The following is a 72,089-nucleotide window of genomic DNA, read 5'->3' as shown; positions in this document are numbered from 1 at the left end:
GTTAAATTGGGTCCAAGGCCCTATCTCAAAATGACTAGTCATCTTAGGAAACCTATTTCCCAACTAATAAAATTAAGATCTCTGTATTCACTAATCCATGTGGTACTATTCCTTAACACTCCTCCTCACGTGTAGACCATCTTTTGTGGCTCTACAAGTGGATAATTTAGGAGTGGATAGTTTAGGTGTAGGCCCTCTTTTGTGGCTCTACAAGTGGATAGTTTTAGGTGTAGGCCCTCTTTTGTCGCTCTACAAGTAGATAATTTTTAGGTGTAGGCCCACATATGACTACTTGCACTGATACCATGTAGAATTTAGGACCCCATGAGAATGACTCTAGGTTAACGTGGAAGAAGAAGGAGAGAAGAGGGAGAAGAGGGAGAAAGGAGAAGGACGTTAGAGAGGAGAGTTTGGATTAAGGGAAGGAGAGAATGCGTCAAGGGAGAAGAGAGGGTGGCCAGACATTATTCTCCTCCTTCTCCGATTGATTCTCAATCAACTATGTTCTATGGTAATCGGGGTACATCATCCCCATTTCGAGGACACTGCAGAAATACAAGAGGAGGCCGCAATAGAGGTGGTCGAACGGGTCCGGCCCATTCCCGCATTGAGCCTTGATTGTGCATTTACTATGGTGGTCAGAACCACCTTGTGGATTAATGATGGAAACTCCATGGTAAGCCTGATTGGGCGACAACCAATCCAACCTCAGTTAATGTTGAGAAAAAGGAGGATAAGACTAATTCTCATTTCAGCAATGTGACTATCTCTGTGGAAGACTATGCTGTAATTCAAAAGCTGAAATCCTTATTGGATCAGTCCTCTACTCCACCAGGCCCTACTACTGCGCTTACCATTGCCTCAGGTATGCTTTCTTTTGCTTCAACCCTTTCCTCTTAGATCATTGACCACGGGGCTTCCGAACACTTGTCAAGTAACAAACACATGCTTCATTCATTGTCTCCATGTCTTCCTCATGAATTGGTCACTATTGCTAATGGTCCCCAAACCAAGGTGCTTGGCAAGGGTTCCTCCTCACTTACCCATCTATTCCTCTCCAAGATGTGTTATTTGTTCCTCAATTTCCGTTAAATTTGCTCTCTGTTAGTCAATTAACCAAACAATTGAATTGTTCTATCACCTTCTCACCATCTTTGTGTATACTTCAGGATCTAGCTACAAAACAGGTGATTGGTGGTGGCCATGAAAAAGGGTGTTTATACTATTTTACTCTTCCACCTATAACTGCTATTTCATCCACTACATCCGAGGCTCAACTGTGGCACAACCGGCTTGGTCATCCATCTACCTTGTCACTTCGTTCTTTATTTCCATCTCTTAAATCTTGGTCTAATTTTAATTGTGAGGCATGTCAATTAAGTAAGCATGTTAGGAGTATATATTCTCCTCGTCTTACAACTACTAGTACTAGGGGTGGCTTTGAACAAAGCCGGTTCGTGAGCCAGCTCGGTATCGGCTTGGTTCGATTCGTCATTTATCGAGCTTGAGCCTAGCTCGAGCACCGAAATCAGCTCGTTTACCTTAACGAGCCGAGCTCAACCGAAGCTAGGTTTGGTTCGTCAGCTCGCGATCCGGCTCGAAATGAGTCAGATCGGTATGAATCGGTAACGGGATCGCGAGCGAGTGGGGGAGCGGGAGCGGGAGCGAGGGGGGGAAATATTTTTCCTCCCCCCTCGTCACCGCCGACCCCTCCCATCGGTTGTTGTCTCCGCCTCTACCGCCGTCGTAGCTGTTCGCCGGCGTCTATACCGCCGTCGCAGCTGCTCGCTGGCCGCCTCTGTGGCCGTCCGTTCGATTTCTTCCTCTCCTCGCCGTCGCCTCTGTTTTCGTCGCCGCCGACTCCGTCGTGGCCGTCATCCCCGACGATAGGTCCGCCCCGGCGTAGTAACCCCCTTCCCTCCTCATCGTCTCGGCGGAAAACCAGAACAGGGGAGAAATAATCTCCCCCTTCCTCGCGAGAAGATGATCTCACACGTGCGATTTCGCACGTGCGAGATCATAAAATAAAAAAAAATAAAAAAAAATAAAAAACTTTTTCCTCTGGAAAAAATTAAAAATAAATTTAATAGAAATAATTTTCTATAAACTATTAGTGTCTCATTTTTTTAAAATATTTTTCTAATTGAAAATTTTTATTAAAAATCAAATAATTTTCAAAGTAAGATTTTTCGTACCAAGATGGGGTAGAAAACTGTATAGAAATTTTTTGAATAAGTATTTAACAGTTGATGCTATAATACTTTTAGCATGAAGTAATTTTCATTGCAATTTTGTGTTTGATATTTTATTTAATTAAAAATTTATCGATAAGTATAATAATATATTAGATTGATTATTAATTTTTATTTATTTCCCTAGAAAAGACAATAAAAGGTCCATTTAACTTTCCTAAGAAAATTTTAAAATATTTCCTGTAATTTTCTAATAAGTCACTAATAGTAATAAGATTTTATTTAAAGGTTTTTTTGGAAATATATATCATAGGAAAAATATTTTTAGTTTTTCCTAGAATATAAATTTTTATCTAGGGGCACTAAGGAGGCCATAATAAATTATGGCCTCATTCAAAAATTACAAAACAAGCTAGACAACAATTGGAGTAAAAAATATTAATATTGGTGCATTTTAATCCATTATTGAAATTCAATCCTGAACCTCCCCTATCATTATATTTTTTAAAAATGTATGCATAATTTTATATATAATTTATTCAAAGCCACCTCTACGTGCGAGATCATAAACAAGGAAAAAAAAACTCTTTGTCCCTTCCTCATGGCTCTTAAATAAATTGAAAATATATTTTAGTAGAAATACCTTTCTAGAGACTATTAGTGGTTTTTTCAATAAATGTTGAAAAAACATTTTTAATAGAAATATAGGGACCATTAGTGCCTCATATTTTTTCAAAATATTTTTCTAATTATAAATTCTTTTTAAAAAACCATATAATTTTCCAAGTAAGATTTTCTTGCCAAGAACGGTTAGAAAACCATATAGAAAAATTTTGAATAAGTATTTGACAGTTGATGATATAATACTTTGAGCATGAGGCAATTTTCATAGCAATTTTGTGTTTGACATTTTATGTGATTAAAAATTTATCGATAAGTATAATAATATATTAGATTAATTATTAATTTTTATTTATTTCCTTAGAAAAGGCAATAAGAGGTCCATTTAACTTTACTAAGAAAAATTTAAAATATTTCTTGTAATTTTCTAGTAAGTCTGTAATAGTAATAGGATTTTATTTAAAGAATTTATAGTTTTTATTTGGGTGATTGTAAATTGATAGTGATATTTTATTTAATTTTGTTGTGTTTGATTATTGTATGGAGTTTATTTATAATGTTATGCAGTGTATGGAGTGTTTAGATTATTTTATGGAGTGTATAAACAATTTCATGAAGTGTTTATGGAATGTATAGACAATTTTATGGAGTGTTTATGGGGTGTTTATGCAGGTATTATGTTTATTGATTATGCCCAATTTTAAGTAGAGGTCATGCCGAATTTTATATAAGTATTATATATATTGATTATGCTCAATTTTAAGTAGAGGTTATGCCCAATCTTATATACATATTATATATATAAGTTATGCCCAATTTTATGTAGAGGTCATGCCCAATTTTATGTAAAATGTATGCATAATTTTATATACATTTTATTCGATATATATTTTTTGAAAAGTTTTAAATGTATGTTGAGGCTCGAGCTCGGCTCGAAGCTTGGCTCGAAGCTCAGCTCAAAATATTTAAATCAAGCTCGACTCGAACATAAGCAGGTTCGGGCTCGGCTCGGCTCGATGCCACCCCTAACTAGTACTGCTCTGTTTGCATTAATACATTCTGATGTATGGGGCCCTTTATAGGTCTCTAACATTTCTCAGGTTCAATATTTTGTTACTTTTGTGGACGATTTTACCCGAGTGACTTGGTTGTTTTTGTTTAAAGAGCGATAAGAAATTCTATCTATTTTAAAAAACTTTCATGCAATGGTTCTAACGCAATTTGGAAAAAAATTCAAATCCTTAGATCTGATAATGCTAAGGAATATTTGTCTAAAGAGTTTAAATTGTTTTGTGAGGGTAGTGGGCTTCTTCATCAAATATCATGTGCCTATACCCCTCAACAAAATGGTGTTACTGAAAGAAAGAATCGTCACCTCATTGAAGTTGCTTGGGGCCTCCTCTACTCCATGAAGGTACCCTAGTTTTATTGGCCTTATGCTATTCTTATAGCATGCTTTCTCATAAATAGGTTACCTTCATCCGTACCTAGAAATCAAACTCCATATTCTGTTTCATTTCATGGTGAAGATCCATTTTCTCTCTCTTAAAGTATTTGGTTGCACATGTTTTGTTCATGATACTTCACCACATAAAAGTAAACTTGATCCTCGGTCTTTGAGGTGTATTTTTTTGGGGTATTCTCGAACTCAGAAATGATATATTTGTTATAATCCTATACTTCAGAGGTTGATTGTATCTCAGGATGTGACTTTCTTTGAAGACACTTCTTTTTACTCCTCACATGAGGCTCGTCTAGGATTTACATTTCCTCCTACCACTCCATGCTTGCTTGTGCAGTTTCATGAAGATATTGCTCAACCCTTTGAAGAACCGGTCGTCCCCTCACTTGTGGAGTTGTGCGATCCACCTGAGGTAAGTCTTTCTCCTCCTCCTATGTTTGGGCCTGAATTTGATACTCTGCCTATTGCATTAAGAAAGGAAACCCGTTCTTGCACTACGTCTCATCCCATTGCTAATTTTATGTCTTTTCATCGCTTATCTTCTCAGTGTGTTCAGTTTCTTGCTTCTCTTTCGTCTGTTTCCATACCACAATCCTATCAAGAGGCCCTGAAGCATCCAGGATGGAAGGCGGCCATGGATGAAGAAATGCATGCATTATATAAAATTCAAATATGGACATTGGCATCGCTCCCAAAAGGGAAAATACCAGTTGGTTGCAAATGGGTTTTTTTCGGTGAAACACAACCCAGATGGGTTGGTTGTTCGCCTTAAAGCACGCCTGGTTGCAAAAGGTTATACTCAGTGTTATGGGATAGATTATGAAGAGACTTTCTCTCCAGTTGCAAAACTGAACTCGGTACGTATCATCCTCTCTATTGCTGCTAACTCATCTTGGCCAGTATATCAGCTAGATGTAAAAAATGCATTTTTAAATGGTTATATACTTGAAAAAATTTATATGGTCCAACCACCAAGATATGTGGTTGAGGGGGAGTTTGTATGCTGGTCAAAGAAATCTTTATATGGGCTTAAATAGTCCCCTCGGGCCTGGTTTGATAAATTCAGTCAAGCACTTCTATGATTTGGCTTTCATAGGTGCTCGATTGATCTCTTAGTATATTTTAAAGATACTATCAAATGGAAGATATTATTAGCTGTATATGTTGATGATATTATCATGACTAGAAATAATGCTCTTAGTATACAAGAAGTGAAGAATATGATATGTAAAGAGTTCAAGATTAAAGATTTGGGTAAGCTCAAATATTTTCTGGGTATAAAAGTCCTTCAATCAAATCATGGAATAGTATTGTTTCAAAGAAAATACGTCTTGGATCTTCTTGAAGAAACATGAATGAAGGACTATAGACCAGTTGATATACCTATTGCGAATGAAAAATTGTGTGCCACAACTGGAGAAGATGTTGACACTGGAAAATATCAAAGACTTGTGGGAAAATTGATCTATCTCACTGTAACCAGGCCAGATATATCATATGCTGTGAGTGTGGTAAGCCAATTCATGCACAAACCACAAATTACTCACTGGCAAGCGTTAGAGAGAATACTACGATACTTAAAAGGTGCTCCAGAAAGAGGATTGCTATATAAACAACATGGTCACTTCAATATAGAAGGCTTCTTAGATGCAAATTGGGCTGGATTACCCGATGATAGAAAATCTACGTCTGGGTATTGTACCCTTGTTGGGGGGAACTTGGTCACATGGAAAACCAAAAAATAAAACGTGGTTGCAAGATCTAGTGCTGAAGTAGAATACTGAGCTATGGCCCACACTATAAGTGAACTTTTACGGATAAAGACTCTTCTTACAGAATTGGGATTTTATAAAGGAGGCTCTATGGGCCTACATTGTGATAATCAAGCAGCTATTCACATTACGTCAAATCTAGTCTTCCATGAAAGAACTAAACATATTGAAGTGGATTGGCATTTTATACGAGAAAATTTTTCAAACCATTTCCTCTCTTTGGAAAAACGTCTAGCCACCCTCTCTTTTCCCTTGACGCATTCTCTCCTTCCCTTCATCCAAACTCTCATCTCTAACGTCCTTCTCCTTTCTCCCTCTTCTCTCTCTTCTCTCCTTCTTCTTCCACGTTAACCTAGAGTCATTCTCATGGGGTCCTAACTTCTACAGAGGCTAGTTGGCAAACTTATCTATCTCACTATGACTAGACCAAATATTTCTTTTGCTATCAGTATGGTCAGTCAATATATGCATAAATCTCATACGTCTCATTGGCAGGCATTAGAAAGAATTCTTGAGCACATAAAAAAGACACCAAAACAAGGGATCTTATATAAGTATCATGGCCATTTCAAAATTGAAAGCTTTGCCAATGCAGCTTGGGCTAGATCACCATATGATAGAAAATTTACTTCACGATAATGTACTCTAGTTGGAGGCAACCTTGTTACATGGAGTAAAAAAAAGTGGTTGCAAGGTCTAGTGTAGATGCAGAACACAGAGCCATTATACATGCGATAAATGAACTTTTATAGATTAAATCCCTACTAGCTAAAGTAGGATTCTACAAAGAAGGCCTTATGGAATTTTATTGTGATAATCAATCAGCAAGCCCAATAGCCTCCAACCCCGTGTTTCATGAGAGAATTAAGCATATCCAGGTGGACTGTCACTTTGTGAGAGAAAAGCTACAAGCATGAATAATAAACCTCAAACATGTATCAACTCATGGACAACTTGCCGACATGTTCACTAAGTCTGTCAATTCTAAAATTCTCTCCACTGTATGTACCAAAGTGGGATTGTATGATGTTTTCTCACGACTAGTTTGAAGGGGAGTATTGAAAAATATAAACAAGCTTGAGTGGCATTATTGTAATATTCTTAGGGTGAAGGGCATACTTATAATTTAAATATCTTTTTTATTTATAAATAAAGGTTTAAGGGGCAGGGTTGAGGAATCTCCCACAACCCTTATTCTCCCCTCAATTCTCTCCTCTCGTAGCCGTCATTCCCTTCTTCTCTTTCTTCCCTTTATTTTCATTGTCTTAGGTTGAAGACCTTATAGAATACTGAAATCAACATAAACCTCACCCGTCTATTGTGCAAATAGTCTTATCGATTTTTACAACTATTAACAGTGGCTGAATAAGGTGGAGAAACCCATTGTCATTGGGATTTTTTATCATAATTTAATTTTTGAACACATGGTCCTTCCATTATTTAGTGAAAGATTTCTTTTTTTGATCCCTAGATTTTCTTCTTAGGAGGATTCTTCTTCAGAGTAGGAAGAAGTATTTTTTGAGGAAACAAAATCATTTTCCCCTTCGGATTTTTTTATTGTATTAATGCTTAGACCATTGAGTCAAGTCATTAATTCAGTTATGTATTCTTTATTATTGTCTATTTTAAAATCATTTATTTGGACTGGTGGTTTTATCAAGGGCATTATCTAGGGTATTTTTTTCTAGCTGGGGTCAAGGACTATTTTATTCTAGCCTTGATCATTATCCTTAATAGAATCTTCGATTTGATTCAATTGTTGACTTATTGTTTGTAAATTTAAATTGGTAAAATTATATTTTTTTTCAATTTGTCTTAAAGAGTTATCTCACTCTTTAGGAACAACAAAAGCAACAACCTCAAGAGGCTTATTTTGTTCAGAAGAGGTGCTAGCGGATTTGACCGAAGGGTTCAGATGGTGGATGAACCGACTGAACACTAATCCCTGATTGGAGCTTCCATTCCTTTTTTGGATTTAGTGGTGGTAGAAGTTTCATATGTCTTGGTCCATTTATATGTTTTGAACCAAGTAACAACAAACATTATTATCTTATTTTGGTTCAAATAAGAATATAATTCATTGGCCTCTTTCATATTATAGGTTTTGAAAAACCAATGACGAAAACCCAAATTATTAGGGCAGAAGAATTCAGCCTATTTGGCGTTCCTATCAACCTTGAATTCGGGTGTAGACATACCTAAATTCTGAATCCAGTGTTCCTATCAACCTTGAATTCGGGTGTAGACATACCAAAATTCTGAATCCAGTAATTTCACTAGGGGTTGGTGAGGTTTGTTCATTCTTCTTTTTCTTATATATTCCATGAGGTATTTGGGAATCTAACATTTATATTCTTTTTAGAGAAATATCATCCTTGCCAAAAATTCTATCCTCCACTTCTGCAAGTCTAGATGTAGATTCGACATCTGAAAACCTAGAGGATGATGGTTGTATTCTTTGAAATTAATTACAAAACCTCCATCCGTGGATTGAATAATCTGATCAAGACCATGTTGATCAGGGGACTAGGTGGGACTACCTGAGGGATAGTCCTGTTTGGTGGAATTCTAATCTCGTCTCAATTTATCATTCTAGGAGTGGTGATATTTACACTCATTAAATCAGTTTCGATTAAATTTTACCTGATTCGAGTAAATTAATAACTATTAAGGGCTAAGATGTTCATTACCTTAAAATGAATTCTTGCAATGATTGCTATAGTTTCAATTCCAGGGTTAAAATTATAACCTTTGTTAGAATCCCAAGTTGAATGGCTTCTAACAGGTTTCTGTTTGTTAAAGGCAAGGTCAAATTAGATTAAACATTGAAATATACTAGTACTCTATTGAGACTTGTCTATACTATTCCCATTAGGGATGGTTTCCATTCTAAACATTTACTGTCTCTAAGGATAGCTTGAAGACATTTATTTATGCCTAATAAAGTTAAGGGTTTGAATGCAATTTGTATGCATCCAATATGGAGATATTTGTGTTTCTCATTATTATTTAAATATTAATATCTTTTAATTCTAATAATTTTATAGTTGAATCTTGATCTTTAAGATTTATAGTATGTTCAATGGTTTTTATTCCCATCGTATTTGTAGGGGCAAACATTTCCTTCTTATATATTGAAGTTGGTTTGATAGACGAAATTGTCCAATCATTTAATTTTTGTTGAATATTATATTCAAATAATTGTGAATTTTTCACAAATTTCGTTTTTCTAGAACTCATATTCTCTTACTAAGAGAGTCCTCTATAAGAATCTATTTCATGTTTTAGGGAGTGTGAAATAAACAGTGTGTTCTAAACTCAGCCAAACAATGTTTCTATTGTTCTTGTTCCGATCTTGATACAAAAAACGTATGTCAATGATTTATGGGGATTCTTGGCCTTCAATGTCGTCCTCAACATGGCCTACCCTCAACACTATGAGTGGTGTTCCATACTTACTCAAGAAGGAAAAGAACAATAGAACTAGAACAAGTACAGAAGGCTAGAACATAAACATTTCTGATTATAACACAAAATCCCTAAAACCTCATATATGCTTATAGAAACATCTTTAACTTAACCAATCATAACTCTGATACCAAACTAAGCGAAGTAGAAAATATAATAGAATATTAATCAAAACCTTATTTCTGGTAAAATAAAGATAAAAACTTAGTCGTGCGCAAGCAAATAAAACCAACAACCTTAGCTTCAAACTCTAACTCTGCTAAGTGATGTCTTACACCCCCAAACACTTTCTCCTTATATAGGCAAAGAGAAGAAAAGAACACGGTGGAGATAAGTCTGATAACAAATTCATCATAAGAAATCTACAAGAAGCCTCCATTATTGATTATTGAGATGCTTTACAATTGTCCTATATTATTGAGGATTTGGGTTTTAGATTAAATCGAGAATCGGCATCATGAATGGCCAATCGAAAAGACCAACCGTGATTTCTCTTTTGCGAAGAACGGACCTGGTGTCTATAATAATTTGTACTCTCTCTTTAAAAGATGTTTTTTGAAAGTGAATCTATTTTTTTCGTTTCCTCTATGCGTTTTTGAGCCACCATGTGGGTCCGAGGTTCCACGCGCTTATCTTCTGTTTTTTGCTGTTATTAACTGACTTTTGCCAACTGTAGAGAGATCTACAGAATGACCCAAGAAGAAACCGTATCTCAACCTGTAGACACTGCTTCAACAGGAGAAGCCTCTACAAGTATATACGAAAAACCAGAAAAAACAAAATACTGGTATGTTGTTTCATAGGAAGAGAAACAGGAATATATGACAGCTGGGAAGAAGCCCAAGCACAAGTCATAGGATTTCCCTGAAATTCTCACAGAAAATTCCGGGCAAAGGAAGATGCTGAACAAGCATGGACAACATCCCGAAATAGATGATCTATAGGCAAAAACTTTTAGATTGTTTACAACGAAAGAGAGATGGCATTACCTTCACTCTCTTGCTAAGAAACAAGCTTCAACCTGAAGATGATACAATCTATTCTATGAAAATGTACTATTTCCATTGGGAAAGATATACGAATGGTATCCATAGACTACGATGTAAGATCGACAAAATTAAACAAAAGTTAAACCTCTTAGCTTTGTAAAAATAGATGAGTTTTTCTATTTAATGGATATGGAAACTCCATTACCATTAGGCCTTCCTGACATCACCGGATGGCTTAAAAACCTAGTGTCCTTTGCAACACCTTGCATAGCACTTAGAAAAAAAGATCCGGCACCACCTGCTTTTAGGATCATTTCCAAAGCATCACCCTCCACCGATGAAGAAGTTTACGCAGAATATAATACTTTCAGTCGCCAACCGATTTATTATGTTCAAGAGAAAAAACCTTCCTCTAGTAAACAACAAGAGCAACACGACAGTGAACCAGAGGCTTGGGAATCTGATGAAGTTGTAGAAGAAAATACCAAGAAAACAGACTACTCTGCTAAAGACAAAAAGGCAGATGATCTTGGTAAAAGATTTCTAATGCTTCGTGGTAGCAACCATTTTGAAGCAGAAACATCAAGGGTACGAGACACCCACATGGAAGATAGCTCTCAAGATAACTTCCAAAACCGTACTGCGGTTCACCAGCAAGAATGAGAAAGTTTCTCCCACTCCAAAATATCCCTGGGAGGACAAAGGTATTCGACAAAATACACAAATGTCGATCCTTCAAATGCTACTAAGGGACACACATCCATAGATAGCATAAACCCTTTTGGATTTTATCTCAACTTGGATTGCCCCAAGGATGGAGAACAAGTCCTTAAAGAATGAGAAAGAAGCATGAGCAATGCTACAAATATGCATGAATCTTGGGACAAAGATTCAACATTTAATTTCTTTACCCATGCTTTACAGGGTAATGTAGCTCATTGGTGGGACAACCTTCCCGAAGACCAAAAATGAGCTAATACCTCAATATCGATAGCCAATATCTTGAAAGGATTAGATGCTAAGATATCAAAGGAATTTCTAGGAATACTTCCAACCCTAGAGGCTTACAATGAGAGTACTAAACAAAGAAAACGTTTAGAAACTCTTCAGAAATTAAACAAGTTACAAATCTGTAACATTTGTTTTTATGAGAAGTATTATTGCGAATTTGCAAGTCACTTCTATAAACTACGAAAAGAAGATCAGAAACCTTATCTGTCTATCTTTTATGCAAAATTGCCAGAACCTTTTGCACATGTGGCTGAAAAAGAATACATTACAAAATATTGGCAAAATAATCCAGAACTTGGTACTTTAACCATGGATAATTTCCAAAACTTTGACACTTTAGGAAGAAGACAGAGATTTTTACAAGACATGTTGGCAAATCTTTGTGAAGCCCAAAAACTACAAAAGAAAAGTAGTAAGGCAAATAAACAAACATTATGTTGTTCAAACCAGAACAAAAATGTAGGAGCTTATGGTTGTAAAACCACCTCCCATAAGCAACGAAAATATCCTAAGAAATGTCAACAGAAAAAAATTAGGATACAAAAAAGTTCGACAACTAGGTATACTCCTAAAAAGAGATACTTTAGAAAAAGAACAAATTTTGGCCCTACCACATCCAGTAAAGGGTCAAATGCATACTGCCCAAAAGGGAAAACCCCAAGCAAATGCAAATGCTGGATATGCTAGAAAGAAGGACATTTTGCAAAAGATTGTCCAAATGATAAACAACAATGGCGGTACAGTACTTATATGTTACTAGCCGAAGAAAATGGATTGGAAATCATCCATTATGATGACATCCAGTCAGAAGATGAAGTATATGAACTTCATCTAGAAACTGAGTCTTCCTCCTTAGAAAACTCAGAAAATATGAATGACTCTTCAGGCACAACCTTTGCCTAATAGATTTCTTATATTCGGTTATTCTTTAGCCTTCCCGATATATAACAAGGCAACAAGCGTGGTGATTTATATCCCACTATTGTCGTAGAAAAATTTCTCTGCTACTGCACCATGCATTTATAGAGAACTTTATAAATAACCTGATACGATTACCACTCGAAGAATTTTCTTGTGTTATAGACAGGTAAAATGGATCCCCTTAGCAGCACCCTGACGGACCTAGCAACAGCAATTGCCACACTCACGGTATTGCTCTCAACCCTACAGTCACTATTCGATAGTCTTTTAGTTCTCTCAGAACGAGGAGACATACATGAGAATTGTGCCCGATACGGGTTAAGTGGAGAACTCTTACAACTCAATGTTAAGGAATTGATCGAAGAGTTAAACGAACTCACCAAATGGCATGATATGCCAAGCTCCTCCGGGACTTCTACCGGATCTCCATCGAGAGAAAAGGAAGCCACACCGTCAGCTAATCAGCAGACAGATGACTTTAGTGTTTTGATAAACACAGGTCGACCCGAGATTTCTACCAGTCATGCCAAACATGAGAAGGAAATCACAACCCAGTCTTCTTTGAAGATAGGGGAATCAGGGATTTCTACCTGCCAGTCTAGAGCTGGAAAGGAAACCTTAACGATTTCGATGAAATCAGAATCAGGGACTTCTACCTATCAGTCTCGAGCTGAAAAGGAAATTTTAACGGATCCATCCCTGATGGAAACGAACTTGTCTAGTAATGCGAAATCATTCAAGACAAAATTGGTTACCCCATCAGAGTTTACAAGGTTGAAAAGCCTAAATAAACCAGAGACAACAAGTTTTAATGAGTTTGAGTTTTTAAAGAAATTTAAACCTTTAAAACTTTTAGACATTATGTCTGAAGAACCCTCGCTACGCCTTCAAAAGGTGGACAACGTTCGTTCAAAGATCGAATCCGATCATACTGTTCAATTCTAGAGATGGAATGAACAAATTGGACAACAGATGAACACTCCCTTCTTCACCACTGAGTCCAACAATAGTTGGAATCACGTGAAGTTGAGTCATGAAATAGACTCAAAATATGCATCCATGTTTTATTCATATGGATTTATAAAACAGATGGTACTTCACTCCATCGACTTATCAGTTTTGGAGAAAATGCCAAAAGAGATTATGGAGGCTTGCAAAAGTTTCATCTCCATAACAAAGAGTAAAGGAATTCGACTTCATTTCATTTCCTGTATTGCTGAAATTGTTACTGACACAAAGATGTTTCCAAGCATTTCTGTCGTGACTCTTGAAGGCATAAAAGAAGGTGACGCAAAGATGGAATATGATCCCAAACATGTTCCCAAAGCCAAGCCATGCTCAGAAGCAGTCTGGCCAACCAGGCATATTCACGGGCTCAAGAATCTGATACAGCTCATACAACAACTGATTCAGAAAAAGAAAAGCTTTGTCTACAAGACCTCCATCCCACTGACGATCGTCTCAAAGAGCTATAAAGAGACTCCGGTACTTGTCCAGACCAGTCTCGAAGCAACGCTGAAGAAACTCCTCAGAGGAAATATCCCCTTCAACAAAGCAACCAAGGAAAACTTCTGCAGATGGCCCATAAGACCTTTCCAAAAGAGCACACTTGTAAATTGTGCACAGAAAGGTAGCTGTCCGAATGAGCAGTCAACAGCCATGTCAGCAGACAAGTCAGCAACCATTAAGGCCCAAGACGAAATCAAAGTCAGCAAAGGCGGCTTCAAAATTCATCAAAGGTGGCTACACCAAGTCAACAATGGTGGCTACAAAAGATTCCTGCACGTCAGCTTCATGACGTCACAAGAGGAAAATATATTTCTACCCCTGCTTTCGGTGCCGAAAGGTAATAATGCAAGGGCAAAAAGGAAATGTCAAAAAGACAAAAGTTACCCTTTGTCTTTAAACACACACCTTACAATTAAGGGTAAACGCGGAAGACATGAAAGATCTTCGGCTATAAATTTGAAGCTCCTCCAGAGGTTAGGACATTCGAAAAATGAAGAAGCATTAGCTGATTCGAAAACCGACGGACATTCGAGAAGAAGAAGGCGATTTCCGATGATCTTCCTCCGACAAGTTCCTTAAAGTACGGTATGTGCTTAATAGCCGTAATAGCTGAGTAGAAAAGAGGGAACCGACCGGTGGCACGGTCGGTAACTTCGGGAGTTATGTAGATAAGTAGTTTTTCTTTCCCTTTTTTAAGGGTATGTATTTAGTTGTTTTATTTTGTTTGAACAAAGTTTTTATATTTTTCGCATGTTTGTAATATTGTGATTCGTACAGTTGTTGTTATCACTGTTCATGTTCCGCATCTATATATATGATCTCCATAGTGTTTATTTTTTACTGTTCCAAAGTTACTATTCAAAAGTACTGTTCTTTTTTACTATTCATGGTTACTATTCATGTTTACTGTTCACTCGTCAAAAAGAAATAGTATAGAAATAGTGCCAAATAGGACAGAAGCTAGACTTTTGGAATTATTCGGCTACGCTCCGAGGTAGAAAACTAAACAGAGTTGTGCTCTACCCTGCTGAAGCAGCCATGGAGCCGCAACGGTTAATAGGAATGGCTTGGGGCCCTCTGGAGACCGTGAGGACCGCATTGACAGATTACCCACGTGGTGGTAAGCCGACAGGAATAGGGTCAAACCCCGAAGAAGTTCTAAGTAGCAGCATAAGTCATGTTGGGCCTATTAGATAGTTATGAAAATAGACACAAACGAGTACATAGCAGTGACATGTGGTAGGAAACAGGAGTAATATGATGGTGAAATGATAGGATGTATGAAGTGTGACTGTAGGAATAATATTGTGTGAGTCATCGTTGTTTTCCGCTGCCTGTAGTCAGTATGTAGTTGTGATCCCTTGGATCTAGTTCCGCTGCCCTCATCTCTAGGTTCACCCTGTATTCCGCTGTTGAGTCTGCTAGAGACTCGTTGTGTGTGTTTACTGGTATCAGACAATAGTGCTTTCGGTACCATAATCCGCTGTGTGTCTGTGTTAAAGTCTAGTAGAGACTTGTCGTTTTTACCAAACTAACGATTACCTCCATCGAAAGGCTGAGGAGAAAATCTTCAAAGGATTTGGCTTCCATATCCTGAAAAATAGTGACAGTTATTTCTTTCTTTTTTCGAACAAGTGAATCATTGCATCCATATAATCTTCTGTAGTAGCATCTTCTAATGGCTGACTATCTGGGAGAGAGCATCATCAACTTGATCATTATTTTCTTGATCATCATCTTCTTCATTTCATTGGCATGAGGCGTTACCTTTATTGGCAAATGATGATGAGGAGGATCCCATAATTGGCTCTTTCATTGGGTCTAATAATTTGATCAGTAATTGGTCTTCCGAAATATTTGGATATTTAGACTTTAATTGGACTTTAAAATTATTGAATAGATTTTTAGGGTCACAAAAAACCTGAGGAATTTTAGGCCCTAATAAATTCTCATTATGGAGAATGACAAACTTTATTTCAGCAACTTTGGCTTCATTAGGATTTTATTTTACCACCTTACATGAAAGGTTAAGTATAAATTGGCAGTCCATGAGCATATCTGCTCCTTAAGAAAAATCACCAAGATCTTTAAAATCTAGACTGGTTATCATTCAAATTGAGCACTTATTTGCTTACACAAAATATCAAGAGGAAACCCAAATTTGGCCCACAAAATAAATATCCAATTGGATAGAGGTAAAAACCTCTTAAAGGCTTCGTTGCCAAAGGTTATTAACCAATAATGCATGTGAGTGAGATTTTGATAATAGAAAGTATTTTGACCAAACATTTATATAATCCCAATAATATATTCCTTTTCATTAGGAAGAGATTTGGCCAGGGATATTCCAAACTGGTCCCATCCTGATGGATGTATAAATTTTAGTATAATATATTTACTATACACCCTTGGGCTCTCCATTTTCTTGGGATTTGCCAGTGTATAATTCACTAAAACAGAATTTGAATTAACAAGGCCGATCGAATGGGGTAAAAAGCTTCACCAAGCCATTTACCCACCATCTCCCAAAAATCCAAGGTGCCATCTAATTTCTCTTTATTGAGAACCAAAATTTCTACCGTTTTTGGAAGAGATAAACTCTAGTTCACTTTCTAACGCATCTTTCATTGATGGCGACATTTTTCTTGCTCTGTTCGCTGGCATATCTTCAGCTTAAAACTTCAGAAGTTTATCTTCGAAAGTTATCCAGCAACTTATACATTGATCTAGCTAAATGTGTTGATAATCCAAAAAAGCGAAGATACTACTTCCGTAACTTGCGCTATTACTCAAAATACAGCCTGTTATCTAGCACTGCTGCTGCTGTTGGAAAGTTTCTTTTACTGTTGTTGCCGTCCGAAGTTGTTGTTTCTCTGCTAGTCTAGCTGTCATTGTGCCAATCTCAGCAACACGATCTTTGCTGTTATTTTGAATCTCTCACGAGGCGCCGATAGTAGAGTATAATCGTTAATTGATCTGAATGTGTTTTTTTGGAAGATCCTTACTTGTTGTCCAGAAAGTTACCTTTCAAAGAGCTCTGATTTTTTGCTATGTACATCATCGGGGAAGAAGAAGGCACTCTTGCCTTATTTATGTTTCCTAAGTTAGGAAACATTAAATCCGGGTCGGGTGCCTGCCGAGCAACTCGGACCAGCTGAGTTCCCAGCAAACCAACTACCCGCCAGACTCATTTTGTCTGCTCAGGTTAATCCAGTAGGTCGGACCAACTCGGACCGAATCAACCCGGTCTGGGTCACCTCAGTGAGTCAACTCATACATGACCCACTTATTTTCTACCTCGGTATACATGTCTAGGTCCCAAGTTTTATACATATGTCTCCTGCGACTCGGCTATATTGGTGAGACCTGACTCAACTCGACTTGATTCTTTTCTCTGACTGGATTATTAGTTTGAAGTATTGGCTACATATTCCTTGGTCAGCATATTATTTGGTGCACAAACTCACATCAGATTATTTTATAGGTCTTTTTTAATGATTTTCATTATTTGGTACGTGTTATTGAACCCACGCCCATTTCAACTACAACCATTGTGTTTCTTTGGATGTGACATTATTATTGAAGGACTTCTCAGTTGCTGATTTTTATCAGCATTGGCTATTCTGATGGATGATGAAAGCCAAGGTGGCCCTAGAATATTTTCTTCCGGGTAATTATCCGTTTCCTCCCTTAATTGGCATTTATTACTTTTACCACTTGAGAGTCGGTCTCTAGGGTTTAGACACAGTGATGGATGAGTTTTATTACATGTTTGAGCATTGCGTATAGACCTACTACCTACAAAAAAGAGTGTTCCCTACATCTCAGTTATTTTATGCCAGTTGGGCCTCATGGAAGAGACCACCAACGTGAAGGGGGTGTGGAAGATATGGATGACTACCATTTTATACAAGGTCTTATACACCATTTGTAGCAAGTTGAGAGTACATGATGTTTTCTCACCCCAGCTTGAGGGGGAGTGTTGGAAGATGGGTCCAAGCCCACATGACCAAGGAAGGTCCACATATCCAAGTGTGTTAGAAGATGGGCCCAAAGCTATAAGACCAAGGAAGGCCCACACATCCAAGAGATGTGGAAGATGGGCTCAAAGCCCATAGATCAAGGAAAAGGCCCACAGGCCCATACAATGATGACATGATAATAAATAAAGAATCATCTCATAGAGATGACATTGATGTAATTAGATTAAAATTCCAGGGTTATAATTGTAATATTGTAAGTTGACTAATTAATAAATTGAGCTTAAGGGAAGGGTTAGGATAAGTACAGAACCTCTTCTTCCTCTTGTTTTCTCTCAACGAGTCCCTCTCTCTTTTTCTCCATGATCTAAATCCATGGAGTCCTGAAAATCAACAATGAGCGTATTTGCTCCTTGAGAAGAATTACCAAGTTCTTTAAGATTTGGACTGGTTACAGACCATCGTTCGAATTGAGCACTAATCTGCCCAGGCAAGATATCAAGGCGACACCCAAATTTTTAGCCCACCAATTAAATACTCAATTGGGTAGAAGTAAAAACCTCTTGAAGGCTTCATTGCCAAATAATTATTAGACCAAGCATCTACATAATCCTAATAATTATATTCATTTTCATTAGCCAGGGCTAATCCAAACTGGCCCCATCCTAATGGATGTATAAATTTTAGTATAGTACATTTACTATATGCCCTTATGAATCACTGTATGATTGACTGAAATGGAATTTAAATTAACAAGGATATAAGTAAACCAGTATTTTCTCGATCGAATGGGATAAAAAGCTTCACCAAGCCATTTACCCATCATCTCCTAGGAATCAAGGGTACCAACTAACTCCTCTTTATTGAGGACAAATTTCTTCCGTTTTAGGAAGAATTATGAAGTATGGTTCACTTTCTAACACATCTTTCATTGATGGTGCATTTTTCTTTGCCTTTATTTTTAGAGGGATTTCCTTTGCCTCAGCCTCTACCATAGTCTCTTCCTCCTATTGGGGTTGCTCATGATTTTGGGAACCCTCTAAAGTTTTACGGGTTAAGAAATAAAGAAGTTATTTTCCCCTTTAATATGCTTCTCAAAATCAAAGACACTTAGTTATGCCTGTGATCTTGCAAAGATTTGCTTAGTGGCTAAATTTTTTACATCCTTTTTAAGGATTTTCTTAACAACAGAACAATCAACTCTGAGTAAAAATTGTTGATTTAATAAATCATCTTGAAATTTGGATATGCATTTGATAATAACAAGTGTTTTTTGTTTCACAATAGAATAATTTAGCTGTGCATTTTTTCATGTTCCAAAAATAAATCTTACGAGTTCTTCCTTGTGAGTTTCTAGATTAAGTTGTTTAAGAATGCCACCATAACATTTATAAGAGGCATTTTTTTCAACAATCATTTTATATGTAGGGTTTGCAAGTTTAAGACGCTAATCCTAGCTTTAATAGTTATGACTTCTTAAGTATGAGAGTCAATCCAAGGCTTAGATTTCTTTCCGACTCTTTTGTACAAGATTTATGAATCGTGGGCATTACTGAGATAATAATCCGCAATATAATTTAAGTTTCTTAAAAATATTTGAAGTTGGATTTTGTCCCTAATTTCATCAAAGAAGTTAGAAGCAAACTCTACGCTTGTTTCAATAGAGATAATTTTTCCCTTATGACCAACGAATCTTATTGAGGTAGGTCAAAAAAAGCTTCTTTTTTGGGGCTGAAATCATTAACACATATCTTTTGATAATAATTTTGAAAATATTCAATTGTTTAACGTACAAATCTATTGATTCAAAGTATACTAGAATATCGATAATATAAACAATTATGAAATCTGAATAATTTGAAAAAATATCGTTCATTGAATCTTAAAATCCTAAAGATGCATTCTTCAATTCGACATATCATTTCTTTCAAAATGCCCAAATGGGACAATGAGGTTTGTTTTATATTTGTCCTCATCTATCTAGACTTCCCAATATCCAAATTTAAGATCAAATTTGGAGAATAATGTTGTTGGATGAAGTTGATCCAACAAATCTATTTTCTTTAGGATTGGATATCTTATCCATTTTAAACAGTTATGGAGAGGCTTATAATTTACTACAATCATTGGTACTCGCTTTCCCTTTCAGCATTTTTATTAACATAAAAAACAATACAACTCTATGGGGAGTAGGATTTTCTAATGAATTTTTTTATCATAGTTTACTTTATGAACACTTGGATCATCCATTATTTGGTGAAAAATGTCTTCTATTTGAATTATATTTTTTATTCCTAGATTTTCTCCTCGGGAAGATTCTTCTTTGGTAGTTAGAACAAAAGAGAAAGACAAAAAAAAAAACATCATAGCCTAGTTGCAAACAAAAAAAAAAAAAATTACCAATAAAAATTAAAATGTTTGAAGATTACCCTTCCATGGTCAATATCAGTGTCACCCTTTATTCTAATTGTCAACTTCATGATTATAATTATTACTAAGGAACAATATAAAAGTTGCAAAAAATAATTAAAAAAAGGAATTGACAGAAAAATATGCATAAAAATTAACTATTACAACAATTGGGATTAAGGTAGCTTGACACATATAGAGACCATCTAGCTCGACACAAACCCATAGAACCTATTCACCTTCAATTACCAAAAAAAAAAAAGAAAAAAAGGAAAACAAGGAAAAAGCATCATATAAGATAGAGCCACAAGCATGGTACCAGAAATAGCCATTTCTTCACACTAGGTGAAAATGGTAGAGACGCTCCGATCTTCTTTTTGTATATTGAAAGAAAAAAATACATTGATGCACGGTAAATCATCCATATTTTAGGTAAAAATGATTCTAAACAATTAGAGAGAACCCCCTTAAACAAATTAATCCTCAATCTCAATAGATATATTGGCCAACACACGTCCACAACAAAACCTCATGCATTAAACTGGACAACCAAAAACTAAAATCATAACAAAAACAACTCTCCCACTAAACTAGAGAGAAAGCATGAAGAAAGACAAGAAAAAAGAACTAACCTAAAACAGATCAAACCAAACAGTGTAGAATGTCAAAAGAGAATCTAGCTCCACCAAAGAAATATATCTTATATATGCTAAAAAATGTCTTATATGAACCTCAGACGTCCATTGTAAAAATAGTCCCACCAATTGGTTACAACTATTAACAATCATTACTTCACACTGGCTGAGCAAAGTGGAGATACCCCTATCTAGTTTTAGAACACTTAAGGAAAGACATAAAGAAGCCACATATTAGGTAAAAAAAATAAAAACAAGAAACAAATTGAACCCCATTAGAATAACTAGAGGTGATGGCAGAGAAGCTCCTATATTTGGTACACCGAAACAAAGAAAAACACGTTGATGCAGTGCAAGTCTCCCGTGTTCTAGGTAAAAATCATTCTAAACAAAAAGCAAAGAGAAACCCCTTAAACCAAATTAACCTCAGACTTGACAAATATGTTGGCCACCTGCACACTTCCAAGGCAAAACAACGGCAAACTAAAATCAAAATAAAAATAATTCTCACTCTGAACTACAGAGAAAGCAAGAAGAAAGACAAGTGCAAAAAAAGAAATGACCTAAAAGTTTAACATTGAACTAAATCAAAAGAAAATATGGATAAATCATACCCCACCAAAGAAACAAATAAGAAAACTCCCCCGGACCAAAGATACTACAAAACACCTTAAATGAATCTCACAATGTAAATAGTCTTACCGATTTGATACAACTATTTTTACTGGCTGAATAAGGTGCAAAAACCCTTTCTTGTTTTAGAATATCGAATGAAAGACACAAAGAAGACTCACATTAGGTAAAAGGATATTCTAAAGAAAAAACAAATAGAAACAACCATTACTTCACATAAGTAGACAATGGCAAAGAAGCTCATTTCTAAAAAAAGAAAAACACATTAAAGAAATGCAATCTTCCATATTCTAGATAATAATTATTCTAATCAAGAAGCAAAGAAACACCCCCTCAAAACTAGACAACCACAAACTTCCACTTATCCACGACAAAACGTCCAACATTAAGCATTGGACAACCACAAACTAAAATCATAATAAAAATAGTTCTCCCTTTGAACTAGAGGGAAAACAAGAAGAAAGACGAAAAAAAAAAAAAAAAACAGAAAACCTAAAAAGTTCAACAAACTGAGGAAGACAAAAAGAGAATATAGATAAATCAAGTCACACCATAGTAACAGGAAACTCCCTCAATACCATAGATACTAAAAAATGTCTTGCATGAACTTCGCCCCTGTAAAAACAGCCTTACCAATTGGTTACAACTGTTAACAATCATTTCTCCAGAGTGGCAGAATAAGGTGGAAAGACCCCCAACTTGTTTAAGAACACTTAAGACACAAAGAAGAAACATTTTAAGTAAAAAAAGATTATAAAAGAGAAGCAAAGAACAGCCCCTCGGAACAACTATTACTTCACATAAGTGGGCAATGGCATAGAAGCTCCTATCTAGCTTTGGTACACAAAAAAGAAAAAAAAAACTCATTGATGTGGTGCTAGTCTTTCGTGTTGTAGGTAAAAATCATTCTAAACAAAAGCAAAGAGGACCCCCTTAAACCAAGTTAACCTTGAGTCTCGACAGATACATTAGCCACCTATAAACTTCTTGAGCAAAACAACCACAAACTCCCTGCAAACTAGGGAGAAAACAAGAAGTAAGACATTGAAGAAGATCAAAAGCCAATATGGATAAACCATTGCCCACCAAAGAAACAAATAAAAAAACTCCCTCAAGACCATAGATACTACAAAACTCCTTACATGACCCTATCCTATCCATTGTGAAAACAGTCTTTCGGATTGTTACAATTATTAACATAGGTTGAATAAGTTGGAGAAACCCCTTCTTGTTTTAGAAGATTAAATGAAAGGCAAAAAGAGACATATCTGGTAAAACGATAATCAAAACAAGAAGCAAAGAGATTCCCCATAGAACTGCCATTACTTCACATAAGTAGACAATGACAGAGAAGCTCCTATCTCAAAAAAGAAACACACATTAATGTAGTTCAAGTCTTCCAAGCTCTAGGCAAGAATGATTCTAAACAAGAAACAAAGAGAACCCCCTTAATCTAATTAACCCTCAATCTTAGCAAAATATGTGGGTCACCGATCCACAGCAAAACTTCATGCATTAAGTTCTAGACAACCACAAAGTAAAATTAAACTAAAAACAATTTTCCCTCTGAACTAGAGCGCAAACAAGAAGAAAAACGAAAAAAAAAATAACCTAAAAAATTCAACACACTGAGGAAGACCAAAAGAGAATATGGATAAATCAAGCCCTACCAAAGAAATAGGAAACTCCCACAAGACGATAGATACTAAAAAAAGACTTGCATGAACCTCGCCCTATAAAAACAGCCTTACCCATTGGTTACAACTATTAACAACCATTACTTCAAAGTGGCTGAATAAGGTGGAGAGACCCCCATCTTGTATTAAAACACTTTAGACACAAAGAAGAAGTATATCAAGTAAAAAAAGATTCTAAACAAGAAGAAGAGAACACCCTCTCAGAACAACCATTACTTCACATAAGCGGGCAATGCAGAGAAGCTTCTATCTTGCTTTGGTACACAAAAAAAAAAAAAAGAAAAAAAAAACACATTGATGCAATGCAAGTCTTCCTTGTTCTAGGTAAAAATCATTCTAAAGAGAACCCCTTTAAACCAAACTAACCCTCATTGTCAACAGATATATTAGCCACTTGCAAACTTCTAGGGCAAAACAACCACAAACAAAGATCAAAGCCAAACCAAATCTCCGTTTGAAGTAGGGAGAAAGTTAAAAGAAAGAAATAACATAATAGTTCAACTTGTTAAGTTATGGAGTCTAATTAACGCCTTATGTAGAGTTGACACGCAGAGTCCCCAAAAAGGATCACAATATATTGATTGTTGTTCCATTAAGGGTAGTTTGGGAATTTCACACTTGTATTTTCAATTGCCTAATTTTCTCTTTATATTTGGGGGCGCTGCTATTAGGGTTATCATCGAGGATCATCAATTGTTGTAGAGAGAGGTTCGAAAAAGCACCTATAAGTGTGTGCGATTTTCTCTTATAAACTACTTTATTATCATAGTGAATTATTACAGTGACAGGAGACAGGATGTAGTTTCACCTTGAGGCGAACCTGTATAAATCTTGTATTTTTCGTGTTTGATTATTTCTGCTTCTGCGATTATTATTTCTCTCGTTAGTATTGAATTAGGGCGTCTAACAACACACTGAAGTATATTAAAAGTTAATTTGGATAAACCATGCTCCACCAAATAATCAAATAAAAAAATCCCTCAAGACCATAGATACTACAAAACATCCCACATGAATTGTTGAAAGATGTAAACAAGTATGAGTGAAATTATTATAATATTCTTAAGGTGAAGGGCACTTATAATTTATGTATCTTTTTCATTTATAAATAAAGGTTAAGGGGGAGGGTTGAGGAATCTTCCACAACCCTTATTCTCCCCACTCCTAGCCATCATTCCCTTCTTCCTCTTCTTCTTCTTCTTCTTCTTCTTCTACTCTTTCTTCCTTTTCTTTTCATTATCTTACGTTGAAGACCTTATAAAATGGAAACTTGAAATCAACATGGTATTAGAGCAAGTACTCATATGTGGACCTCCACCCAATTTATCCTTATGTAAACCGCAAAAGAGGGCCTATGCGTGAGGGGGACTATTAAAGAATAGTCCCACATTAATTAGTGAGTACAAGGATCTTGAGTTTATTAGTAGGGAGTTATACACTAAAGGAAGTTTACCATGGAAAGTTATCCAGCTAAGTATCGTTGTTGATTTTACTTTCGAATAGTAAAAACATTTATTGTAGAGATTCATATATCTAAAATTCCATATACACGCTCTTGTAGATAAAGGAAGTTCATATTGCCTAGCCAGACAAAATTTATTTTCCACAACTTTATGGAAAACACTGAAGTACCCCTTCAAGTAACAATTGGCTCAGGTGAATATATTTCTCTTCCTGTCGAAGCCAGAAACATTCATGACATTGGAGGTGAAAAATTTATGATCCCAAAACTCATTAGTTTAGGACCTCACATAAACAAAGGACCAGATTTAGTCCTCGAAAAAGAATGGTTCATGTTCCACGCCCCTGTAGAACAAACGCCAGCTTACTACAAACTTCGTTGTTGTACCCGATGCAAACAAGATAATTCTGCCGTATATGTATACACAGTAAAACCCACTGAAGCCTTTGCCATATCTGGCAATGGAGAAATCCTCCACCAAGTCTTCAAAAAATGCAACAAGCGTGGTGATGAGATTCCCCCCTTGGAATCTCTCCTCCTCGTAGAATCTTGCGAATCAGAAGTTCAGCAGCTTCTGGATTCCACTTGTTCTGAGAAACCATTAGAATGGTGGAATAAACAAAAACCATATGCCGACCTTGAACTTCTTGATTCTAAAAAAGAAATTCGAGAAAAACCTATGGTTTACACTCCTTCTGATGTTGAAGAGTTTTCAACACAGTTAAATGACTTGCAAACTCTAGGGTTAATCCTTGCAAGTTATTCTCCACATACATCTCCTGCTTTCCTTGTTCGGAATCATGCAGAGATAAAACGTGAAAAAGCTAGAATGGTCATTAACTATAAAAAAGTTAATGAAGCAAAAAAAATGGATGGCTACTATCTTCCTAACAAATAAAGGTTAATAGCCGCTATAAGAGGAAAACAATGGTTTTCAAAATTTGATTACAAATCAGGGTTTTGGCAGATTCGTCTAACCGAAAGAGTTATACCCTTTACTGTATTCAGTTGTCCTTGGGGACATTATGAGTGGCTTGTTATGCCCTTCAGGTTAAAACAAACACCCAATATATTTCAAAGAAGAATGGACTATATCCTCAAACCATTCTTTAAATTTTGCTTAGTTTATGTTGATGACATCCTAGTCTTTTCAGAAACAAAGGATCAACATAAAGAGCAATTACTTAAGGTATTAAATGCCTTAAAAAATGCTGGACAAAAAGAAATCAGAATTGTTTAAAAGATAGATTTCTTAGGACTAAACATATCAAAAGGAGAAATCATTCTCCAAAATCATATTCTGGAAAAACTAGCAGTTTTTCCAAATGAAATAGAAAATGTAAAACAACTTCAACGTTTCTTAGGATGCCTAACATATGCTGAACAATTCATAAAGAATTTAGCAGAAATTAGAAAACCTTTTCAACAGAAATTAAAGAAAGATGTCAAATGGGAATGGACTCCCACTGACAGTTCAAAAGTTATCGGGATCAAATAAATTATGAAACACCTCCCAACATTAACTCTACAAGATCCAGATGCAAAACTAATTTTAGAAACTGACGCCTCTGATCATACTTGGGCAATAGTACTAAAATGTAAAACCAAAGATTCTGAGCGAATATGTAAATATACCTCAGGAACATTTTCATCAGCCGAAATAAACTATCATTCTTATGAAAAAAAATTAGCAGTTAAAAATGGGATAAAAAAATTTTATATTTATCTTGCCCCCAAAGAATTTAATGTGAGAACTGTTTGTCAAATTTTTGTCGATTTTATGACAAGAAATCTAAAAGATTCACTTTGTCGTGGTAGATTACTCTGCTGGCTGCAATGGTTCTTCCAATGCTCTTTTACTGTAGAACACATTAAAGGAGACAAAAATTATTTACCTGATACTCTTACTCGAGAATTTTCTTGTGTTACAGACAGGTAAAATGGATCTCCTCAACAACACAATGACGGATCTGGCAGCAGCAATAGCCACCCTCACAGAATTGCTCTCAGCCTTGCAGTGTTTTGTTTTACAGCCTCTTAGTTCTTTCTGAACAAGGGGATTTATCCGAGAACTGTGCCCGTTATGGGTTAAGTGGAGAACTTTTACAACTCAAGGTTAAGGAATTAACCGAAGAGTTAAAAGAACTCACAGAAAGGTGTGATACGCCTAGCTCCTCCGGGACTTCTACTGGATCTCCATCGCGAGAAAAGGAAGCCTCAACGTCAGCCAACAAGCAGACGGATGACTTTTAGTGTTTTGATAAACACAAGTCGACTCGGGATTTCTACCTGTCATGCTAGGCATGAGAAGGAAATCCCAACCCTATCTTCTATGAAGAAAGAGGAATCAGGGATTTCTACCTACCAGTCTAGAGCTGGAAATGAAACCTTAACGATTTCATCATGTATGAAAACAAAATCAGGGACTTCTACTTGTCAGCTTAAAACTGGAAATGAAGTCGCAACGGATCCATCTCAGATGGAAACGGATTTGTCCAAAATTGAATTTTCATTTAAGACAAAATTAGTTACCCCATCTGAGTTTACAAGGTTGCAAAGCCTCAATAAGCCAGACAAAACAAGTTTTAATGAGTTTGAATTTTTGAAGAAAATTCAACCTTTAAAACTTTCAGACATAATGGCAGAGGAACTCTCGCTAGGCCCTCAAAAGGTGGACAACGTTTGTTCTAAAATTGAATCTGATCATACCGTTCAATTTCAATGATGGAACGAACAAGGGATGAACACTCCCTTCTTCACTACTGAATCCAGCAACAATTGGAATCAAGTGAAACTAAGTTAAGACATAGACTCAAAATATGTGTCCATACTCTATTCCTATAGATTCATAAAGTAGATTATGCTTCACTCCACTGATTTATCGGTTTTGGAGACGTTGCCAAAAGAAATTATGGAGGCTTGCAAAAGTTTTATATCCATAGCAAAAAGTAAAGGAATTCGAATTAATTTCGTTTCCTACATTGCAGAAATTTTTGATAACATCAAGATGTTTCCAAACATTTCTGTCGTGACTCTTGAAGCTATCAAAGAAGGTGAAGCAGTACATGAATATGATCTCAAACATATTCCAAAGGCAAAGCCATGCCCCGAAGAAGTTTGGCCAACTAGACGTATACAAGGGCTCAAGCTTCTGATACAGTTCATACAACAGCTAGTTTAGAAAAAAAAAAGATTTATTTATACAACATCCGTCCCACTGACGATTGTCACAAAGAGCTATAAGGAGACTCCTACACCTGTTCAGAAAAGTCTCGAAGAAACGCTGAAAAAACTACACAGAAAATATTCCCTTCAACAAAAATACAAAAGAAGATTTCTGTAAGATGGCTTAGAAATCCGTTTCCAAAAGAGTACACTTGTCGACTGTGCACAGAAAGGAAACTGTCAGAAGAACTCTGAACCACCGAAAAGAAAAGATTCGATTACACCAACAAGATGACATCACACGATGCAAAAGTCTTTGATATTCCTGCTTTCGACGTCGAAAGGTAATAATGCAAGGGCAGAAATGAAAAGACAAAAAGGTAAAAATACCCTTTGCCTTGAAACACAAACCCTTCAATCAAGGGTAAAAGAGGAAGAAAAGAAAAACCCATTTGCTATAAATTCGAAGCTCCAATAGAGTTCGAGGCAACATGAGAAGACGAAGGCAATCTGAGAAAGAAGGCCATTTTCGGTGAGCATCCTGCGACAAAGTTCTTAAAGCACGATATGTGCAAAACAACCGTAATGGCTGAGTAGTAAAGAGGGTGCCGACCGGTAGTACGGTCGATAACTTCGGGAGTAATGTAGTATGTATTTATATTATTCGCATATATGTAATATTTAAATTCATACAGTGTTTATTTTTACAGTTCATTTTCCGCTTATATATATATATATGAATCTCTACAGTAAATGTTTTTACTATTCAAAAGTATTGTTCAAAAGTTATTGTTCATGTTAACTATTCATTTGTAATAGTATCGAAATAGTGCCTAATAGGATCCAAGCTAGGTACTTAATAATATTCGGCTACGCTCCGATGTTAAAAACGAAACGGAGTTGTGCTCTACCCTGCTCAAGCAGCCATGGAGCAGCATCGGTTGACATGCACGACTTGGGGACCTCTAAAAAACACGATTTAGCCCACGTGGTGTTAAGCCGACAAGAATAGGGTCAAAACCCGAATAGTATTGAGTAGCAACAAAAGTCATGTTGGGCCTATTAAAGACTAATATATTTTTACGAGATTATCTAGTATTGTAACACTGATAGATTGAGACTCGTGATATATCGACTGGAATACTTGAGGCTGTAGGGCTACTGGTCCAAAGAGACTCACTCACCAAAAGGGTCGTTGCCACTGGTTTAACAATGTCACGTAATAGTCTCAGTAAATCAGCAAGTTATGAAAAATGGTATCAGATCTAAGGATTAACTTTGGTTCTTTCTATTTAGGTTTACATACTCCCAAAACAGTTACGACCCAAAACCGGTCACATCCCAAATAACATTTGTAATTTACAAATGTACCAAAGACCTCAATTGGTCAGTCAGAAGGAACTTAACGGTCCTTCATACCACACAGTGTTAAAAACTGGACATACCCATGTTTGTCCAATAATAGGCTATCCACATGGATGGCATCACAAAAATAATCGAATATTAAATAACATAATAAATTTAGTAGGTGATATGCATCATAGTTTCTTTATGAAAAGTTGTTGTGAAAAATACACTACAGAATATGTTGCCTTCTTATGCTTAGGAATAGAAAGCGACGAAAATGAACAAGTACATAAACTCAAGAGAGGAATCAATGCCCATATTGAGGTACTAAAAACAGGAAATACTCAAGAGACAGTAAAATTCCTTACAGATCTACAAATTTTTGTAGATCTAGAAATAAATCACTCTAGGATATTAGCACCTATCTGAGAGATGAAAACAAAAATGGTTAATAACAAACCAAGTAGAAAAGAATTACAACAAGTCATTTGTAAAATAGTTTCTATAAAATATCAACATGGTACAGATAAAGATCGTCTTATACGAGACAATTGCGCCTTAACTCAAAATGATGAATTAAGAGAACTTGTTATTCAACATACCTCTCCATTCATTACTTTGTATCAATTGGAACGACTGATAGAAATTTTGTTTCGAAAACTAGAAGAGAGCGTCTCAACTAAAATTCCTAAATGTCTGAACAAATAGGAATAGAATGTACTTCTCTCCAAAATAGTTTTCATGTACATCATGAAACACAGGGAGAATACGAAGAACATCCTAGCTTCATACAGGACGGACAAAAGTGGACAATCAGTATCCTTTAGAAAACTGAAGTCTATAACAGAGATTGGATTGAGTTCCAAAAGAAATCTTTTGCCTTCCAAAAGGAACTATCTGTAGAAATACAAGATACCGACTCAGGTACTTTCTGCTACAGATTATTAAGTGAATCAGACTTAGCCAAGCTAAAACGATTCAAATATGTCCATTATGAACTAGTTCGTATAAGATTAGACCCCTTAATACAAATTAACGAAAATTTACCCTTCATAGCAGCTATTGTAGATAACTCAGTGAGGAATAATTTTGAAAAAGCCCTACTCGGAGGAGTTAGAGCAAATTTAGGATTAGGCCCAGTCTCCTTTACAACCTGGCCCAATCTACAAAAAGATTTAGATGACAAGCATACCCAAGATACCTTGTCCCTAAAAATCTCCACAGACAACTGGTCGAAAAATGGAATTCAACTAGGAAGACAAGTTATGCGCATACTTATATGCGTCATAACCAGAGGAATCAACATTGGAAAGGTTCCACTTAAAGATTCAAAGAAAATCACAGAATTAGCCAAATCACACGCTACGAAGGGACACCAATCCATAGATAGCATAAACCCTTTTGGATTTTACCTCAACTTGGATTGCCCCAAGGATGGAGAACAAATCCTTAAATAATGGGGAAGAAGCATGAGCAATGCTACAAATATGCATGAATCTTGGGATAAAGATTTTACTTTTAACTTATTTACCCATGCTTAATAGGGTAACATAACGCATTGGTGGGACAACCTTTCCAAAGACCAAAAAAGAGCTACATCAACATCTATAGTCTATATACTAAAAGGATTAGTGGCTAAGATATCAAAAGAATTTCTAGGAATACATCCAACACTAGAAGCTTACAATGAGAGTACTAAACAAAGAAAACGTTTAGAAGCTCTTCAAAAATTAAACAAGTACAAATATGTAACATATGTTTTTATGAGAAGTACTATTGCGAATTTACAAATTACTTCTATAAACTAGAAAAAGATGATCAGAAACCTTATTTACCCATCTTTTATTCAAAATTGCCAGAACCTTTTGCGACTATAGTTGAAAAGGACTACATTACAAAATATTGGCAAAATAACCCAAAATTTGGTACTCTAACCATGGATGATTTCCTAAATTTTGATATTCTAGGTAGAAGACACAGGTTTGTACAAAACATGTTGGCAAACCTCTGTGAAGCCCAAAGACTACAAAAGAAAAGTAGTAAGGCATATAAACAAACATTATGTTGTTTTAACCAGAAAAAAAATGTAGGAGCTTATTGTTGCAAAACCAACTCTCATAAGCACAGAAAATATCCTAAAAAATTTCGTAAGAAAAAATTTAGGATACAAAAAAGTTCCAAAACTCGGTATACTCCTCGAGAGAGATACTTTAGAAAAAGAACGAACTCTGGCCCTACCACATCCAGTATAGGGTCAAATGCATATTGTCCAAAGGGGAAACCCCCAAATGTAAATGCTGGATATGCCAGAAAGAAGGACATTTCGCTCGCGGCTGTTCCAATGATAAGAAAAAACGGCAGTACAATACCTACATGATACTAGCCGACGAAAAAGGATTGGAAACCATTTCACCTGGATACTACCAGTGCCACGACATAGGTTGGGGCAGCCATAAATGCTCTAATGGGTTCACAAAGGAGGGCACGGCAACGCAGCAACAAATGGTACCTATCAGCCCGACCAAACATCCTTACCTAAGGGATACCGACACCCATGGGCGGAGAGCCCTGCTTTGCTACACACATCACAAGCAAGAGATCCCATTTCGAAGGAATAGGAAACCCAAGGCCCAATGCTTATGTTCCACTTCACATTTGATACTATTTTTCGTAACTTGGTGATTTATTGAGACTCTGTTACGTTGCATTGTTAAACCAGTGGCAACGACCCTTTTTGCGAGTGAGTCTCTTCGGACTAGTAGCTCTACAGCCTCGGGTATTCCAGCCGATATAACATGAGTCTCAATCTATCATTGTTACAACACTAGATAATCTCTTAAAAACATATTAGTCTTTACTAGGCCCAACATTACTTCTGCTGCTACTCAGTACTATTCAGGGTTTGACCCTATTCCTGCCGGCTTAACACCACGTGGGCTAAATCGTTATACGACCTTGCGGTTTTCAGAGGTCCCTAAGCCATACATGTCAACCGATGCGGCTCCATGGCTGCTTCAACAGGGTAGAACACAACTCCGTTTTGTTTTCTACCTCGGAGCGTAGCCGAATATTACTAAGTACCTAGCTTAAATCCTATTAGGCACTATTTCGATACTATTACTAATACGAGTGAACAGTAAATAGGGACAGTAGACATGAACAATACTTTTGAATAGTAAAAACATTTACTGTAGAGATTCATATATATATATATATATATATATATATATGAAAAATGAACTATAAAAATAAACACTGTACGCATTTAAATATTACATACATGCAAAAAATATAAATACATACTACATTACTCCCGAAGTTACCGACCGTGCTACTGGTCGGCTCCCTCTTTACTACTCAGCCATTATGGTTGTTTTGCACATACCGTGCTTTAAGAACTTTGCCGGAGGATGCTTGCCAGAAATCGCCTTCTTTCTCAGATCCCCTTCTTCTCAAAAAACTCAGTGATTTTTTCGAATACCTCAAATTCTGTCGGAGCTTCGAATTTATAGCTGAGGGATTTTTCTTTTCTTCCCCTTTTACCCTTGATCGAAGGGTTTGTGTTTTAAAGACATAGGGTATCTTTCAGCGCCAAAAGTAGGGGTATCAATGACTTTTGCTTCGTGTGACATCATCTTGCTGACGTAACCGAATATTTTCTTTTCGGTGGTTTAGAGTTCTTTTGACAGCTTCCTTTCCGTGCACAGTCAACAGGTGTGCCCTTTTGGAAACAATTTCTCAGCCATCTTGCAGAAACCTTCTTTTGTTTTTTTGTTGAAGGGAATATTTCCTTCGTGTAGTTTCTTCAGCATTTCTTCAAGACTTTTCTGAACAAATGCAGGAGTCTCCTTATAGCCCTTAGTGACAATCGTCAATGGACAGATGTCTTATAAATAAAGTTTTTTCTATTTTTGAACTAGTTGTTGTATGAACTGTGTCAGAAGCTTGAGCTCTTGTATATGTCTGGTTGACCAGACTACTTCAGGACATGGCTTTGCCTTTGTAATATGTCTGGGATCATATTTATGTGCTACTTCACCTTTTTTGATAGCTTCAAGAGTCATGACAGAAATGCTTGGAAACATCTTGATGTTATCAACAATTTCAGTAATGCAGGAAACAAAATTAATTTGAATTCCTTTACTTTTTTTTATAGATATAAAACTTTTACAAGCCTCCATAATTTCTTTCGGCAACTTCTCCAAAACCGATAAATCGGTGGAGTGAAGCATAATCTGCTTTATGAATCCATAGGAATAGAGTATGGACACATATTTTGAGTCTATGTCTTGACTCAGCTTCACTTGATTCCAATTGTTACTAGATTAGGTAGTGAAGAAGGGAGTTTTCATCCCTTGTCCAATTTGTTCGTTTCATCTTTGGAATTGAATTTTAGAACAAACGTTGTCCACCTTTTGAGGGCGTAACGAGAGTTCCTCAGACATGATTTCCAAAAATTTTAAAGGTTGAATTTTCTTCAAAAATTCAAACACATTAAAATTTGTTTTGTCTGACTTATTTAAGCTTTGCAACCTTGTAAACTCATACGGGGTAACTAATTTTGTCTTAAATGAAAATTCCATTTTGGACAAATCCGTTTCCAAATGAGATGGATCCGTTGCGACTTCCTTTCCAGTTTTAAGCTGACAGGTAGAATTCCCTGATTCTGCTTTCATACATGATGAAATCGTTAAGGTTTTCTTTCCAGCTCTAGACTGGTTGGTAGAAATCCTTAATTCCCCTTTCTTCATAGAAGACAGGGTTGTGATTTCCTTCTCATACCTGGCATGACCTATAGAAATGCCAGGTCAACCTACGTTTATCAAAACACTAAAGTCATCCATCTGCTTGTTGGCGGACATTGAGGCTTCCTTTTCTCGCGATGGAGATCCGGTAGAAGTCCTGGAGGAGCTACGCGTATCACGCCTTTCCGTGAGTTCTTTTAACTCTTCAAATAATTCCTTAACCTTGAGTTGTAAAAGTTCTCCAAACGGGCACAGTTCTCGGATAAGTCCCCTCGTTCAGAAAGAACTAAGAGGCTGTCAAAAAGAGAATGTAAGGTTGAGAGCAATACCGTGAGAGTGGTTACTGCTGCTGCCAGATCCGTCAATGTGTTGTTGAGGGGATCCATTTTACCTGTCTATAACACAAGAAAATTCTCGAGTAAGAGTATCACGTAAATAATTTGTCTCATTTAATGTGTTTTACAGTAATAGAGAATTGGAAGAATCATTGCAGCCAGTGGAGTAATCTACCACAACAAAGTGAATCTTCTAGATTTCTTGTCAAAAACCGACAAAAATTTTACAGTCAGTTCTCACTAGAAATTCTTTGGGGGCAAGATAAATATAAAATTTCTTTGTCCCACTTTTTACTGTTAAAATTTCTTTTTCATAAGAATGATAGTTTATTTTGGCAGATGAAAATGTACCTAAGATATATTTACATATTCGCTCAAAATCATTGGTTTTACATTTTAGTACTGTTGCCCAAGTATGATAAGAGGCATAAGTTTCTACAATTAGTTTTGCATCTGGATCTGGTAGAGTTAACGTCGGGAGGTGTTTCATCATTTGTTTGATCCTAATAACTTCTAAACTGTCAGTGGGAGTCCATTCCCATTTGACATCTTCCTTTAACTCTTGTTGAAAAAAATTTCTAATTTTTGCAAAATTATTTATGAATTGTTCAGCATATGTTAGGCATACTAAAAAACGCTGAAGTTGTTTTACATCTTCTATTTCATTTGGAAAACCTGCTAGTTTTTCCAGAATATGATTTTGGAGAATGATTTCTCCTTTTGAGATGTTTAGTCCTAGAAATCTATTTTAGTTTTAATAATTTTGATTTATTTTTGCTGAGTGCTATCCCGGCGTTTTTTAAGGCATTTAATACCTTAAGTAATTTTTAATGGACTCAATAGCACACCGAGTCAACTAGTTTAACTTTCATTATTTATATTGTTTTAGTTTAATTTTTTATTGATTATGAAATAAGCTTGGGTGTAGGGGCATAATTGGTATTCATAGCCCTAAACTCTTATGTCATCAAATACCCTATTTTAAGGGTTAAGGAAATAGGAAAAAGGAAGTCTGGAATTAGGTTAATTTAGAGTAAGGAGGTTGCCTTGACGATCTCCTAGTTTTGGTCATTGACGTGCATAGTTCTCATGGAGAACTCGATGGATACCTAGATTGATTGTGAGAAGAAGAAGAAGAGAGTTAATCTTTCTTTTCCGAGCAAGAAGAAGAACATTACCTCTTTCATGGAAATCGGGAAGAGGATAAGGGTTTGCGTGAACTCTTTCACGAAGGAGGAGTCTGGATTGCTGGATTGGCGTGCACTGCAAAGACAAAATTCTCAATCCCTTTTCGAGTATAGAAGGGTTAAGAGTTTTGTTTCTTTTACGTACATGATCAATAGTTACATGGTAGAGAACCCTTACCCTTGACGTGAATCATAAAAGAGGGGTTTTATACGTTGGGTCTCAAAGAGTCTATTGATTCTCTGGTTTCATCTATAATTGAGAAAAGGAAACTCCTTTTCAAGGAGAACGATTACGTTCTTTATGCATTACAGTGATCAAAAACCCTCTTAACGTGTTGGATCCTCAACTACCTCGTCGAGTTACTAGATCCATGGCTAGGGACCATAACAACTTGGTATCAAAGCAGGGTAACACGACGGAGATCAGCAACAATGAATTAAGAGAATTGATCCTCAAAGGCCAGGCAAAGAGTGAAAGAAAATTTGCTCTATTCATGGAGATGTTCTCTAAAATTGTTCTCGATATAGAGACATTGAATGGAAGGGTGGATAGCGTGGAGACTGGTCTAACAACTGGAAGGAACATGATTCCAGAGCAAAGAGGAGGAGACCATTCACATAACAGAGGGGGAGATGAGTTTGTTGGCCGCAATAGTTTCTCTGGCTAGCAAGGACACTTCAACCAAGGGGGACATTTCAATCAGGGGGGAGGCACTGTACCCAAGTATACTAAACTTGATTTCCCTACTGATAATGGGTCAGAAGATCCTTTGATCTGGCTGTATCGGTGCAAAAAAAAAAAAAATTCACCATCAAAGAATAGCAGCTTATGAAAGAGTACAGTTGGCTACCTTCCACTTATTGGGGGAAGCACAACTCTGGTTTCAACAGGTTGAGGTTGATAGAGAGGTGGTCGAAAGGGATGTGTTTAATAATTTATGCTCTCTCCATTTTGGTCCTTCGGCATACAGCAATCCTTTGGGGGATTTGGTTCTGTTACGCCAAACTGGCTCAGTGGAGCAATATCAAACACAGTTCCAGGAAAAATTAGCAAGAGCACGCAGTATGGTAGGGGGGATCAACAAGTAGCGCTATTTACGGCAGGCCTTACGGAGTCGTTACGGCCAGAGGTGGAGCTCTATGCACCTGTTAACTTATCTAGCGCTATGAATATAGCCCGTTCTTTAGAACTTTGACAGAAATTTCAACACAGACGAGCCTCATGGTCAGGGGAATGGAGCACTTCCACCACTTGGCAAGGAAGGCGCAATTATCCATAGGTGGGTCAGGCAACAACACCTCCTCCAAGACACTCCGAGTAATACTTTGACTGGGGATACGAGATCTAACAATCATCCACCTCAGTACATAAAAAAATTGACAAGTGCTGAGATGGTGGAAAGGAGGTCTAAAAATCTATGCTACAACTGTGATGAACAGTTTCAGGCAGGTCATCAGTGTAAAATGTTGTTTTGGCTTGAAGTGGATGAAGTCGAAGATCCAAAGGATACTGAAGAGATGATAGAGGAAGAACCACTAGAAATATCCTTGCATGCCATTACTGGACAAAAATTGCCCAAAACCATGCAAGTCAGAGCTCAAGTCTTCGATCGGGAACTCGTGGGACTAGTGTATTCCGAGAGTACCCACAATTTTCTTAGCTTAACTGTGGCTCAACACCTGCAGTTACAGATTCTTCCTCATCCGACAACCACAGTCTTAGTGGCCAATGGGGAAAAGGTTCCTAGCTACGGGATCAACAAGGAGGTAAATTTTTCTATTGGCACTACTTTCTTTCATGCTGAATTTTTTGTCATTCATCTGGCCGGTTTTGATCTGGTGTTGAGAATGAAATGGTTACAAACATTGGGACCCATTCTGGGGGACTTCTCTGCTTTGACAATGAGTTTTGTCTTGTGCGGTAGTCAAGTCCTTCTATAGGGATGTCAAGTGGACAAACAACATCACATTCATTCTATGATTGCCCAGGATACTTCAGACAACACTATTGATACTCTTAATGATGAGTTCTCTGACCTTTTTTGTGAACCTACAGGACTCCCTCCCTTGAGACACTGTGATCACTGCATATGTTTGAAACTAGGGATGCTACAAAAAGATATCCTCACCTCCAAAAAGATGAGATCGAGAGACAGTGCCAGGCGATGCTACAACAGGGCCTTCTTCACAGTAGTAGGTCCCCATTCTCTTCACCCGTCTTGCTCGGGAAGAAACTTGATGGGACATGGCGCTTTTGTATTGATTATTGGGAATTGAAAGTGCAGACAGTAAAAGATACGTTTCTGATTCCGGTAGTGGAGGAGCTCCTCGATGAGTTACATAGGTCGTGGGTCTTTACCAAATTGGACTTACGGTCTGGATATCATCAGATTCGCATGCACCCCTCCGACATTGAGAAGACAGTTTTCCGCACACATCACGACCACTTTGAATTTGTGGTCCTGCCATTCGGGTTGTCAAATGCTCCCTCCACCTTCCAGGCGTTGATGAATGAAGTATTTAGCTCTTACCTTTGTAAATTCGTACTTGTGTTTTTTTATGATATACTCATATATAGCAAGTCTAGAGAGGACCATTTAGCGCATTTGAGAATTGTGTTTGAATTATTACGAGCACAACAACTGTATTTGAAGAAGTCCAAATGCTCATTTGGGGCATCTCATGTTGCTTACCTTGGCCACATTATTTCCCATGAAGGGGTCACTGTGGATCCCGAGAAGATTCAGGTCATTCGTGAGTGGCCACAGCCTCAGTCTTGCTCAGCATTACGAGGATTCTTGGGTTTGGCAGGCTATTACCGAAAATTTATTCGGAATTATGGTCCTTTGACAAACCTCCTCAAGAGGAATTCCTTTCATTGGACCGAGGAGGCCACACAAGCCTTTGAGGCGCTTAAAGGTGCTCTTGCATCTACACCTTTTTTACAGCTTCCGAATTTTGAAGAATTATTTGTGGTAGAATGTGACACTTCGGGTAGGGGCATTGGGCCCGTGTTACTACAGCACTCACACCCCATTGCTTATTTCAATTGACAGTTGGCAGCTCACTGTCATAAATTGGCTGCCTATGAAAGGGAGTTAATTGGGTTGGCCAAGGCGGTCCATCACTGGAGACCTTACTTATGGGGTCGTACTTTTCTCATTCGTACTGATCATTATAGTCTCAAGTTCTTACTTGAGCAACGCCTAACGACTTCACCACAGCAGCATTGGCTCAGTAAGTTGATGGGCTTTGATTTCTCGGTTGAGTACCGTGCCGAGAGGTTAAACAAGGCAACGGATGCCTTGTCTAGGCGTTTTGAACACCAACAGCTCATATATGCAATCAACCAGCCTCGTTTCCTCATCCTAGACATGGTGCGCAATGCACATGTCACACTTCCAGAACTACAGGAGCTGCACAGAAAGATTACGGAGGGGAACATGGATTCTAAGTGGTCTATACATGATTCATTCGTTTGTTATAAACAGCAGATTTACCTTCCTCCCACATCAGAGTTGATTCCTGCCATTTTCTCGGCTTACCATGATTCTACACATGAGGGGCTACAGAAAACGTTGTAGAGTATTCGGGCAGATTTTTATTAGAAGGCTATGAAGACCTTCATTGCCACATATGTCTCCACCTATCAGGTATGTCAACGAAACAAAACCGAGCATTTGAGTCCAGCAGGTCTTCTCCAGCCTCTCGCCCTTCCTACTCAGGTATGGGCCGATATTTCGATGGACTTTGTGGAGGGTCTTCCACTTTCAGCCTGGAAATCAGTTTTATTCGTGGTGGTTGATCGGTTCTCCAAGTATGGTCATTTTATTCTAATGGCTCATCCATACACGACAGCTCGAGTGGCACATACTTTCTTGGAGCATATTGTTCGATTACATGGCATCCCAGAATCTATTGTCAGTGATCGGGACTCAGTTTTCAAGTACTTTCTGGAGGGAACTTTTTCGTCTGAGTGGCACAAAATTGAAATTTTCATTCATGTATCATCTTCAGACAGATGGCCAAACCGAGTTCGTTAATCAAACCATTGAAGTGTATCTAAGGTGCTTTGTTGGAGATCGACCGAAGCAATGGGTTCTGTGGCTACCATGGGCGGAATACTGTTACAATACTTCATTCAACTCGGCCTTGCAGTCATCTCCTTTCCAGGTTCTTTATGAGAGGGATCCCCCATGGCTTCTCTCTTATACCAGAGGCTCCACCCGCGTGGACGCCATTGCTGAGGCGCTCATGGATCGTGATCAGGTGTTACAGACTATTACAGACCGCCTACAACGGGCTTAGGACCGGATGACGAGTGCCTACAACAAGGGACACCGTGATGTCACTTATGAGGTAGGGGACTATGTTTGGTTACGGCTACGACAGTACCGGTAGCAGTCCATTGCGGGGTTGTCGCGCCATAAGCTCTCCCCCAAGTACTTTGGGTCATTCGCCATTATTCGACACGTGGGGCAGGTGGCCTATCAACTACAACTAACAGACATGGCAAAACTGCTTGATGTGTTTCATGTCTCACTCCTGAAACCACACAAGGGGTCACCACTTACTTCCCCTTTGTTCCTTCCTCCAATGGACAATGGCCACGTCATTCTCACACCCTACGCGATGTTACACGCAAGTTTGAACAATGATCAGTGGGACATTCTGGTGCAGTGGACCGCTACAGACCCGGAAGTAGCTACATGGGAGTGGTTAGAGGCCTTCAAACAGGTCTATCCAACTTACGAGCTTGAGGACGAGCTCTTTCTCCAAAGGGAGGCAGATGTTATAGACTCAATAGTACACTGAGTCACCCAGAGGAGAAGACAATGACTCACTGAATCAACTAGTTTAACTTTCATTATTTATATTGTTTTGATTATGTAATAAGCTTGGACGTAGGGGCATAATTGATATTCATAGCCCTAAACTCTTATGTCGTCAAATACCCTATTTAAGGGTTAAGGAAATAGGAAAAAGGAAGTCTGGAATTAGGTTAAGTCAGAGTAAGGAGGTTGCCTTGATGATCTCCTAGTTTTGGTCATTGACGTGCATAATTCTCATGGAGAACTCAATGGATACCTAGATTGATTGTGAGAAAAAGAAGAGAGCTAATCTCTCTTTTCCAAGCAAGAAGAAGAAGAACTTTACCTCTTTCACAAAAATCAGGAAGAGGAGAAGGGTTTGCGTGAACTCTTTCAGGAAGGAGTTTGGATTGCTGGATTGGCGTGCACTGCAAAGATGTAATTCTCAATCCCTTTATGAGTATAGAAGGGTTAGAGTTTTGTTTCTTTTACGTACATGATCAATAGTTGCATGGTAGAAAACCCTTACCATTGACGTGAATCATAAAAGAGGTGTTTTATATGTTGGGTCTCAAAGAGTCCACTGATTCTCTGGTTTCATCTATAATTGAGAAAAAGAAACTCCTTTTCAAGGAGAACGATTACAACAAAGGAAAAAGAGGTTCTTTAAGCATTACAGTGATCAAAAACCCTCTTAACGTGCTGGATCTTCAACTACCTCGCCGAGTTACTAGATTCATGGCTAGGGACCATAACATAATTGCTCTTTATGTTGATCCTTTGTTTCTAAAAAGACTAGGATGTCATCAACATAAACTAAGGAAAATTTAAAGAATGGTTTGAGGATATCGTCCATTCTTCTTTGAAATATATTGAATGCTTGTTTTAACCCGAAGGGCATAATAAGCCACTCATAATGTCCCAAAGGACAACTGAATGCAGTAAGGGGAATAGCTCTTTCGGATAGACGAATCTACCAAAACGCTGATTTGCAATCAAATTTTGAAAACCATTGTTTTTCTCTTATAGCGGCTATTAACCTTTCTTTGTTAGGAAGAGAGTAGCCATCCATTTTTGTGGCTTCATTAACTATATCATTCTAGCTTTTCCACGTTTTATCTCTACATGATTCCGAATAAGGAAAGAAGGAGATGTATGTGGAGAATAACTTGCATAGATTAATCCTAGAGTTAGAAAGTCATTTATCTGTGTTGAAAACTCTTCAACATCAGAAGGAGTGTAAACCATAGGTTTTTCTCGAATTTCTTTTTCAGGATCAAGAAATTCAAGGTCGGCATATGATTTTTGTTTATTCCACCATTCTAACGGTTTCTCAGAACAAGTGGAATCCAGAAGTTGCTGAACTTCTAATTCGCAAGATTCGGCGAGGAGGAGAGATTCCAGGGGGGCAACCTAATCACCACGCTTGCTGTGTTTTGTGAAGACTTGGTGGAGGATTTCTCCATTGCCAGAAATGGCAAAGGCTTCAGGGGGCTTTACAGCGTATACATATACGACAAAATTATCTATTTCACATCGGGTACGACAACGAAGTTTGTAGTAGGCTGGTGTCTGTTCTACACGGGCGTGGAACATGAGCCATTCATTTCCAAGGACTAAATCTGGTCCTGTGTTTATGTGAGGTCCTACACTAATGAGTTTTGGGATCATAAATGTTTCACCTCCAATGTCGAGATGAATGTTTCTGACTTCAACAGGAAGAGAAATATTTTCACCTGAGCCAACTGTTCCTTGAAGGGGTACTTCAAGTGTTTTCCTTAAATTTGTGGGAAGTTAATTTTGTGTGGCTACGCAATATGAACTTCATGTATCTACAAGAGCGTGTATATGAAATTTTATATATCCGGATAGCTTAAGCATTATCGTGATATATGAATTTCCAGAAGCTACATGCTCTGCATTTATGTGGATACTCATTCAGAGAAGGTGCCTGAAGAGTCCGACATATTTTTGGAGTTTTCCGAGGTGGAAGAATCAGTTTCGAGATGAAGTTCATACACTTCATCGTCTGATTGGATTTCATCATGATGGACGATTTCCAATTCTTTTTCGTCTGCTAGTATCGTGTAGGTATTGTACTGCCATTTTTCTTATCATTGGGACAGTTGCGAGCGAAATGTCCTTCTTTCTGGCATATCCAACATTTACATTTGCTTTGGGGTTTCCCCTTTGGGCAATATACATTTGAACCTGTACTGGATATGGTAGGGCCAGAGTTCGTTCTTTTTCTAAAGTATCTCTTTCAAGGAGTATACCGAGTTTTGGAACTTTTTTGTATCCTAAATTTTTTCTTACAAAAATTTTTAGGATATTTTCTGTGTTTATGAGAGTTGGTTTTGCAACCATAAGCCCCAACATTTTTGTTCTGGTTAGAACAACATAATGTTTGTTTATATGTCTTACTACTTTTCTTTTGTAGTCTTTGGGCTTCACAGAGGTTTGCCAACATATCTTGTACAAACCTGCGTCTTCTTCCTAGAGTATCTAAATTTAGGAAACTATCCATGGTTAAGAGTACCAAATTTTGGGTTATTTTGCCAATATTTTGTAATGTAACCCTTTTCGGCTACAATCGCAAAAGGTTTTGGCAATTTTGAATAAAAGATGGGCACATAAAGTTTCTGGTCATCTTTTTGTAGTTTATAGAAGTAACTTGCAAATTTGCAATAGTACTTCTCATAAAAACATATATTACATATTTGTAACTTGTTTAATTTTTTAAGAGTTTCTAAACATTTTCTTTGTTTAGTACTCTCATTGTAAGGTTCTAGTGTTGGATGTTTTCCTAGAAATTCTTTTGATATCTTAGCCACTAATCCTTTTAGTATAGAGGCTATAGATGTTGATGTAGCTCTTTTTTGGTCTTTGAGAAGGTTATCCCACCAATGAGTTACGTTACCCTGTAAAGCATGGGTAAAGAAGTTAAAAGAAGAATCTTTATCCCAAGATTCATGCATATTTGCAGCATTGCTCATGCTTCTTTCCCATTCTTTAAGGACTTTTTCTCCATCCTTGGGGCAATCCAAGTTGAGGTAAAATCCAAAAGGGTTTATGATATTTATGGAATGGTGTCCCTTCGTAGCATGTGATGGATCGACATTTTTGTATTTTGTCGAATACCTTTGTCCTCCTAGAGATATTTTGGAGTGGGAGAAATTTTCTCTTTCTCGAGAGTTATCTGTTGTGCGGTCTCGGAAGTTGCCTCGGAAGCTGTCTTCCATGTGGGTATCTCGTACCCTTGAAGTTTCTGCTTCATGTTGGTTACTTCCTCGAAGCATTCTAAATCTTTTACCAACTTTAGCAAAGTAGTTTTTTTTCTTGGTATTTTCCATAGCAACTTCGTCAGTGTCCCATGCCTCTGGGTCACTGTCTTGTTGCTCTTGTTGTTTACTAGAGGAAGGTTTTTCCTCTTGAACATAATAAATCGGTTGGCGACCGAAAGTATTATATTATGCGTAAACTTCATCATCTGTAGAGGATGATGCTTTTGAAGCGATCCTGAAGGCCGAAGGTTCTTGATATTTTTTCCTAGGTGCAATGCAAGGTGCTATGTACAATAGGTTTTTAAGCCATTCGGTAATGTCAGGAAGGCCCAAAGGTAATGAATTTTCCATATCATTGAAATAGAAAAACTCATTCATAGAGCTAATTCGTGGAACTTTCTTTGAAGTCTTCGAATCATGCACAGTAGCGCATATGCTCTAAGGTGTAATCTCAACCATTCAACCCGATACTCGATATAAGCTATCATGGTTTCATTTACTGGTCTGAGATGATCTCTGATTTGCAGAATTTGAACTCATGTTGTGCATACCAGAATTAAACGATCTAATAATCTTTCTCTATAGATCATTTTATAAAGCTAAGAGGTTTAGCTTTTGTTTAATTCTTTTGATCTTGCCTCTTAATTTATAGGCGCGATCATTATATCTTTCCCATAGATAATGGTACCATACCATTGCAGGGATTCTGTCATCTTCAGGCTAAAGAGTGTCTCTTTGAAGTAGAGCGAAGGCAAGGCCATCTCTCTTTTTTCCTAGACGATCTAAAAGTTTCTTCTTATAGATCATTTTGGAGCCCAAGGTGTAAAATGGGTTTTATACCTTAATGGACTAGAAGAACCTAGACGTTCTTTTAATGCTAAGACTTCGGTGAGAAGTTCTTGCATTTTATCTTTGTTTAGATTATCTAAACTTTGTTTTAGTTCTGTTAATTCTTTAAAGAACACAGGTCTATTTTCATGGTCAATTTTTTCTAGAATATTTTCTAGGATATTTTGACATTTTATTATTTCTCTATGTTTATGTTCATCATAGAGAAAAACAATTTTCTGTTGTAGACCGTCAACAACATTTTCTAACCTATTAAGGGTCTTTCCGTAAGACTCTAAGGTTTGGTTGGAATATCACTGTGTCCTATTGGTGGACCTAAGGCTTTATATAGGTTATGTGCCATCATCAATGTGAAGTGGAACATAAGCATAGGGCCTTGGGTTTCCTATTCCTTCGAAATGGGAATTGGTTGAGGCTCCTATCCTATTTGAGGGAAAAGTTGGGCCTAGTGTTTGTAATCACTAGTTTGCCTTATATTTCCTTTATTGTTTTTCGGGAGAGGGGAAGGCGTCTGGGTGCCAAAGGTTGGACTACCCACTCTGTTGACCAAGTTAACTCTCTGGGGTCGAGTTCTTCTATGGTCAAGTTTTCAAAATAACCAATATTTTTGGCTAATTCTGTGATTTTCTTTGAATCTTTAACTGGAACCTTTCCAGTGTTGATTCCTCTGGCTACGATGCATATAAGTATGCGCATAACTCGTCTTCCTGGTTGAATTCCATTTTTCGACCAGTTGTCTGTGTAAATTTTTAGGGACAAGGTATCTTGGATATGCTTGTCATCTAAATCTATTTGTAGATTGGGGCAGGTTGTAAAGGAAACTGGGCCTAATCCTAAATTTGCTCTAAATCCTCCTAGTAGGGCTTTTTCAAAATTATTCCTCACTGAGTTATCTACGATAGCTGCTATGAAGGGTAAATTTTGGTTGATTCGTATTAAGGGGTCTAATCCTATACGAACTAGTCCATAATGGACATATTTGAATCATTTTAGCTTGGCTAAGTCTGATTCACTTAATAATCTATAGCAGAAAGTACCTGAGTCGGTCTCTTGTATTTCTACAGATAATTCTTTCTGAAAAATGAAGGATTTCTTTTGGAACTCAATTCAATCTCTATTATAGACTTCAATTATCTGAGGGATACTGATTGTCCACTTTTGTCCATCCTGCATGAGGTTGGGATGTTCTTCGTATTCTCCGTGTTTCATGATGTACATGAACACTATTTTGGAGAGAAGTACATTCTATTCCTATTTGTTCAGACATTTAAAATTTTTAGTTGAGACGCTGTCCCTTCTAGTTTTCGGAACACATTTTCTATTAGATGTTCCAATTGATACAGTATTTCGAAACAATATTTTGTAATGTAGTCCTTTTCTGCTACAGTTGCAAAAGGTTATGACAATTTTGAATAAAAGATGGGCAGATAAGGTTTATGATCATCTTTTTGTAGTTTATAGAAGTAACATGCAAATTCGCAATAGTACTTCTCATAAAAACATATGTTACATATTTGTAACTTGTTTAATTTTTGAAAAGTTTTTAAACGTTTTCTTTGTTTAGTACTCTCATTGTAAGCTTCTAGTGTTGGATGTATTCCTATAAATTCTTTTGATATCTTAACCACTAAACCTTTTAGTATAGAAGCTATAGATGTTGATGTAACTCTTTTTTGGTCTTCGGGAAGGTTATCCCACCAATGAGTTACGTTACCCTGTAAAACATGGGTAAAGAAGTTAAAAACAGAATCTTTATCCCTAAATTTATGCATATTTGCAGCATTGCTCATGCTTTTTTCCAATTCTTTAAGGATTTTTTCTCAATCCTTGGGGCAATCCAAGTTGAGGTAAAATCCAAAAGGGTTTATGCTATCTCTAGATTGGTGTCCCTTCGTAGTATATGGCTTGTCATTTCGTTGGCATTATCTTCTCTAGCTGATTTACTCTCAATACAACAAGACGACTTTGTTACGGGATTCATTTTTTTGGAATTTGTTGAGTAATATGATTCTCATTGGCATAGATTGCTGAAAGAATTGCTACGCCATATGCTTTCTCTATGTCAAGATACAGAATTGGGCATTTCTTCCTCTACTACCGTTGGTATACTACCATTGGAATTTTCTTCCTCTGCTGCTTGCCAAGTCTCTATCTGATATCCGAGTTGCACCAACGAGGCATAACTTAGATTGCGCTAACTCGACATAACTCGGGTATGCCTCAAGCCCAATCAACTCATACCAAGGCCTAAATCTGGACTCATGAGTCAACTCAGTCACTTGGTCTTGTGACTCCGTCACTCGGCTTCTTGACTCAGGCTTGATTGGTACTTTGTGATATTTAGCTTGCATTACGATAAAGCTTATTTTTGTCGAAGAATTTGAACTATTTCAGACGATAAAGCGTTTCATAAACAAATAAGCCACTGCCAACAAGAATTCTCCTATTGCTGCTACTACTATACAAGGTATGGTCTCAGCTACTCCATCCTGGATCATAGATTTTGGGGCTTTTGAGCACTAACAGGTAACGATACTCTCATGAATTCTTTATCTCCTTGTTTTGCCTGAAAAGTTTGTCACTATAGCTAATGGATCCTAAACCAAGGTACGTGGGGGTAGGGTCCACATTTGTTACACTTACTCTTCATTTACAAGATGTCTTGTTTGTACCTGAATTTCTCTTAAACCTCTTATCTGTTAGTCAACTTAAAAAAATGTTTAATTGTTCCATCACTTTTTCTCCTACTTCTTGTGTCCTTCAGGATCTTAAGACAAAGAGAATTATTTGTGGAGGTAGTGAAAAAAAGGGATTATACTATCTTGATTTACCACCATTAACAACTACCACCAGTGCTCACCATACAACTTTTCAATGGCACAATAGGTTTCATCTCTTCAATCTCTCAAAAAGATTATTCCTACCTTAGTGTTTGTTTCAAGTTTCAACTGCGAAGACTGTCAAATGAGTAAACATCAACAAAGTACTTACTCCTCATAGTGAAACCAACCTCATTTTCGTTGGTTCATACTAATATATGGGGCCCTATGAACATTTCCAATGTTTCTTGGACAAAGTACTTTGTTAAATTTTTGGATGACTTGTCTCGAGTAACGTGGTTGTTCCTCTTAAAAGAGATCATAAGTCTTACCTCAATTCAATACTGCCATAAAGATGATTTGTTCTAATAATGCCAAGGAATATCTATCTACAAACTTCCAATCTTTTTGTCAAGAAAAAGGCATAATTCACCAAACGTCGTGTCTTTACACCACAACAAAATTGTATTACATAAAGAAAAAATAGACACATTCTTCAGGTTACTCGAGCCCTACTTCATCGTATGCACGTGCTTCACTTCTATTGGCCTCATGCCATCCTCACTGCCTGTTACCTTATTAACAGGTTACTCTCTTCTGTGCTAGGTAACAAGACACCATATTCTTCCCTTTTTCCTGGTGATAAACTATTTTCTCTCCTTTTGAGAGTTTTTGGATATACGTGTTTTATACATAACACCTCTCCACATACTACTAAATTGGATCCCAAGGCAATTAAATGTATGTTTTTGGAGTACTCTCATACTCAAAAAGGTTACGTCTGTTATAATCCACTTCTTCAAAAATTGTTCATTTCTAGTAATGTCACAATCTTTGAGAACCAACCTTTTTATCCCTCCACCGGTGTCCCACCTAGTTTTTCAGCAGTTAATGATTTCCCAAAACCTATTGTGCCCATAGATAACTCAACACTTCAAAGTCGTCTTGACACGCCCCTTGATGCATTGGCCGACACTATACATGCGGAGTCTCTAGATTCTTTTGAGGCCACCTCCTATATTTGGTCCTTCATTTGATACCCGACCCATTGCCCTTCGAAAAGAACCTCGGCCTTGCACCTGACTTCTACCTCTCACCCCATTGCTCAATTTTTATCTACCCAACGATTATCCCCATCTTGCTATTAGTTTCTTGCCTCCATTTCTTTTGTTACAATTCCTCACTCTTATCATGAAGCCCTTCAGAATCTAGGACAGAAAGTAGCCACGGATGAAGAAATGGCAACTCTTTACGAGAATCAAACATGGTACTTTGTTTCGTTACCAACTGGTAAAAAGTCAGAAGGCAATAAATGGGTCTTCACTATCAAACAAAATTCGGATGGCACAGTAGCCCGCCTTTAAGCCCGACTTGTGGCTAAAGGCTATACCTAGTGTTAAGAGGTTGATTATGAGGAATCTTTTTCCCCTATTGCCAAGCTCAACTCAGTGCATCTTCTCGATGGTCTACCCATCAGCTAGGTATAAAAATTGTCTTTCGCAATGGTGGTATTAAAGAGGAGATTTATATACAGCAACCACCTAGATATGTAGTAGTGGGGGAGTAGGTGTGTCATCTTACAAAAATCATTACTCTAAAACAATCTCCACGTGCCTGGTTTGACAAGTTTAATCAAGCAATGATTCGTTTTAGGTTCACATAGTGCTTTGTGGACTATTTTGTATTTGTCAAGCATACTAACAAAGGAGTTGTACTACTAGTTGTATATATGGATGATATTATTCTCGTGGGTAGTGACTTTGATAGCATCTATCAAGTATAAAACAAGATATGCAATGAGTTCAGGGTAAAAGATTTAGGACTTCTCAAGTATTTTCTGGTATTGAGGTTCTTCTGTCCAAACATGGTATTATACTATCCCTGCGAAAATATGTCATTGACTTGCTTGAAGAAACGGGAATGATAGGATGTTGTCTTACTAACACCCCCACAGAGACATACAAAACTATCTACTAATTCGGGAGGAAGTTGATATTGGCAAGTGCTAGAGGCTAGTAGGCAAACTTATCTATCTCACTGTGACTAGACTATATATTTCTTTTGCAATCAGTATGGTCAGTCAATATATGCATAAATCTCATATGTCTCATTGGCAGGCATTGGAAAGAATTCTCGGGCACATAACTATGAAACACAACACGTAACTTGTTTTAGAAACGACATCACTCCAATAGCATCCACTTCACAAGAAACATGTCATCCTCCTAGTTGATGCAAAAACAATATTCACTCTAGCGACATCCAGTACACCAGAAACCAGAACTCGTCATTGAAATTCTAAAAAATCAACCACAATATTAATCAAATAATTACCTCAACCCAAATAAGAACCCATTTTGTTGTTACTCTTAATACTTTTACTTCCTACCCTACGAAGAACTTTCTCCTAACACATGCCTTCTCTTGCATCTACAAGAATATTGAGCCACTCTAACAAAAATAGTGACGTATGAAGCATGATAAGATCCATAAGCAACTAAGATACCAAGTTTCAAACTCTGATAAAAACACAAATACATTTAATACCCGAAACTGAAGCATGTAGACATGAAAAAAAATCCCCTTTGATCAACCTTTCAAACAAGCATATCATCTGAAGAACTTTTTTGTTTCAATCTGCAATGACGTACTAGTAAAGAAATTGAAACTTTAAAATAAACTAAAAACATCGAAAAATCAGATTGAGAAGTCAGAACATGCAAAGGAGAAAGGACCAGTCCTGAAATCAAAATAAAGTCATACTTAAGATAAAACTAAATCAGCATCAGAAAGTTAATCTTAAAAATCAAGTAAAACATAGAATGTCAGCCCTACCACATCGCCAAACCAGATACAAAAGTCGGAATAGGCAAAGGAGAACGGAGAGCCTTCAACTAAGCCAACCAAATTTTTCCCCAAAAAAACTACCAGTGCTGAAATCAAAATTTAGTCGTATTCAGATAAAACTATATCAGGATCATAATGACAATCTTATACATCAAGTAGAACATAGAATGTTAGTCCTGCAACATCACTAAACTAGATAGAGATGTCAAAATATGCAAAGGAGAAAGGAGTGTCTTCAATGAAGCCAATCAAATAAATTCCCCAAAATATGCAAAGGAGAAAGGAGTGTCTTCAATGAAGCCAATCAAATAAATTCCCCAAAAAAATTACCACTCCTGAAATCAAAATTCAGTCATACTCAGATAAAAGTAAATCAAGATCAGAAAAACAATCATAAAAATCAAGTAAAACTTAGAATGTCACTCTTGTTGGAACTCCATGCACATTATTGTAGTATGGTCCAAGTCTGAAAATCAAGATACATGACCATGTTAAACTTCATATACTAGTCCATGATTGAAGCAAGCCAACTTGTTTTTCAACTCAAAAGAATTGCAGAATAATACCATACTTTATGAATGATTTTCGACTTGTGGGAATCCTTGAACTCAAAGTCAGACACGTTGATCAACAAAAACTGGATACATCCAGATGAAACCTACACCGAAGTTAAAAAGCACTCGAATATATGCATCTCCTTTTCTATCAAAATCATATGACAAGGAGATGAAGATAAGTATCTCGGATACATAGGATGTATACCACAAGTAAGATTTTTAAGCACATCAATGCAGAGGACAAACACGTTCCACTCCAAAAGAATACAGCAACCACAAGTAGAGCCTCTTGCTAGTAATAACTATGAAACACAACGCATGTTACTTGTTTGTCACTTGATTTAAAAAATACATCACTCCCGCATCATCGACTACACATGGAATATGTCCTCATCCCACTTGATGCAAAAACACTATTCACTAACGACATCCACAACACCAAATACATGACCTCGTAGTTGAAATTCGAAAAAATCAACCACAATAATAATCAGATAATTACCTCAACCCAAACAAGAACCCAATTTGCTATGACCATCAACACTTGCACTTCCAATCCTACGAAGAAATTTCTCATAACACATGCCTTCTCTTGCACCTACAAGATTGGTTTTTTTTTTATAAAATGATACTGATTTTTATTAAGACAAAAGCTCAAAACAACAATTTACAAAGGAGGAAAACTTTCCCAAATAATAAAAAATTACTAAAAAGTTTCGAATATTGCCAATTTATCAGGCAAAGAGTTGGCTAATCTAAGAATGAGATTCCAATTACAATGAGTAGAAGATACAATATCAACAATACTATCGGTGATGGACCAATGGTACCAAGGGGGAAAGTTGTCTTTGGAACACCAACTAACAACCATCTTCGAATCGCCTTCAATGATTAACTTGCCATAGAGACGATCCATGAAGATTTGGAGGCCGAACAGCAGAACACTAACTTCAACAATATTAAAATCAACAATACCCAACAAACCAACACCTACAAGATTGTTGAGCCACTCTAACGGAAACAGTGACAAATGAAGCGGTGATAAAATCCATAAGCAAATAAGATTCCAAGTATGAAACTCTGATAAGAACACGAGTACGTTTGAAACCTGAAATTGAAGAATGTTCACATGAAGAAAAAAAATCCCCTTCGATCAACCTTTTAAACAAGTGTATCATCTATGAAATACCGAAGAGTTTTTTCTTTAATATGCAATGACGTACTAGTAAAGAAATTGAAACTTTAAAATAAACTAATAACATCAGCAAACCAGATACAAAAGTCAGAGCATGCAAAGGAGAAAGTAGTGCCTTCAATGAAGCCAACCAAAATATTTCCCAAAACATAAAACCAGCCATGAAATCAAAATTCAGTCGTACTCAAATAAAACTAAATCAGGATAAGCATGGCAATCTTTAAAATTAAGTAAAACATAGAATATTAGTCCTGCAACATCACTAAACAAGATAGAGAAATCCCAATATGCAAAGGAGAAAGGAGTGTTTTCAATTAAGCCAACCAAAAAAATTCCCCAAAAAAATCACCACTTCTAAAATCAAAATTCAGTCATACTCACATAAAAGTAAATCAGGATCAGAAAAACAATCTTAAAAATCAAGTAGAACTTAGAACGTCACTCCAATTGAAACTCCATGCACGTTATGGTTCAGGTCTAAAAATCAAGATACATCACCAAGTAAAACTTCATCTAACTAGTCCATGATTGAAGCAAGCCAACTTGTTTTTCAACTCAAACGAATTGTAGATTAATACCATACATTATCAATGATTTTCAACTTGTAGAAATCCTTGAACACAAAGTCCGACACACTGATGAATAGAAACTAGATACAACCGAATGAAACCGACACCAAAGTTGGAAAGCACTCAAACATATGCATCTCTTTTTCCATTGTAATCATATGACAAGAAGTTGAAGATAAGTATATCGGATACATAGGATGTATACCACAAGTAAGATTTCTAAGCACATCAATACAAAGAACAGAAGTTCCACCCCAAAAGACTACAACAACCACAAGGAGAGCTTCAAATTAATAATACCTATGACACACAATGCACGAATTTGTTTGTCACTTGATTTAAATATAACATCACTCTGGCAGCATCCACTACACCAGAAACATGACCTCATCCCACTTGATACAAAAACAATATTCACTCTAGCGGCATCCATTAAACCAGAAACATGACCTCGTCGTTGAAATTCTAAAAAATCAAACACAATATTAACCAAATAATTACCTCAACCCAAACAAGAACCCAATTTGCTATGACCCTTAATACTTGTACTTACAATCCTACAAACAAATTTCTCCCAACACATGCTTCTCTTGCACCAACAAGATTGTTGAGCCACTCTAACGGAAACAATGACGAATGAAACGTGATAAGATCCATAAGCAAATAAGATACCAAGTTTAAAACTCTGATAGCAACACATAGTATGTTTGAAACCAGAAACTAAAGGATGTAGACGTGAAAAAAAATCCCCTTAGATCAGCCTTTCAAATAAGCATATCATCTGTGAAATACAGAAGAACTTTTTTTAATCAGCAATGACTTACTAGTAAAAAACCGAAACTTTAAAATAAATTAATAACATTGGCAAACCAGATAGAAAAGTCAGAAGTTGTAAGGAGAAATAAGTGCCTTCAATGAAGCCAACCAAAATATTTCCCATAAGAAATCACCGGTCCTGAAATCAAAATCCAGACGTAGTCAGATAAAACTAAATTAGGATCAGAATGGCAATCTTAAAAAACAAGTATAACATAGAAAATTAGTCCCACAACATCACTAAACTAGATAGAGAACTCAAAATAAGCAAAGGAGAAAGGAGTGTCTTCAATCAAGCCAACCAAAAAAATTCCCCAAAAAAATCACCACTCTTGAAATCTAATTTCAATCATTCTCAGGTAAAAGTAAATCAAGATCAGAACAACAATATTAAAGTCAAGTAGAACTTAGAATGTTACTTCTGTTGAAACTCCATGCATGTTATTGCAATATGGTCCAGGTCTAAAAATCAAGATGCATGACTATTGGAATATTTGTTTGTATCGACCGGGCCAATCCTTATATAAGATCCGTGGGGTTGCTTTCCTAATAGTTTCAAACCTTTTAACGCACTAGTTTCAACATGATATCAGAGCTTTGATTTTAAGGATTCCGATTATGGTTTTTAAGGTTTCATTCTCCTTCTTTTTTGTTTCCGATTATGGTTTTTAAGGTTTCATTCTCCTTCTTTTTTGTTAGTTGCTGGATATTAGTTTTTTTATTTTATTTTGTTGCTCGTGGTTTACTATAAGTGTTGTCTTCTTTTGCTTTGTGATCTACGCTTTCATCCATGTTTATGCTTTCATCCATGTTTAAACCAGTGCGCTAATAGGCTCAAACCTTTTAGCACACTGGTTTAAACATGGTATCAGAACAGGTTGGTCCCGAGTTCGAGTCTCGCTCCCACTGAATTTTGTCCTGGGTTTTTCTAGGAATTTGTCCCGGGTTTTTCAGGTAAATTTGTCACGGGTTTTCCCCGTGCGATGGAGTGTTGGAATATTTGTTTGTATCGACCGGGCCAGTCCTTTGTATAAGATCCGTGGGGTTGCTTTCCTAGCAGCTTCGAGCCTTTTAGCGCACTGGTTTCAACAACAACCAAGTAAAACTTCATATAACATGTCCGTGATTGAAGCAAGTCAACTGGTATTTCAACTCCAAAGAATTGCAGAATAATACCATACAATATGAAAGATTTCGACTTGTGCAAATCCCAGAACTCAAAATCAAACACGATGATCACCGAAAACCGAATACATCCAGATGAAACCTACACCAAAGTTAGTAAGCACTCAAACATATGCATCTCCTTCTCAATCGTAATCTTATGACAAGGAGTTGAAGATAAGTATGTCGGATACAGGATGTATATCACAAGTAAGATTTCTAAGTACATCTATACAGAGGATAGAATCCACCCCCAAAAGGCTATAACAACCATAAGAAGAGCCTCATATTAATAATATCTATGAAACACAACGCACAAACTTGTTTGTCACTTGATTTTAAAACGACATCACTCTGGTAGCATCCACTACACCAAAAACATGACGTTGTCGTTGAAATTCTAAAAAATCAACCACAATATTAATCTGATAATTACCACAACCCAAACAAGAGCCCAATTTGGTGTAACCCTTAGTACTTGAACTTCCAATCCTACGAATAAATTTCTCCCAGCACATGCCTTCTCGCGCACCTACAAGATTGTTGAGCCACTCTAACAGAAATAGTGACGAATGAAACGTGATAAGATCCATAAGCAAATAAGATACCAAGTTTGTTACTCTGATAGCAACACGAGTACGTTTGAAACTCGAAATTAAAGGATGTAAACGTGGAAAAAAATCCCCTTCAATCAACCTTTTAAACAAGCATATAATTTGTGAAATACCAAATATCTTTTTTTTTACTCTGCAATGACATACTAGTAAAGAAACTGAAACTTTAAAATAAACTATTATCATCTGCAAACCAAATAGAGAAATCAAAACAGGCAAAAGAGAAAAGAGTGCCTTCAATGAAGCCAACTAAATATTTCCCGAAAGAAACCACCAGTCCTGAAATCAAAATTCAGTCGTATTCGGATAAAACTAAATCATCATAAAAAAAGTCAATCTTAAAAATCAAGTAGAACATAGAATGTCTGTCTGGCAACATCGCAAGGTACAAAAGTCGGAATATGCAAAGGAGACTAGAGTGCCTTCAATGATGCCAACCAATATTTTCCCCAAAAAAATAACTGTCCTAAAATCAAAATTCAGTCGTACTCGGATATAACTAAATCAGGATTAGAATAGCAATCTTAAAAATCAAGTATAACATAAATATTAGTCATACAACATCACTCAACTAGATAGAGAACTTAAAATAAGCTAAGGAGAACGGAGTGTCTTCAACGAAGGCAACAAAAAAATCACCACTTCTGAAATCAAAATTCATTCATTCATTCATACTCACATAAAAGTAAATCAAGATCAGAAAAACAATATTAAAAATTAAGTAGAACTTAGAATGTCACTCTTGTTGAAACTCCAAGCACGTTATTGCAATATGGTCTAGGTTTGAAAATCAAGACACATGACCAAGTAAAACTTCATATAACAAGTCCCTGATTGAAGCAAGCCAACTTGTATTTCAATTCAAAAGAATTGAAGAATAATACCATACATTATCAATGATTTTCGACAAGTGGAATTACTTGAACTCAAAGTCAGACACACTAATAACAAAAAACTAGATACAACCAGATGAAACCTACACCGAAGTTGGAAAGCACTCAAACATATACATCTCCTTTTTCCATCGTAATCATATGACAACAAGTTGAAGATAAGTATGTCTGATACATAGGATGTATACCACAAATAAGATTTCTAAGTACATCAATATAAAGGACAAACGTTCCACCACAAAAGACTTAACAACAACAATGAGATGTTCAAATTAATAATAACTATGAAACACAACACACGAACTTGTTTGTCACTTGATTTAAAAACGACATCACTCTGACAGCATCCACTACACCAAAAACATGACCTCGTCCCACTTGATGCAAAAACAAAATTCACTCTAGTGGCTTCCATTACACCAGAAACATGACCTGGTTGTTGAAATTCTAAAAAATCAAACACAATATTAATCAAATAATTACCTCAACCCAAACAAGAACCCAATTTGCTATGACCCTTAATACATGTACTTCCAATCCTACGAACAAATTTCTCCCAACACAAGCCTTCTCTTGCACCTACAAGATTGTTCAACCACTCTAACGGAAACAATGGCGAATAAAGCGTGATAAGATCCATAAGAAAATAAGATACCAAGTTTAAAACTCTAACACGAACACGAGTACGTTTGAAACCCGAAACTGAAGGATGTAGACGTGAAAAAAAATCCCCTTCGATCAACCTTTCAAACAAGCATATCAACTGTGAAATATAGAAGAGCTTTTTTTAATCTGCAATGACATACTAGTAAATAAATTGAAACTTTAAAATAAACTAATAACATCGGCAAACTAGATAGAGGAATCAGAAGTTGCAAAGGAGAAATGGGTGAGTGCCTTCAATGAAGCCAACCAAAATATTTCCCCAAAGAAATCACCAATCCTGAAATCAAAATTCAGTCGTACTCAAATAAAACTAATTCAGTATCAGAAAGGCAATCTTAAAAATCAAGTAGAACATAGAACATCAGTCCTGCAACATCGCCAAACCAGATACAAAAGTTAGAGAGTATGCAACGGAGAAAGGAGTGTTTTCAATGAAGCCAACCAAAAAAATACCACTGCTGATATCAAAATTCAGTCATACTCAGATAAAAGTAAATCAGGATCAGATAAACAATATTAAAAATCAAGTAGAACTTAGAATCTCACTCCTGTTGAAATTCCATGCACGTTATTTGTTGTATGGTCCAAGTCTGACAAATCAAGATACATGACCAAATAAAACTTCTTATAACAAGTCCCTAATTGAAGCAAGCCAACTTGTATTTGAATTCAAAATAATTGCGGAATAATACCATAAGTTATTGAATGATTTTCAACCTGTGGAAATCCTTAACAAGTCAAACGCTTATCAACAGAAGCTGGATACATCGAGATGAAACCTACACCAAAGTTAGATAGCACTCAAACATATGCATCTCCTTTTCCATCATAATCATATGACAAGGAGTTGAAGATAAGTATGTCAGATACGCAAGATGTAAACCACAAGTAAGATCTCAAAACACATCTATGCAGAAGACAAACATGTTCCACCCCAAAAGACTACATCAACCACAGGTAGAGCCTCATATTAATAATAACTATGAAACACAACAAACTTGTTTGTCACTTGATTTAAAAACAACTTCACTCCGGCAGCATCCACTTGTCCTCGTCCCACTTGACGCAAAAACAATATTCACTCTGGTAACATCCATTACACCAGAAACATGACCTTGTCGTTGAAATTCAAAACAATTAACCACAATATTAATCAAATAATTACTTCAAACCAAACAAGAACCGAATTTTTTATGACCTTTAGTACTTGTACTTCTCCCAGCACATGCCTTCTCGCGCACCTACAAGATTGTTGAGTCACTCTGCCAGAAATAGTGACGAATGAAGCGTGATAAGATCCATAAGCAAATAAGATACCGAGTTTGAAATTCTGACAGGCACACGAGTACATTTGAAACTCAAAAATGAAGGATGTAGACGTGGAAAAAAATCCCCTTCGATCAACCTTTCAAAAAGGCATGTCATCTGTGAAATACCGATGAGCTTTTTTTCTTCTGCAATAGTGTCCAAGTAAAGAAACTGAAACTTAAAAATAAACCAATAACATCAACAAACCAGATAGATAAGTCGGAACATGCAAAGGAGAAAAGAGTGCCTTCAAGGCAGCCAACCAAAAAATTTCCCCAAAGAAATCACCAGTCCTGAAATCAAAATTCAGTCGTACTCAAATAAAACTAAATCAGCATAAAAAAACAATCTTAAAAATCAAGTAGAGAATGTCAGTCCGGCGACATCGGCAAACCAGGTACAGAAGAAAGAATATGAAAAGGATAAACGAAGTGCCTTCTGTGAAGCCAACCAAATTTTTCCCCAAAAACATACCCGTCCTGAAATCAAAATTCAGTCATACTCAGATAAAACTAAATTAGGATCAAAATGGCAATCTTAAAAAACAAGTAGAACATAGAAAATTAGTCCTGCAACATCACTAAACTACATAGAGAACTCAAAATATGCAAAGGAGAAAGGAGTGTCTTCAATGAAACCAGCCAAAAAAATTCCCCAAAAAGATCACCACTCTTGAAATCAAAATTCAGTCATACTCAGATAAAAGTAAATCAGGATAAAAAAAAACAATATTAAATTCAAGTAGAACTTAGAAAGTCACTTCTGTGGAAACTCCATGCACATTATTGCAGTATGGTCTAGGTCTAAAAATCAAGATGCATGACCAAGTAAAACTTCATATAACATGTCCATGATTGAAGCAAGCCAACTTGTATTTCAACTCCAAAGAATTGCAGAATAATACCATAGAATATGAAATATTTTGACTTGTAGAAATCCATGAACTCAATCAAACACGTTGATTAATAGAAACCGGATACATCCAAATGAAACCTACACCAAAGATAGTAAGCACTCAAACATATGCATCTGCTTTTCCATTGTAATCATATGACAAGGAGTTGAAGATAAGTATGTCGGATACCTAGGATATATATCGCAAGTAAGATTTCTAAGTACATCTATGCAGAGGATAGAGTCCACCCCCAAAAGGCTACAACAACCACAAGAAGAGCCTCATATTAACAATAATTATGAAACACAACGCACGAACTTGTTTGTCACTTGATTTAAAAACAACATCACTCTGGCAACATCCACTACACCATAAACATGTCTTCAACCCACTTGATGCAAAAACAATATTCACTCTGGCAACATCCACTACACCAGAAACATGACCTTGTCATTGAAATTCTAAAAAATCAACCACAATATTAATCAGATAATTACCTCAACCCAAACAAGAACCCAATTTGGTCTGACCCTTAGTACTGGTACTTCCAATCCTACGAATAAATTTCTCCCAGTACATGCCATCTCACGCACCTACAAGATTGTCGAACCACTCTTAACAGAAATAGTGACGAATGAAGCATGATAAAATCCATAAGTAAATAAGATACCAAGTTTGTTACTCTAACATGAACACGAGTACGTTTGAAACTCGAAACTGAATGATGTAGACATGGAAAAAAATCCCCTTCGATCAAACCTTTCAAACAAGCATATAATTTGTGAAATACCGAAGATCTTTTTTTTTACTCTGCAATGACGTACTAGTAAAGAAACTGAAACTTTAAAATAAACTATTATCATCTGCAAACCAGATAGAGAAATCTGAATAGGCAAAGGAGAAAAGAGTGCCTTGCATGAAGCCAACCAAAATATTTCCTGAAAGAAATCACCAGACCTTAAATCAAAATTCAGACATACTCAGATAAAACTTAATCACAGTAAAAAAAAAATCCAATCTTAAAAATCAAGTAGAACATAGAATGTCAGTCTGGTAACATCGCCAAACTAGGTACAAAAGTCAGAATATGCAAAGAAGACTAGAGTGACTACAATGATGCCAACCAAAATTTTCCCCAAAAAATACCAGTCCTGAAATCCAAATTCAGTCGTACTCAGATATAACTAAATCAGGATCAGAATGACAATCTTAAAAATCAAGTAGAATATAGAATATTAGTCCTGCAACATCACTCAACCAGATAGAGAACTCAAAGTAAGCAAAGGAGAGTCTTCAACGAAACCAACTAAAAAAATCACCACACCTGAAATCAAAATTCAGTCATACTCAAATAAAAGTAAATCAGGATCAGAAAAACAATACTAAAAATTAAGTAGAACTTAGAATGTCACTCTTATTGAAACTCCATGCACGATATTGAAGTATGGTCCAAGTGTGAAAATCAAGACACATGACCAAGTAAAACTTCATATAACAAGTCCCTGATTGAAGCAAGCCAAGTTGTATTTCAATTCAAAAGAATTGCAGATTAATACCATAAATTATCAATGATTTTCTACTTGTGGAAATCCTTGAACTCAAAGTCAGACACGCTGATGAACAAAAACTGGATACAACCATATGAAACCTACACCAAAGTTGGAAAGCACTCAAACATATGCATCTCCTTTTCCATTGTAATCATATGACAAGAAGTCGAAGACAAATATGTCGGATACATAGGATGTATACCAAAAGTAAGATTTCTAAACACATCAAAATAGAAGATAGACGTTCCACCCAAAAAGACTACAACAAGCTTCAAATTAATAATAACTATGAAACACATCGCACGAACTTGTTTGTCACTTGATTTAAATAGGACATCACTATGGCAGCATCCACTACACAAGAAACATGACCTCGTCCCACTTGATGCAAAAACAATATTCACTCTAGCGGCATCCATTACACCAAAAACATGACCTCATCGTTGAAATTTTACAAAATCAAACACAATATTAATCAAATAATTACCTCAACCAAACAAGAACCCAATTTGCTATTACCCTTAATACTTGTACTTCCAATCCTACGAACAAATTTCTCCCAACACATGCCTTCTCTTGCATCTACAAGATTATTGAGCCACTCTAACGGAAACAGTGACGAATGAAGCGTGATAAGATCCATAAGAAAATAAGATACCAAGTTTAAAACTCTGACACGAACACGAGTACGTTTGAACCCGAAACTGAAGGATGTAGCCGTGAAGAAAAAAAATCCCCTTCGATCAACCATTCAAACAAGCATATCATCTGTGAAATACAGAAGAGCTTATTTTAATCTACAATGACGTACTAGTAAAGAAACTAAAACTTTAAAATAAACTAATAACATCAGCAAACCAAATAGAGAAGCCAGAAGTTGCAAAGGAGAAATGAGTGCCTTCAATGAAGCCAACCAAAATATTTCCCCAAAGAAATCACCAATCCTGAAATCAAAATTCAGTCCTACTCAGATACAACTAAATCAGCATCTGAAAGGCAATCTTAAAAAACAAGTAGAACATAGAATGTTAGTCCTGCAACATCGCCAAACTAGATACAAAAGTCAGAATATGCAAAGGATAAAGGAGTGTCTTCAATGAAGCCAACCAAAAAAATACCACTACAGATATCAAAATTCAGTAATACTAAGATAAAAGTAAATCAGGATCAGATAAACAATATTAAAAATCAAGTTGAACTCAGAATGTAACTCCTGTTGAAACTCCATGCGCGTTATTGCAATATGGTCCAGGTCTGAAAATCAAGATACATGACCAAATAAAACTTCTTATAACAAGTCCCTGATTGAAGAAAGTCAACTTGTATTACAATTCAAAAGAATTGCAGAATAATACCATAAGTTATGAATGATTTTCAACTTGTGGAAATCCTTGAACAAGTCAGACGCTGATCAACAGAAACTGAATACATCCAAATGGAACCTACACCAAAGTTATATAGCACTCATATGCATCTCCTTTTCCATCGTAATCATATGACAAAGAGTTGAAGATAAGTATGTCGGATACGTAGAATGTAAACCACAAGTAAGATTTCTGAACACATCTATGCAGAAGGCAGACACGTTCCACCCCAAAAGACAACATCAACCACAAGTAGAGCCTCATATTAATAATAACTATGAAACACAACGAGCGAACTTGTTTGTCACTTGATTTAAAAACAACATCACTCCGGCAGCATCCACGAAACTTGTCCTCGTCCCACTTGTTGGAAAAACAATATTCACTCTGGCGACATCCACTACACAAAAAACATGACCTTGTCGTTGAAATTCTAAAAACATAACACAAAAATTAATCAAATAATTACTTCAAACCAAACAAGAACCCAATTTTTTATGACCTTTAGTACTTGTACTTCTCCCAGCACATGCCTTCTCGCGCACCTACAAGATTGTTGAGTAACTCTACCAAAAATAGTGACGAATGAATCGTGATAAGATCCATGCACAAATAAGAGATACCGAGTTTGAAACTCTGACAGGCACACAAGTACGGTTGAAACCCGAAACTGAAGGATGTAGACGTGGAAAAGGGATATCATCAATGAAATACCGAAGAGATTTTTTTTCTTCTGCAATGACGTCCTAATAAAGAAACTGAAACTTTAAAATAAACTAATAACATCAACAAACCAGATAGAGAAGTCGGAACATGGAAAAGAGAAAAGAGTGCCTTCAAGGCAGCCAACTAAAAAATTTCCCCAAAGAAATCACCAGCCCTAAAATCAAAATTTAGTCGTACTCAGATAAAACTAAATCAGCATTAAAAAGGCAATCTTAAAAATCAAGTAGACAATGTTAGTCTGGCAACATTAGAAAACCAAGTACAAAAGAAAGAATATGAAAAGGATAAACGAAGTACCTTCTATGAAGCCAACAAATTTTTTCCCCAAAAACATACCAGTCCTGAAATCAAAATTCAGTCGTACTCAGATAAAACTAAATTAGGATCAGAATGGCAATCTTAAAAAACAAGTAGAACATAGAAAATTAGTCCTGCAACATCACTTAACTAGATAGAGAACTCAAAATATGCAAAGGAGAAAGGAGTGTCTTCAATGAAGCCAGCCAAAACAATTCCCCAAAAAATCACCACTCCTGAAATCAAAATTCAGACATACTCAGATAAAAGTAAATCAGGATTAGAAAAACAATATTAAAGTCAAGAAGAACTTAGAATGTCACTTCTATTGAAACTCCATGCACGTTATTGCAGTATGGTCTAGGTCTGAAAATAAGATGCATGACCAAGTAAAACTTCATATAACATGTCCATGATTGAAGCAAGCCAACTTGTATTTCAACTCCAAAGAATTGCAGAATAATACCATGAAAGATTTTGACTTGTGGAAATTCTTGAACTCAAAATCAAACACGATGATCAAAAGACACCGGATACATCCAAATGAAACCTACACCAAAGTTAGTAAGCACTCAAACATATGCATCTCCTTTTCCATCGTAATCATATGACAAGGAGTTGAATATAAGTATGTCGGATACATAGGATGTATATCGCAAGTAAGATTTCTAAGTACATCTATGCAGAGGATACCCAAAAAGGCTACAACAACCACAAGAAGAGCCTCATATTAATAATAACTATGAAACACAAAGCACGAACTTGTTTGTCACTTGATTTAAAAACGACATCACTCTGGCAGCATCCACTACACCAGAAACATGTCCTCATTCCACTTGATGCAAAAACAATATTCACTCTGGCAGCATCCACTACACCAAAAACACGTCCCCATCCCACTTGATGCAAAAACAACATTTACTCTGGCAGCATCCACTACACCAGAAACATGACGTTGTCGTTGAAATTCTAAAAAATCAACCACAATATTAATCAAACAATTACCTCAACCCAAACAAGAACCCAATTTGGTCTGACCCTTAGTACTTGTACTTCCAATCCTACAAATAAATTTCTCCCAGTACATGCCTTCTCGTGCACCTACAAGATTGTCGAGCCACTCTAACGGAAATAGTGACGAATGAAGCGTAATAAAATCCATAAGCAAATAAGATACCAAGTTTGTTACTCTGACAGGAACACGAGTACGGTTGCAACTCGAAACTGAATGATGTAAACGTGGAAAAAATCCCCTTCGATCAACCTTTCAAACAAGCATATAATCAGTGAAATACCGAAGATCTCTTTGTTTACTCTGCAATGGCGTACTAGTAAAGAAACCGAAACTTTAAAATAAACTATTATCATCTGAAAACCAAATAGAGAAATGAGAATAGGCAAAGGAGAAAAAACAGTGCCTTCAATGAAGCCAACCAATATATTTCCCGAAAGAAATCACCAGTCCTGAAATCAAAATTCAGTAGTACTCAGATAAAACTAAATCACCATAAAAACTCCAATCTTAAAAATCAAGTAGCACATAGAATGTCAGTCTGGCAACATCGCCAAACTAGGTACAAAAGTCAGAATATGCAAAGGAGCCTAGAGAGCCTTCAATGATGCCAACCAAAAATTTTTCCAAAAAATTACCAATCTTGAAATCAAAATTCAGTCGTACTCAGATATAACTAAATCAGGATCAGAATGGCAATCTTAAAAATCAAGTAGAACATAGAATATTAGTCCTGCAACATCACTCAACCAGATAAAGAACTCAAAATAAGCAAAGGAGAAAGGAGTGTCTTCAACGAAGCCAACCAAAAAAATACCACTCCTGAAATCAAAATTCAGTCATACTCAAATAAAAGTAAATCAGGATCAGAAAAACAATATTAAAAATTAAGTAGAACTTAGAATATCACTCTTGTTGAAACTCCATGCACGTTATTGCAGTATGGTCCAGGTCTGAAAATCAAGACACATGACCAAGTAAAACTTCATATAACAAGTCTTGATTGAAGCAAGCAGACTTGTATTTCAATTCAAAAGAATTGCAGAATAATACCATACATAATCAATGATTTTCGCCTAGTGGAAATCCTTGAACTCAAAGTCAGACACGTAGATGAACAAAAACCTGATACAACCAGATGAAACCTACACCGAAGTTGGAAAGCACTCAAACATGTGCATCTCCTTTTCCATCGTAATCATATAACAAGAAGTTAGAAGTATGTCGGATACATAGGATGTATACCACGAGTAAGATTTCTAAGCACATCAATATAGAAGATAGACGTTCCACCCAAAAAGACTACAACAAGCTTCAAATTAATAATAACTATGAAACACATCACACAAACTTGTTTGTCACTTGATTTAAATATGACATCACTCTGGCAGCATCCACTACACCAAAAACATGACACCGTCTCACTTGATGCAAAAACAATATTCACTCTAGCGGCATCCATGACACCAGAAACATTACCTCATCGTTGAAATTCTAAAAAATCAAACACAATATTAATCAAATAATTACCTCAACCCAAACAAGAACCCAATTTGCTATGACCCTTAATACTTGTACTTCCAATCCTACAAACAAATTTCTCCCAACACATGCCTTCTCTTGCACCAACTAGATTGTTTAGCCACTCTAACGGAAACAAAGACGACTGAAGCGTGATAAGATCCATAAGAAAATAAAATACCAAGTTTAAAACTCTTGACACGAACACGAGTACGTTTGAAACCCAAAACTGAAGGATGTAGACGTGAAAAAAAATCCCCTTGGATCAACCTTTCAAACAAGCATATCATATGTGAAATACAGAAGAGCTTTTTTTAATCTACAATGACGTACTAGTAAAGAAACTAAAACTTTAAAATAAACTAATAACATCAGCAAACCAAATAGAGAAGCCAGAAGTCGCAAAGGAGAAATGATTGCCTTCAATGAAGCCAACCAAAATATTTCCCCAAAGAAATCACCAGTCCTGACATCAAAATTCAGTCGTACTCAGATAAAACTAAATCAGCATCAGAAAGGCAATCTTAAAAATCAAGTAGAACCTAGAATGCCAGTCCTGCAACATCGCCAAATCAGATACAAAAGTCAGAATATGCAACGGAGAAAGGAGTGTCTTCAATGAAGCCAACCAAAAAAATACCACTGCTGATATCAAAATTCAGTCATACTCAGATAAAAGTAAATCAGGATCAGATAAACAATATTAAAAATCAAGTAGAACTTAGAATGCCACTCCTGTTGAAACTCCATGCACGTTATTGCAATATGGTCCAGGTCTGAAAATCAAGATACTTGACCAAGTAAAACTTTTTATAACAAGTCCCTAATTGAAGCAAGCCAACTTGTATTTCAATTCAAATGAATTGCAGAATAATACCAAAAGTTATTAATGATTTTCAACTTGTGGAAATCCTTGAACAAGTCAGACGCCGATCAACAGAAATTGGATACATCCAGATGAAACCTACACCAAAGTTAGATAGCACTCAAACATATGCATCTCCTTTTCCATCGTAATCATATGACAAGGAGTTGAAGATAAGTATGTCGGATACGTAGGATGTAAACCACAAGTAAGATTTCTTAACACATCTATGCAGAGGGCAGACACGTTCCACCCCAAAAGACTACATCAACCACAAGTAGAGCCTCATATTAATAATAACTATGAAACACAACCCACGAACTTGTTTGTCACTTGATTTAAAAATGACATCACTCCGGCAGCATCCACTACACCAGAACTCGTCCCACTTGATGCAAAAACAATATTCAATCTGGCGACATCCACTACACCGAAAACATGATCTTGTCATTGAAATTGTAAAAAATTAACCACAATATTAATCAAATGATTACATCAAACCAAACAAGAACCCAATTTTTTATGACCTTTAGTACTTGTACTTCTCCCTGCACATGCCTTCTCCCGCACGTACAAGATTGTTGAGTCACTCTACCAGAAATAGTGATGAATGAAGCGTGATAAGATCCATAAGCAAAAAAGATACAGAGTTTGAACTTCTGACAGGCACACGAGTACATTTGAAACCCGAAACTGAAGAATGTAGACGTGGAAAAAAATCCTCTTCGATCAACCTTTCAAAAAGGCATATCATCTATGAAATACCGAAGAGCTTTTTTTTCTTTTGCAATGACGTCCTAGTAAAGAAACTGAAACTTTAAAATAAACTAATAACATCGACAAACCAGATAAAGAAGTCGGAACATGCAAAGGAGAAAAGAGTGCCTTCAAGACAGCCAACCAAAAATTTCCCCAAAGAAATCACCAGCCCTGAAATCAAAATTCAGTCGTACTCAAATAAAACTAAATCAGCATAAAAAAGGCAATCTTAAAAATCAAGTAGAGAATGTCAATTCGACGACTTCGGCAAACCAGGTACAAAAGAAAGAATATGAAAAGGAGAAATGAAGTGCCTTTTGTGAAGCCAACCAATTTTTTTCCTCAAAAAAATACCAATCCTGAAATCAAAATTCAGTCGTACTCGGATAAAGCTAAATTAGGATCAGAATGGCAATCTTAAAAAACAAGTAGAACATAGAAAATTAGTCATGCAACATCACTAAACTACATAGAGAACTCAAAATATGCAACGGAGAAAGGAGTGTCTTCAATGAAGCCAACAAAAAAAATTCCCCAAAAAAATACCACTCCTGAAATCAAATTTCAGTCATACACTCATAAAAGTAAATCAGGATCAGAAAAACAATATTAAAAGTCAAGTAGAACCTAGAATGTCACTTCTGTTGAAACTCCATGCACGTTATTGCAATATGGTCCAGGTCTGAAAATCAAGATGCATGACCAAGTAAAACTTCATATAACATGTCCATGATTGAAGCAAGCCAGCTTGTATTTCAACTCCAAAGAATTGCAGAATAATACCATACAGTATGAAAGATTTTCAACTTGTGGAATTCCTTGAACTCAAAATGAAACACGCTCAATAGAAACCGGATACATCCAGATGAAACCTACACCAAAGTTAGTAAGCACTCAAACATATGCATCTCCTTTTTCATCGCAATCATATGACAAGGAGTTGAAGATAAGTAACCACAAGAAGAGCCTCATATTAATAATAACTATGAAACACAACGCACGAACTTGTGTGTCACTTGATTTAAAAACAACATCACTCTGGCAGCATCCACTACACCAGAAACATGTCCTCATCCCATTTGATGTAAAAACAATATTCACTCTGATGGCATCCACTATACCAGAAACATGACCTTGTCGTTGAAATTCTAAAAAATCAACCACAATATTAATCAGATAATTACCTCAACCCAAACAAGAACCCAATTCGGTCTGACCCTTAGTACTTGTACTTCCAATCCTACGAATAAATTTCTCCCAACACATGCCTTCTCACACACCTACAAGATTGTTGAGCCACTCAACGAATGAAGCGTGATAAGATCCATAAGCAAATAAGATACCAAGTTTGAAACTTTGACAGGAACACGAGTACGTTTGAAACTCGAAATTGAAGGATGTAGACGTGGAAAAAAATCCCCTTCAATCATCCTTTCAAACAAGCATATCATCTGTGAAATACCGAAGATTTTTTTTTTTTTACTCTGCAATGACATACTAGTAAAGAAACTGAAACTTTAAAATAAACTATTATCATTAGCAAACCAGATAGAGAAATCAGAATAGGCAAAGGAGAAAAGCGTGGCCAAACCAGATAGAGAAGTCAGAATATGCAAAGGAGATAGGAATGCTTTCAATGAAGCCAACCAAAAAATTTCCCCAAAAGATTCACCACTCCTGAGATCAAAATTCAGTCATACTCGAATAAAACTAAATCATGATAAAAAAAAAAAAATTAAAAATCAAGTAGAACTTAGAATGTCACTCCTGTTGAAACTCCATGCACGTTATTGCAGTAAGGTCCAGGTCTGAATATCAAGATACAAGACCAAGTAAAACTTCATATAACTTGTCCTTGATTGAAGCAAGCCAATTTGTTTTTCAAATCAAACGAATTGTAGAATAATACCATACGTTACGAATGATTTTCGACATGTGGAAATCCTTGAACTCCAAGTCAGTCACTCTGATCAAAAGACACTGGATACATCCACATGAAACCTACACTGAACATATGCATCTCGTTTTCCATCATAATCGTATGACAAGGAGTTGAAGATACGTATGTTAAATACATAGAATGGATACCACAAGTAAGATTTCTAAGCACATCAATACAGAGGACAAACACGTTTCACCCCAAAAGACTACAACAACCACAAGCACATCCTCATATTAATAATAACTATGAAACACAAAGCACAAACTTGTTTGTCACTTGATTTAAAAACAACATCACTCTGACAGCATCCACTACACCAGAAACATGTTGTTGTCCCACTTGAATTCAAAAACAATATTCACTCTGTAGGCATCCACTACACCTGAAACATGTCCTCGTCATTGAAATTCTAAAAACTTTAACCACAATATTAACCAGATAATTACCTCAACCCAAACAAGAACCCGGAATGTTGTGACCCTTAATACTTGTACTTCCAATCCTATGAAGAAATTTCTCCCAACACATGCTTTCTCCTGCACCTACAAGATTGTTGAGCCACTCTAACTAAAATAGTGACGAATGAAGCATGATAAGATCCATAAGAAAATAAGATAACAAGTTTGAAGCTCTGACAGGAACACGAGTACAAGCGAAACCCGAAACTAAAGGATGTAGAAGTGATAAAAAATCTCAAGGTTCAGAGATGAAATCCAACTGTCATGCTAACAAAAGTGATATATATCATTCTTTAGAGACTAAACCGGTAACATCCAACAGCAGACACTAGTCATTACCCATATACAGGAGTCAGAACATACTCGAACCCCATGGCCAAAACTGAAAGATGTAGATATGAACAGAAAATTCAAGTTTCCGATATGAAATATAACTTCATCAGTTATTATATTACCCAATGACCAAAGAAAAACTTATGCCCTTCAACGAAATTTCACCCCCGTACACGTCCTCTGATGCTACAAAAATTTGCCACATAAAACAAGGCCAACAGTCTGAAACGAAGTAGGTGACAACCTATTGCAGATACTGAAGTCTCACAGCAATCAGTATAAGATACAAACTCAAAGCTCAGAGATGATATCCAGCTTTATCTGACGAGTAACCGAGTTGTCCTAGTTTATCAAATGAGTAATGAAGTTTCCCGACCCTAAGTTAAGTCATATTTAATAAAAAGAGTAATGAAGATTCCTGATCATAAGCTAGAAATCTCCTCCATACAGTAGCTATTGAACCTCAAACCGATCCATCAAATTACTCTTTACCCCCAAACTTCATCCATCCAAATTCCAATTCAAGCGATAGAAAAACCAACCAGACGGCATCATTAGCATCAGAACAAGCGACAGAGGTACACCAGTAACTTCAATAAACTTGAAAACTTCAAATCGAAGGCAAAGCTAGTGAACAGAATCAAGAACGTCCAAACCAAACACCGCGGGCGAGTTACCGTCCAACCCGGGGAAAGTAACTCCTCCTGGCAACAAACAACTACGCCCCCTGTAATGGTCTATTTATAGAGGGACTCCACTGAGAAGACGCTCAGGATTAAGAGTTGGAAAGAGCATCGAACGACTGACATGATGAAGAATCGGTCAGGCCGGTGGTGCGTCGGTGGACAAGTTTGACCAGGTGTACTCCATTCCGCGTAGGTTCTAGAGAAATCTGTCGGACATAGAAAGCAGATTTGTATATTAAATTAGTAAAATATTATTTTTAGACTTTTTATGGGACTCTACTTACCGCATAGGTTCCACGTAAGACTCTACACCGTAATAAATCTCATATTAACAAATCTGTAGTATGTTTTTTGTTTTTTCTACCCATCCCCACCCCACGGGTGAGGGGGAAATTGCTCTTTTAAAAAATTTGATTGGGTTGGAACCCATTTGACCTACCTTGTACCCACCCATTTATACATATATTTCTCAAATACAAATGGTATGAACAAAAAAAAATCAGATTTAGTTATCCAATTACCCAAGTAAAGAGAAGTAATGTTAAAAAGATAACCTCTCATTATGCCGTAGATGACTTAACTAGAAGAATATTTAATTAAAAATAATTTAAATAATTTTTTTATTGATTTTATATTTTTATAAATTTTAAATTATTTTAAACATTCTATTTTTCAATTTCTCCACTCATTTACATAATAAAATAATCGACGAAATAGATAAAGAAGATGATCTCATAGTTAAACAATAATTAATTAAAAATTATCTCAATAAACTTCATAAAAAAAAGCAAGGTCTCACCAATGCCACTGCCCACGAAATGAAAATTAATTATAAATTAAATAATGTTATCATTTGCAATGACTCTAATTATATCCTTATTAACTTTTTGCTTGTTCAAAATCTTTCACAACAAGTCATTCTAAGGACAACTTTTCTTCGAAAAATAATGCCCATTATAGGGCATTACTAGTTGGACAAAGGATTAATCAGAAAATATTTTCTCCATAGAGCTATACATTTTTTTATGTCAATAAAATTGTTGAGAAAGAACAAGGAGATCCTCGATTGGTGGTAAATTATAAACGCCTTAATGGTTGTCTCAAATGGATTAGATATCTAACTCCTAATAAAAATGATCTTTTAGACATATTGCATTTTGCTAAAATATTTTCTAAATTTGATATTAAATCTGGATATTGGCATATTCAAATTAATGAAAAAGATAAATCTAAAACTGCATTTACTGTTCCTTTTGGGCATTATGAATATAAGGTTATGCCTTTTGGATTAAAAATGCTCATTCTAAATTTCAAAATATCATGAATGATATTTTCATTAATTACTATATTGATAATATCCTTATCTTTTCTAAAACTATAGAATCTCGCTTTAAACATTTAAAAACTTTCAAAACCATTATCAAACGAAATGGTCTTGTAATTGATGCTCCCAAAATGAAATTATTTCAAACTTCTATCAGATTTTTGGGACACGATATTCATAAAGGAACAATTATTCCTATCAATAGGTCAATTGAATTTGCTTCTAAATTCCCTGATCAAATTAGGTATAAAAACTAATTACAAAGATTTTTAGATAGTCTTAATTACATCTCAGACTACTATCCAAATCTTGCATAGGGTTCTCGACTTCTTTATAATAGATTAAAGAAGAATCTTGAACCTTGGACTGAAGCCCATACTAAGGTTGTTCAAAAATTAAATCTAGAGTTCGACAACTTCCTTGGC

The 72,089-nt window shown here is 36.4% G+C and overlaps 1 protein-coding gene across 26 annotated transcripts; it reads right to left on the bottom strand.

The window, feature by feature from the left end:
* Nucleotides 1-51,430: 51,430 nt before the first annotated feature.
* LOC137939278 (uncharacterized) lies at nt 51,431-70,353 on the bottom strand. 26 transcript variants are annotated; one of them, XM_068784524.1, is made up of 10 exons: nt 66,690-70,353; nt 62,916-66,587; nt 61,236-62,808; nt 60,865-61,145; nt 59,516-59,765; nt 59,325-59,420; nt 57,317-58,411; nt 54,888-57,214; nt 53,381-53,426; nt 51,431-53,252 (listed from the first exon to the last, which is right to left on the bottom strand). In XM_068784524.1, the coding sequence occupies exons 4-6, from the start codon at nt 61,126-61,128 to the stop codon at nt 59,413-59,415; spliced, it is 522 nt and encodes a 173-aa protein (XP_068640625.1). In that variant the 5' UTR covers nt 61,129-61,145; nt 61,236-62,808; nt 62,916-66,587; nt 66,690-70,353; the 3' UTR covers nt 51,431-53,252; nt 53,381-53,426; nt 54,888-57,214; nt 57,317-58,411; nt 59,325-59,412. The 26 variants fall into 26 exon arrangements, with proteins under 26 accessions (XP_068640625.1, XP_068640642.1, XP_068640624.1 ...); XM_068784541.1 differs by having other exon boundaries at nt 51,431-57,214; nt 66,690-67,092; nt 67,549-67,603; nt 67,705-70,353; XM_068784523.1 differs by having other exon boundaries at nt 51,431-53,426.
* Between the last annotated feature and the right edge of the window lie 1,736 nt (nt 70,354-72,089).

This window comes from Aristolochia californica, unplaced genomic scaffold, assembly GCF_029961685.1.
Source record: "Aristolochia californica isolate CCGP_79_NKW_82.1479 unplaced genomic scaffold, dmAriCali1.0.hap1 SCAF_8, whole genome shotgun sequence".
Taxonomy (NCBI): domain Eukaryota; kingdom Viridiplantae; phylum Streptophyta; class Magnoliopsida; order Piperales; family Aristolochiaceae; genus Aristolochia; species Aristolochia californica.
Note: the sequence above shows the minus strand (reverse complement) of the source record. Positions and strands in the feature narration are given on the sequence as shown.

What these genes read in the sequence shown, in the direction of transcription:
- LOC137939278 (XM_068784518.1), bottom strand. Translation starts at nt 61,128, where the DNA reads ATGGTTGATCGAAGGGGATTTTTTTTCTTCACGGCTACATCCTTCAGT. An exon ending in TGGGTTCTTGTTTGGTTGAG is followed by an intron (nt 59,766 to 60,864) that starts GTAATTATTTGA and finishes GATTTCTTTCAG; the next exon opens with GAAATATTTTGGTTGGCTTC.